Raw genomic sequence first — 52,097 nt, 5'->3', positions numbered from 1 at the left:
CTCCCTACAATGCCTGGGCATGCTCCTGATGAGGATCTCCTCCCAGACCTGGACTAAAGCATCTGCCAACTCCTGTACAGTCTGTGGTGCAACGTGACGTTGGTGGATGGAGCGAGACATAATATCCCAGATGCGCTCAATCGGATTCAGGTCTGGGGAATGGGCGGGCCAGTCCATAGCTTCAATGCCTTCATCTTGCAGGAACTGCTGCCACACTCCAGCCACATGAGGTCTAGCATTGTCCTGCAGTGGGAGGAACCCAGGGCCAACCGCACCAGCATATGGTCTCACAAGGGGTCTGAGGATCTTATCTCTATACCTAATAGCAGTCAGGCTACCTCTGGCGAGCACATGGAGGCCCTCCAAAGAAATGCCACCCCACACCATTACTGACCCACTGCTAAACTGGTCATGCTGAAGGATGTTGCAGGCAGCAGATCGCTCTCCATGGCGTCTCCAGACTCTGTAACATCTGTCTCATCTGTGAAGAGCACAGGGCGCCAGTGGCGAATTTGCCAATCCTGGTGTTCTCTGGCAAATGCCAAGCGTCCTGCAAAGTGTTGGGCTGTGAGCACAACCTCTATCTGTGGACGTCGGGCCCTCATACCATCCTCATGGAGTCGGTTTCTAACCGTTTGTGCAGACACATGCACATTTGTGGCCTCCTGGAGGTCATTTTGCAGGGCTTTGGCAGTGCTCCTCCTGTTCCTCCTTGCACAAAGGCAGAGGTCCTGCTGCTGGGTTGTTGCTCTCCTACAACCTCCTCCACGTCTCCTGGTGTACTGACAGACACAGCAAACCTTCTTGCCACAGCTCGCATTGATGTGCCATCCTGGATGAGCTGCACTACCTGAGTCACTTTGTGTGGGTTGTAGAGTCTGTCTCATGCTACCACGAGTGTGAAAGCACCACCAACATTCAAAGGTGATCAAAACATCAGCCAGAAAGCATAGGTACTGAGAAGTGGTCTGTGGTCCCCACCTGCAGAACCACTCCTTTATTGAGTGTGTCTTGCTAATTGCCAATAATTTCCACCTGTTGTCTAATCCATTTGCACAACAGCATGTGAAATTGATTGTCAATCAGTGTTGCTTCCTAAGTGGACAGTTTGATTTTACAGAAGTTTGATTTACTTGGAGTTATATTGTGTTGTTTAAGTGTTCCCTTTATTTTTTTGAGCAGTGTATATTAATATACATTTAAAATATATATGTATATTAATATACATAAAAGTACAAATACATCTAATTACAAAACATGCACACGTAAGATAATTAGAAAAAAGAAGCAACCAGAGATTAAGATGACCTTATTTCTGCACATCTGCACTCCTGGACACTAGGAGTGTCACCTAAATATAAAACCAATATATGCATATATTTATTCAGTATTGTCATCTACCTGCTGATACCTGCTCCTCTTGCACATAATTCATTCCTTATTCTTTATAACTGCACTGCCTTTCTTCTCTGCTTGGTTCTGTCCATCTATCTTATTTTCATTTCAAATCCAATGTGCTCAATTCTGTTGTGGTACAACACATTTCCAAGGCCATCAGCCTCAGCTCTAGACTTGTTACTTATTCTTTATCCATCATGAGCCCTTCCCCATGTTTTTGACATGATGCAATGTCCCACAAAGTCAGAATACAAGGTGAGCATGACAATTATCCTAGCGGGTGTTGAAAAATCCACTTGACATTTGCTCCTGATCTGTGTTTTGGCTCCGTCAGCATAACAGGCACTGAGTAAATCAGTGTCACTAAAGGGAGATTTATGCACTGTCAGGCCATATCCAGCTCAGTTCATTTCAGCTGCATTATAAGATGGGGAGTAAATGAGAGAGATAAAGAGGGAACATTTTATTAGACAGTCAGGAATACATTGAGATTGGGAAAAATATATAATCTGTATATCATGAGACATAATGTAAAGGTATCTTCATATCACTGTGAGCATAAATACATTCAGCACAAGGTTATACATAATTAACTAGTTTTATGCTAACATTACCCTGTAGAGCTGCAATAAACTATCAATAAAAAAAACAATAATAATCAATCCATGTTTAACTTCTCAATCTGAGGCTTATATCTTGTATCTTTCAAAGTCTGTGCATTATATATATATATATATATATATATATATATAGGCCTTTGACAAAAAGCTGAATTACTTAAATTTTGAACAACCACATGTAGGTTTCCACTTCTTTCGTAAGAGCCTTTCCTCTTCAACAGGGGAGAGTTAACACAAGGTACACCAGTCTATTACACACCGTGACGGCCATTCAACCCAGCGTGCCACTCTCGTCTCCTAGCGTGAAATGCAGTTGGATTGGGAGTACATCACTGTTGGAAAGTGGCTGAAGGAAGAGCCTGTGTCATTATGAGGTAGCCCATCCAATCGCATGATTTTTTTTTCTTGCTAAATTGACTTCTAAACCTCTCCCCCAGCTTCCAGTCAACTTTGTCTTTTTACTTTTTATACTACATTGAATTAAACTAATTATCAAGAGTTTGTGAATTTAACTGGATTTGTTGGATTGGAGCTAAACTGAAGATGCTTTACTCAATATTAAAAAAACTGCACCTCATTCTGTAATCATCTTTACACTAACAACATTTCATAACTGTTTATTAGATGAAGATGCTCTACCTACAAAGGAAATGGAGTTCATTTAGGGGGCATATCTGTACTAAACTGTGCAGCGCTATGGTCAGGCAGGAATGCCTGTGTCTGTTTAAGCTTAAGGGACAGACCAATGCAGTCACTCTAAACACTTACAGTGACATTTTGGCGCAACCAGTTCCTAAGGAAAAGACCAATAACCCTACTGACCATTTAACGGTTAACAACCATACCCCACTACATTATCGGGGCGATACTTCCCTCTAGTGGCCACCTTGTTATGTGTGAAGAGTGGAAGTCAAACGTTGTAAGAAATGTTTGCCTATATGTTTAATAATGTTTAAAATACTCTCTTGATCAAAAGTGAAAATTACAATTAAAAGACTTAAAACGCGCACGAGAGAAGTGTTAGAAATCAGAAAGTGTTATCGTGACTAACGCCTCCAAAAAGCGGCCATGGGCCGCCCCCTGGTGGTCACATCGGACATGCACGTCTGAGTAAATTACGTCATAGGTTGACGAAAAATCAATTTATGGGTCATACGCTGTCGTTACTGGGTCATCATGAAGAGCACGACAGTATATGTTGAAAGTTTGACTTCCCTGACTAAGTGCTTTATTACTCACCATAAATCATGATTTTATCATTTGACTGGATAGACTAAAGATCACTGAGCTAATGATATTAAACAACTAATATTAATAATAATAATAATAATAATAATAATAATAACATAGTTCGGCCACATTAATCAGACTGAGGTATGTTTATTATTATTATTATTATTATTATTATTATTATCATTGATGTCTAAAAATGTGACCGATCATTTAAACTGAAACTAGTATGAGGTAAATGTTAGTATTTATTTAAAGACAATATGAGTATGGGTCAGGATTTTAATTCTGAATTTTGCAGAGCATGTCACTACTTACAATTCTCATGATTAAATTTTTATTAAATGAATCTAAAGGGCGTTTAACCAATAAGACATCGGACACTAATGACAAATATATATAAATGCTCCACGTTAACTGCCCGGTTAACCGCGTTGCCAGATTGTGTTGGTTAGCCTGCTAGCAGCCTACATTGAAGCCTAACCCTTGTCGTCACGAGCGGACGGCATTACGTCGAGCCGCATCAAACGCTCTCTCACCGTCAGGCGATCGTTTATTAATCAGAAATATGAGCATTATTTTCTCAATTAAAAAAAATGATCAAATACATACACATAGCCTCACAATAATAACGCGAGAGTTTGCAAGTTGCCTCCAGTTGGTAGTTCCAGCAGTGACAGGCAGAGCGGATCCGCGCATGACCCAGCAGCCCGTCCTGTAGACTCGTACTGTACACGGCCAGCATAAGAGCCGTATGAAAAACAGGCACGAGCCTGAGGTAAGGAACCGAAGACTGCGCCCAAAAACCCGTCGAAGCAGTGCCTTTCCGACCGACTCCGCCGCTTTCTGTTGTTCTTTTTTTTACCCTAGCCAACTCGGTCGTAGCTGTCGAGAAATGATTGCACTAAACATATTTTCGTTCCTCCCTTTCGCGCGAGGATTTTTTGCCTCCTCCTTCGTATTAAAGTCGCCATTTTGCTTCACTGCCTATAAAAGCGTCTTGTAGTTGAATATTTTCCGTACGGGGTCGGTAACGTCGCTGCCGTTTTTCCTTCGTGACCATTTGTGGAGGGTTTTTTTTATTATTATTTTTTTTGGACCACGTCTCGACTGTGTGTGTGTTTTGGAAGAGGTTAGGAGAGGGACTTCGCGCTTCACATGTTAATGAAGAAAAGGAGCGGCGGACGGAGTGTGGGAACAAGGTGAAAGTGTTCGGGGGCTTTGGGTTCATTTGCGTTTCCTTTCCACCTCTCTTTGCTCTTCCTCACCTCCTCCTCCTCCTGGTCGTCGTCGTGGTCCTCCACCTCCTCCTCTTCCTGCTGCTGCCTGCTGTGGAGTTGCGGTGGGGGGGCTGTGAGAGTGGACGGTACTGGTCGTGAGGAAGTGGCCGGCTGTGGACCCCCAGTCCAGGCGGAGTTGCCATGTAGCGCCCTGAGGGAGGTGTGAGAAACACACAGCCTGAAGCGCACGTGGGTGACCCGGGTGGCTCGGGCCGGCCGAGTGTTTGGGTGGCTCCAGCGTTTCAGGTAGGTGTGGCCTTACAGCAGGCAGGCGCTCACAGGGCTCTCAACATCATCAGCAATCAGGGGTCAGCTACACGATCAGTCATAGCATATGGAACTGGGCTGGGCAGTGTGGTCGTGCTTCGTCGTGCCAAAGAAAGATCACACACACACACACACACACACATATCCATGAGTGCACACACAACAACACACAAACTCCCAGGATACAAACATACATACTTAAAGCACATATACACACTCTTGGACACACACACACACACACACACACACACACACACACACACACAGTATGAAGAAGAAGGTAGAGAAGCAAACCGTTTGAAAGTGTACGTTGGTGTGTATGTGTTAAATTCCCCAAATAACATAGCACTTACTTGCAGCAGCTGCTTTTCATATCACTATGTCCTGTGTATTCTTGTTGAATTAGACTACTGCCTCAAAAAGGCATCCAGACTCGGAGCCATGAATCATTTGGCTCAGTGCTCACCAGAGTTAAGGCTTATCGGTGTGGCTGAGGTTTGTGGCCCTTGAAAGCATCTGGGCTGTGGAGTGTGCTGGTGCTGATCCTGTAGGCCACATCAGTAGTCAGGCACAGGTGTGTGCTGTGTCTGATGTAGTGTCAGTCAGGCTTGCCTGTGGTTTCATCGTCTGCCTGATGAAGTGCAACTAACAGTTCTGCTTGTGGTTTCACGTCGAGCGAAAAGTCAAGGCGCCAGGAAAGCGATCGCTTTCTTCACTTTCTTCTGCTGTCTGGCCTACCGGCCAAAAGACATCCCCCCCCCTTTTTTTTTTCACAATTTGTAATGCCTTGCTCTGTGGTGAAGAAGCACTATCCTAATATGAGGGGAAATTGAAGACTCCCTTGTGTATGCACTCCTTCACGTGCAGGACTGTCCTTCTATTTTTACAAGAATATTTGGAAACTATTGACTCGAGAAAACAATTGTTTGCCCTTAAACTAATACTTCAGTCAGTGCAATGTCCTCCCAAAACATATGAAACACAGTTATGTAAGTCTACAGACTGTGTATACAAAAGTGTACTTTTGGAAATGCTCATATGAAAGTATGTAAGTCTCTCTTTGTTTTCACTGTTAGCTGATTAGCACAAAGTTGGCAGTCCAGTGTAAATAAGGTATGACTCCATTCAAAATGAACTTTTGTTTACTCTTACAGTGTTCTTGCTGTAACTGTTCTAGTCATTTAGTGATATAATCGGTTGGGAATTGTATTTACATTGTTGCAAAATCTTTACCTTTGATAAAAACAAGGACATGTGTGGACATTAGGCCTCGAATGAGAGTTTGAATTGCAGGCAGTGTAAATTTAATGCTCGTCTATCAGTCTGCGATGATTGATTACCACAGAAGGTGGTGTCATTTCCACACTTTCCCCTGTACTTCATTAAACAACAGACGACCTGTTCACCCAACACACTTACAGTAGAAGCCAGTGAGCAAGTGCTGAAGTTGGGCCAGAGATTAGGAAACAAATCTGTGACCCTGTTACTTTGCTAAAGTTGAGATTATGCTCTTTCATACTCTTTAGGATCTGTCTGTGTACAGTATGGCTGTGGTAAAAATGAATAAATGTATTTTTAAGCCTGTCAAAAAGATGAAATGGTGACCCTCCAAGCTGAACTGAATTAGGAAGTGAAACAGCATTATTATAATAGGAAAGCACGATACTGCTATAATCAGTCCTGTTTGTTTTAATTAGTCTTTGTCAGCCTGCGTTTGGTACCATACGCTGCTCATTTCTGGTACAGATTGATGATCGTGGATTAAAATGATGTGTAGAATGGCTTGCAAATATGAATGCAGAAAAAGAGCTCGCGGATAAAGAAAAAAGTCTTGGAGCAGATAAGAAAATTGTAGAACTGGGGAAAGGGTTAAAAGGCTGTTAAGCTCCAGAAGTAGAGGGCTACGGCACTGCACAGTCGAGTGTTATCGCTTCTCTAGTAGACAAAACTGTGAAGCGTTTCTGAGTTAACACTCCTTCACTTACAAAATGAAATAAATATAAAAAAAGCACACTGACTAATATATGTTGATTTCAGATGTGAAAAATTAAATGTTTACATGAGCTTAGCGGAAATAATCATGCAAAATGTGATCATTTAGCTCATTTGAAAGTTTTAATGTGAGAAATTGAGGACACGTTTCACAGCATAGACCAGTTAACACCAAGAACTGTCATCAGAATTAAGTGTGATTTTGCTAATTTGGTTAAAAAAAGGGGGGATAGTTTGTTTACACACATTCCGATGTTGCGCGTGCCTCTGTAGAGGTGAATGTTTGTACCCCAATGGCATGAATATATATTTACAGGAGTAGACATATTACATACTTTCCCCTTTGAAAATGGGGATCATTCTCATTCATCTTTGTACCAGTGACTGGCCTGAAAAGCTGGTGGAAACACAGACATTGATCATGTTCCCAGGAGTGACTAGATGACCAAGTACCCTGGATAAACTGTGACAACTGCCTCTGAGCTCTGTGTGTCAGCATGTGGTGGTTGGTGCGCGATTACGCTCCATAATATTCTGTTATGCCTCATTTACCTGACTCCAGGTGACCCTTTCATGATAGACAAGTCTGATTGTGTAAATAAATATTGTTAATTGTGCTTAAACTGTTCTGTGTATTGATCTATGTTTGTGTGTGTGTGCCCATACAGGTATGGACACCTCCAGCAGTGCCCGGTTAGTTAAGCCGCCCTCAGGGTTGTCCAAAGGACGCCCACCGAAACAGTCTCACCCCCCGGAGACGGCACGGATGGGTGGCACTGAAAACGACAATCATGGTGAGTACCTGGTGTTGCAATGGCTTAAAGGCTGATTTGCGTGTTTTGACCATGCTGTCAGTATATGATTATGGTATGGAAAGGGAAAGTCTGATTGTGAGAGCTTGGGCTGCAGTTTAGATGGCTTCCTCTTTGCGCTAGGAGGCCAGACCCCTCTTGATAAATGGGGCTAGGGTTGAGAAATTTGACTGAGTTAAAGGCAGGAGAAGAGGTGCGGGAGGAGCTTCAGGTATGTCCCTGATGCCTCCCAAATGCCCTTAGCTTAAGCTAGCATTTACTTTATAAGCAAATATGATGAATTTGTTCAGTGACGGTGCGTCATTTATCATTTTTATGCTTTTTTTTATTTATCAGTTGTTTTGCTTTCCATCTGCTGAGACCTTGCAGAAGTGTTTGTAGTGAGGGATGAACTTGCGCTAATCTAGAATGTCTTTCTATTGTGTATCTAGATTATATATTTCAGTGCTGTATTCTCTGACAACAATTCTGTCATTCCAATACAGTGAAGACAGGAAATGATTGCTGTCTCATTATAATAAAGGGGCTTTTGACACCATGCCTTTCTCAAAACGGGCAGGCATTTTTTCTGGTGTCAATGAAAAACATTCCCCTGACACAGGCCGTCGTAACGTGAATGACTAGCTCTGTGGTAAATATGCAAGCCTTCAGCGCTCCTCTCTGCATTCACACGCAGTATGGAGTCATTTAGCTCGACAGATCTGACAGTGTCAGGGAGAAAGAGCGAGAACAGTTACTGATGAGCTATTCAAGAACAGCTGTCGTCATTTTTGAACTAAATGGATTACCGCAGATGCTAAAATCAAACACAGAGAAAACATGTCGGTGACATATTGACTGGTTAAGCATGAGCACAAAATTTGCAATTTGATGGTCATGCTTGACTTGTATTGTGTTTTTTGGGGGGGGGGTTGTTTTTGCAATAGATGATTCCAGGATTGTCTTACGGTACTCTAGTTGTGGATACTAGTGCAAAGTGGCAAGCAGATTAAGTGGTCCACAAATGTTCTGTCTCCATTTTGAATCACAGTGTGGGACATGAGGATATATATTGATTGCTGTTTAATGAGCGCTTGTGGGAGGAGGTGACAGAAACTCAGAGGGCTGATTTGCTGAGGGACTTTTTTCATGAGTCATGGTTTTTGGCCTGTTTTCTTCTCTGGGGGCATTTCACAAAGCAGGATTTTCCACTTAAGTTGGACAGAAATCGAGACAGTACAATAAAAATATTGGACAGTTTTTTTTAGACTTTTTGACTGAAGGTTCTTTGACTAAGATCTTCGCTCAGGAAATGCTCTGCTTGTCATTTTAGATGATACAAATATACAAATATTTAATCTTGTTCAAATTGGGATATTTCAAATATACGTTATTGTGGTTAGCTACTTTATTAGTCTTATTAGTCAAATATAGGCTAGCAGAATTCAGTTTAGTTGTATACTGTTTAATTGCATCAGTTGTTTTTATATGAAATATTAGTGGAGGATAATATGGCAAAAATCTAAATTCATGATAGTCATGTGAAAAAATCAGGACGTCCAGTTCTCTATGCAGAATACTTTTAGCTGTATGGCAATTCAGCTTTAATTTTTAGCCATATTTTCCTCAAGCGATCTCTATTATAATAAAATATTGTGTAGGAGCCCTGCTGCAGAAAAGCAGCTTTAAACCATGACATTTCCAGTGAATGTGTTATTGTGCTTGAATGTTGTGTCTGGTTTATGACAAACATGTCCACTTTTACTGTGTCCAAATAATTCAACATTGGATTCATTTGTCCAAAGCTACATTGTTCCAAATGTCATGGCCTTGGTATGTGTTGTAAAGGTGACTATAGTCTGGCTTTAATGTCCTTTTTTGACAGCAAGCGTTTCCTCCTTGCACACCTCCCATGAAAATCAAATGTGTGGTCTCTTTCTGATGCTTTACTTTGACTTTACTTTTACTTGTCAGCTGTGGCAGGAGCTACCTGTAGATTCTAGATTATGCATCTACAGCTTTTCTTTCTGTAGGGCTCAGAAAGCTCTTTGAATTTCATCATGGTAACAACTCACTTGACAAATCAGGAGCAAAACCTACATGTCTAAAACTAAATGTCTGAGGTTTAAATAAGACGAGCTCCTCTAAAATCCCCTTTAATGATGTTCTAATCATCCGCAGCTAATGTGCTGCAACTGATTCTAATTTTAGGCATTTATATAAATGTGGGGGTGACACATTTATATACACATTTATATTTACTCGCAGGAAATAGTATTTTTTTATTGAGTTACATTTTACAAATGATTTTTATTTTAAAATTGTACCAATTAAACCTACAACAATGATTCAATGAGCTGCTAAACTTGGGACTATGACGAATCAAGTATGTAGTTGATTGTGGCATTCTGTGTTGAAAGATGAACCTGGCCCTGCTTCAAGAATGAGCGATGAGCGTGATATTCCTGCATCCTGGCCATGATGTTTGAGAGTAAATTGCAAAGAGGCTTTTTATTGCTTTCCCAGTGTCAGGCCAAACTGTCTTCTCCAGAGGATATTTATCGCTGAGTGCGCAGGCTCAATACGCCTTCACCACCTCTGTCCATTACTGCTAGACTCAGAAACATGCTTTTCCCAAACTCATGCATCCTCTAAATGTTGCTGTAACATTTTCGTGTCGTTACCATAATTGGATTTAAAGAATGTTTGGGTCTGTGCTTGAACGCCTGTCCCTGTTGCTCGGCTGAATAGCATGGGAGAACAAAAACGACTCTGTCCCATAATAAATGACGGGAGCTCTGGCATGGCAAATTGATTTAGCTGTGTAAGGGGGCTAATTGATTAATTGACACTCATTATACCCTTAACAGTGTTTTTATTGATGGCCTTTTGCCATCGTCATGGTGATGTGCTAACAGTCTCTGCCGCTCTGCACAAAGAGCAAGGGCCACTTGCTGAGCTGAAAATGTTAAAGACGTTTTTATCCTTCGTATTGATATTTTAATGCTGGTATCGTTGCTTTCCATACAATTGTATTTTAGGTGTTCATATTTCAGGAAACCCTTCAAAAATAACTTTTTGATATCAGTACAGTACGATATTACTATGTATTTTTGTAAGTTAAGAAGTAGTTAACACAGCCTCTGTAGCAAACCAAACGTAAAACAGTCTTTTCAACAATCTTTGATAATAATACATAATACGTACATCATTCATAACATTAACATTTGGGCACCTTACAGAGTCTGGACTCTGTAACACTGGTGGCAACACAACCACAAAGCATGATAGACCCACTCCTGTGTTTTACAGACCGGAAAGTGTTCTTTTTTATTAAATGCAATTACCATTTTTTTTTTTGTCTACAGACGTACATTTGCTGGTCAAAAAATTCTATTTTGACCTCTTTAGCACTGACAAGTCAAGTTGCAAACAACTCTGTACATTAGAACAGTGCACCACCCTCTTGACTCAACTGACTCAACTTTCATGTAAGCCTTTTTTAGTCATATGGAGGTTTGGTTTTGCCTATTTAACCAGCATTGAGCAAAGTTTTCTTGGTCTTAATAACATCCAATGCTGTAGAAACCTCAAGCAGCAAAGGCAGATCTTTAGACAGTTGCTTAATGGAGTCCATTTGTCTAAGTGTTAGAACAAGATTTGCTGTGGCAAATGTAGCTCTTTGGGCCTTCCATTTTGGTGTCTACACCTTGATTAGTGTTCACCTGTGGTAAATTCAGTTGATTGGACATGATTTGGAAAGACGCACATCTTTCTATGTAGGGTCTCAGAGCTGACTGCATATCAAAGCAAAAACCAAGCCATGAAGAGAAAACACCTGTCTGTAAAGCTCAGAGACAGGATCATGTGGAGGCATTTGTGCTGCACTGAAAGGCATGGTGGCCTCCATAATTCTTAAATGGAAGAGGTTCAAAACAACCAGGACTCTTCCTAGAGCTATCCCCCTTCAAACTAAGTAAAGCAAAAAGGTCACCAAGAACCGAAGATTCTGTGTGCCGATCGGAGAAACATCCAGATAGTCAACCATCACTGCAGCACCCCACCAATCTGGGCCTTATGGCACAATGGCTGGACAGATGCATCCCGTCAGGGAGTTTGCAAAAAAGCAAAATTAGATGTCTAGATGAAACCAGACACTGCTCATCACCTTCCCAATACCATCCCTACAGTGAAGCATGCTAGTGGCAGCATCATGCTATGTTTTTCAGTGTCTGGGACAAGGAGAATGGTCAGGGTTGAGGGAAAAGCTCAGTTGAGCAAAGAACAGACATATTCTTAATGAAAAATCGGATCCAGAGCACTCGGGACTTCATACTGGGACAAAGGTTCTCCTTCCAACAAGACCATTACTCTAAGCACACAGGCAAGTCAATACAGGAGTGGCTTAGGCACAACTCAGTGAGTGACCCAGCCATAGCCCTGACTTGAACCCAGTCGAACATTTCTGGAGAGACCTGGAAATGGTTGTCCAACGACTGTCCCCATCTAACCTGACAGAGTTTTTTTTTTGCTAGAAATATCGAAAATTCTGTTTTCACTTTGCCAGTCTGCAGACTATCTAAATGCATATGTGTGAAGATGTGTGAAGCTTCAGTAAAAAAAAAAAAAAAAAAATTCACTGCACTTCCAAAAGTCTTGTATTAGCAGTGTTCCACATGGCAAGGGCAGTCACACAGGCAAGAAGTCTGTGACACTAAGTGTTGCGTGGAATCTCATGCGTAACCTTGCGTGTACTTGTGTTCTCTTTTGCTGTGTGCTGCAAACTTCCTGCCACTAGAATCATGTCAGAAATTTGTCTGCAGCGATCATTACCATTAAACAGTCAAAGAATGTAGACAGTAAGGGTGATCAGAGACTGAGCAGCAGACTGACCATGATTTAGTTTTTCAAAAGTTTAGAAGTATTAAGATCATCTTATATGGTGGAATGTGCAATTGCTCTACTATTTAGCAACTGTCTGTAATTTGTGCTAAGATGGAGACCTAGCCCTTTAGCTGACTGTGATTGCTGAAGTGTGATTAAAGTATATAAATTTGAGTGTTTTATAATCATTTATTGTTGATTGAAACAGTATTCTGATTAAAAGTGGATACAGGTGGATCTTTCAGTTCATGTGCTCCTGAGCGTGCGCCACGGCTGTAAAGTAAGTGCGGGGAAACACTTTGAGCCATGATATAAGTAACTGTTGCACATTGCGTCATAAAATAAGTCACAACACGTAGCTAACACAAGTAGGAAATTGTGTCTAGCTATGGCTATGCTACAAACATCTACAAAAAAATGTGAGTAGCTTCCATGAACTCATTGCTAACTCATTGCTGGTACTGACATCAGCTAAGCCAAATTTAGTGGCAGCCAAGCCAAATCAAGGAAAATGACAGAAAACAAAATTAACTAACAATTAACAACTTAAAAGACCAAAATAATTCTTTCTTCTTAAAAAAAAAATGTCATTTGAAGAGATTTCCAAACTTTCTGTCCATGCTTCCTGTGGAACAACTCAGTGGATTCATTGAACACATTTGGGATGGTGTGGATCATGAAAAGCAGAAAAGGCAAAAACCCTTGAATGAAATAAAGTCTCACTACTTCTATGCAGTTTTCTCATTATTTATCATGTGCATCCTGAGGCAGACAGATGAATCACTTGTGCGTAAATGGAAATTTACATACAATAGAAACAGGATGATAAAAAATAGTGACATTTTATGTAGATTTGTTGACTCTACCATGTCCAACACTGGCGCACAATACCGCTACCAACCACAATTCAGAGTTTGAAATGCCAGCTTGGGAACACTACGTAATCTAAGCTTTTTAGGTTTTGAATACTCTGTCTGTCACTGCAGCCTACTATATCCTCACTCAACTGAGCTGAAAGAGTGACAAGAGTGCAGGAGTTATTGCATTCCTGTGTACTCTGTGCCAGGCCTGTGGCCACTGCTACCGACTTTACCATGTAAACAGAGCATCTGAGAGGGAGCTCAGCAGCAACAACGCTGTGGTGTTCCTGCAGTTGTGGTCTTATTATAAATCTGCCAAAACCAGTGTTTAGACCCCTCCGTTTGTGTGTGTTTGAGAGTTAGTGTGTGTATGTGTGAGGTGTTTTTAACATAATTAAAATAGGATATCAATTAATTTGACAGGAAATGGACTTCTTAACAGCCAGACGTGGTGGAGTTTCTGCTGATTATGTTTAGTCTTCTTTTAAAGTCTGTTAATGAGACCTGTGATATCCTATTGGACTTTCAGTCTGCTGTACATTTTAATGGGAAGCGTTTTTTAAGATAACTGCTTTGAACAGCGGTCTTCATGTTGATCGTGTATTATGAAATGTATTATAAAATAGGATTGCAGGAGTTTTGCTCTTCTTCTTTTTTTTAATGTGCTGTCAGTTCCTCTCTCGTTTCCTTTTTCAGTGTCTTCTCCCTTTGTTGAACCCTCAACATGCAGTTCATTCTAGCGCTTAAAATGGTGATTTAAGTGAGAGGTCATTCCAGGTTTATTGTTAAAGCACCACCAGTGGCATGTTTGTCGTATGTCGTTTCCATTACATATAGTGCTGCAGGACCTAATGGTTTGTCTGCTTTAATACTGAGTATTACACACCCCTATGTAGTTGATGTAATTTACTTCAAAGTTTTAAAGGCCAACGATTTAATGACCACATGGTCTGCATTTAGGTTGTCTTTTTCTATGTCATTCTCAAAAATACAATCCGGTCTGTCATTTATGTCATTTTGCTTCTGTTCGCCACCTCAGTGGGTTTGAGATGGAGTTATTAAGATATAACTGAAGGGAAGTTGTTTAGCTTTAATTTAATAATTTAAGAGTTGCATTAACGGCTGAGGAATTGCTGGCATGTTCTACACAGGGCATGCCTCAGTACTTTTGAGGTTGATCTGTGTTTGAAGATTTTTGAGGAATGCTGAAGTCAGGTGACACGGTGATTGTGAGAAGGTCTATAGTAAGCCATTTTGGTCACAGCCATGGTGACGCCCTCGTGCAGTGCACAAGCGTAAACATGGGCGGCACAAAATCGGTTATATGAGACTGATCAGCTAATCACGGGTTATGGCTGGTTTTTAAGCCCTATAAAGATATAGTCATTGGGATAAACTGCAACATAGTACTTCATGTAGTATTTCATGCATTTCTATATATATTATATATAGAAATACACCCAGGTAACTCACAGACCAATCCCATGTATTGCAAATATTGATACTCCGTTGCTAGTCAATCATTATCATCATTGTCAATGGAATAAAACTGCGGTCGGAGAAGAAAGCGCCGTCGGAATAAAGTTAATTTACATGGTGTGCTCTAAAATAAGAAAAGTGGACAGCAAAAACCAAGCTTTTAATCAAGAATGGACTCCTACATGTTTATTCTTCCCATGGGCAGTGTTAAACCAGTGTAATGTAAAGCACCACTATGAGATGAGTTATTGAGCCCTTTATTGTGCATGTGTCTTCCCCCTTTCAGTGTCAGAATTACATGCGATTGGGCAGAGCATTAACATGTGGGTTGGGTAGTTGATCATCTAAAAATATCCATTTAGAATATTTATTTATAATTTGTCCAGTTCAGTTTAAAATGTATCAATAAATTTGACAACAATATATTGCTGAATTATACTGAATTGTAATTGAACTTGTAAGTTGATGTGGCATTCAGTTGTTGACTATATAAATTGTACTACTCCAATTTATTCAGGATATGGCACTGAGGGTGAGACATTGATATTCCAGACACTGGCTTGAGGAAATTTTGAAGCACCATTATTTATAAGAGTGTATGGGATGTTGTTTATGTTACTGTTTAAGTTACTGTGCTTTGATTGGTCAGCAGTGTTACTGTGGTCCTAATGCTGTGAGCTGCCAGGCTGCTGGGGGCAACACGGCTCGACTCTGACCCACCGCATAGCCTCCATCTGCTCTCTGTTAGGGCTCCTCCTTCTCTGTCATCACTGATTAGAGCTGCCTGCCAATACCACACACTACACACGCACTATAATTTTCACAGCTAAACTGTGTTTGCGTATTACTCAGTAACTTTCAAGTATATGTGCCTGACGTTGAATAAAAAATATTTGAGGTGTGTTGATTTGCATTCAGGTTTGGCAGGAATGGTAATATTAGGGTTGTGTATTGGCTAGAGCCTGGCGATAAGATATGCATCACGATACAGGGTTTACAGTTCAGTGTATTATGATATATTGCGATATTTAAATCAAGGCAACATTTAAAATTCTATCAAATTTAGGGAAACTATTAAAGTTTAAATATAAAAGAAAACTTTTTTTTAAGAATTGCCTAATAATTTTAAGCAATCAGTACAGTGAGATCTAAAAATCGACAAAGTACAACACTGCTATCTAGCGTAAAATAAAATACACAATAAACTACTGTCTGCAATAAATCTTTGCATGTAAACTATTCATAAAAATCATTACTTTTTTCTTACACCCATAGGCTGTTATTAATAGTATTTCAAACAAGACAGTGTGAAACATGGAAATCAACTGGTAACCTGCCTATCTAGCGCTGAAAGCTTCATCCTTTAACTTTCCGACTGTTGCTGCTGTACGTGGTTAAATATGGCCTGCACTGTTTGCTGTTTTGTGTGGTTAGTGGTATTTGTTAACGCTGCTGTCTTCTCATACTCGCTGTGTGTCCGAGTGATGAACTCAAGAGAGGGGTATGTGGTTAGTGCTTCCCCAAAGTGATGCATTAGTTTTACAGATTTGACAAATATTCCAGTTTGACTCTGATACATTTAAAAAAACACTGACCGAGCGCATGAAGAGTACAACGCTGACTTAATGCACATGCTATGTAGTTCTGTCTTGCGGTCAAACAAGGAACTGCAGGATCCTGTGACCATGGAGCCCCTACAAACTTGCCTCGCTCAGAACTGCAATATATAGCTGGTTGATATTTTGATATTTATCTCTCTTTTTAGCTGTTTTTAGTTATTATAATATACACCTTAGTTGTCTGAACAAGTGATTATTTCAGTGTTTATCTATGATGTGGACAAAAACATAATAAAATGCGGAACTATTTGCGCCACAGGCAAAAGGCACTCTTTACCTATATAAATTATTTATATTACTATCTCTGTATGTAAATTACAGCAATTATCTCAAGATCATTGCTTTACCACACAGCCAGTATCTATCTTTGTCTGATAATCTGCTATATCTATAAAAAAAAAAAAAAGAAATCTGGATGTCATTTCAACATGCATTTGTTATTTTGCATGAACACAATTTTATCTTTCAGTTTCTTTTGCCAATTATGGTATTGAAATTATGTGGAAGTGATGTGCATTAGTCATGAAAGCATTCATTTCCTCAGGGCATAGTTTGGTATTAAAATTGGGACCAGGACTGTTTGTAACCATTTGCAGTAGCAGATGCTTTACTTTGCATTTTGGTGTCTGTAAAGTTCTTAAAGGTTCTGCGTCAGAAATGAAAGGAAGCTGAAGCACACATACATTGGTGGTACATTGGTGCTCTAGATAGCACAGTGAGTATGAAAGGACAGCACTGCAATCTTTAGAATGAGGCATGAAGGTACAGCTGTAAACTGCAAATAAAGAATGCGATCACAATGTGACAGCTGCTGTGCATAACAGCATCTGGCAACACTTCAGCACTCTGGTTTGACTAAAATGCAGTGGTGGTATCTCAGTGTTCATTTGGAATTAAACCACGAATATAAGTTGTTACAGTCTTTCCATCATCTGCTACAAGCTGTTGAATGAGTTACCAGTAATGACCTCACCACAGGCATGATTGGTTACTTTACAAGGCATATTTGATGACAATAATATCATGTTAACACACACATCCCTATCAGAATCCCTGCTTCATCTATTTATGTATTAATTTTTAGCTCTTTTAGCTTCAGAACAACATGCAAGCACACATGTACATGTCTGTACATGTCTATGAACAGTGCCAAGCATACATTTGGGCAGCCTAATGTGTTTACAGTTACTGTTATAAAAGGCAAGAGGATGCAAATTTCAGAGCCTATTAAATTAAAACTCCAGACTGAAAAACTTCAAACACTGTTCCATCAGTCAGAAGCCATGGCTTTCTTGAAGCAAATGCCTACCGGGAAAATAATTTATGCCCACAGAGCAGGAGAAGATGGCAAATTGTTTACAGGTAGCCATTTCCTCAGTTTGTTATCTAATATGCAATGGCTGTTAACAGGAATGGTAGAATTCAAGTTAAGGTCTGGGACACCAAGAAAACTTTCAGAGAGAATTGCTCGTAGGATATCTAGAAGGCAAGTCAAAGCCTTTATTTGACTACTAAAGACCCGGAGGAAGACTTTGCAGACTGTGGAGCTGTGGTTCACTGTTCAGCTGTGCCCAAATGTATGTTTCAGAACCCTTTTGCTTTTCTGTTATTTTGGTATCTTAAAAGGTGGGAATTTGTTCAAGATTTTATAGAAATATCTTAATTAACTGTCTGCCTTTAGGCAATCAGGTAGTCAAATACTCATTTAGCTATTCACAGTAACAGATATTTACAGGATTGCCCGAACATTTGGATTCCACTGTATATTGGAAATAACAGTGACCGAGCAGAATGTAACCTCCACATTTAACCCATTCATGGCTGTAAACACACAGTGGGCAGCCATCTCAACCCCCCCAGGGAGAAATTGGGGCTTAGGTGCCTTGCTCAAGAGCACCTGGGGAACCAGTCATTTTTCAGGTCTTGCATCTCTCACGTTTAGGCCACGGGTAGAGTGACTCTTTTAAGTCACTAAGACACTTTATCTATAGGTAATGATATCTTTTTCACATTCTTCTATACCTGTGGATATACCATTTCCAACCTTAACTGAAAGAAATGACAAACTGGTGTGGTTATGTACTTCCAACAGTTTTAAGAAGTGCCTGTTCAAATCTGTCACTTTACATAGCTCTAATAAGATTATTTATTTTCTTGTTTACTCAAATGTTAATTTGGATTGTTTCCTCTTGACTACTTTTTTTTTCATTTTTAAGAATAACGTATTCCTATGTAGAATATCTGAATTTTAATGATTATTTTATTGAAATAAAAATAAAGTAGTTATTCCATTAGAGGATTATTCTGGATGTGATAACTTCTTTTTTTACTTATATTTGAGTTTGTTAAATATAAACTATATAAGAAAAATAATTGCAGTTTCCATATTTAAGTTGTAATTTTAACACAAGTTGCATTCATCATAGTCATCACCTTAAAGCACAAATATGGTAGTACATTGTAAATCAGCTTTTGAATTTGAAATAAATCCATTTTTCTCATTTCTTGACTTCTTGGTTTCATTGCACAAATATGTAATTTCAGACTAAAAACTATGTAACTTTCAAAACTATGTAAATATATAGTTAAATATGTCATTACTTACGTTAACTTTTAAAATGACCTTACATTTGAATAGTATTGTGAGAGCTTTTTTAACTTTAAAAGATTGATGGAATTTTACATATAGTAAAATAGTAGTATATTGTACCTGAAATTTCTCAGTGTATTTTAAAAGGGAAAGCTTAGACTAGCAGGAAGAGTGCCATAAACTAAAGTGAATTTTGGCTACAGATGGTGAAGTGATAGAAGAGAGTTCATGTAAATGAGCTTCAGCAAGGCCAAAGACACATCTGCACCTGTATGAAGAGTAGATTAATGCTTGGCTCAATTCTTGGGAGCCAGTCTTAAGAGTTTCTGAGACAATGGCAACGTGATTCTTTCTTCTTCTTTTTTTCCACACACACTTAAACACAACAAACGCTTCTCCCTCACTGCCTGCTTTGCTCCTGCTGCAGAAATATGAATCCATTCAGAAATCTAGTTTGTTCTATGCTTCTAGATTGGCTTGTCAAAGCCAAGAATGTAATCCCACCCTCTCAAACTCCCAAACGCTGAGCTGTTTCCCGCCTGACACGGCTACAATCATTTTTAGCTCTGTGTTGTCTTGATTGACTCAAGAATTCAGTTGGTCAGAATGACTCCACCAGAATCTTTTATTAGATTAGCATTCAGTTCAAACTGTAGAGCAAAAATACGCCTTGTAAAGTAACCAATCATGCCTGTGGTGAGGTCATTACTGGTAACTCATTCAACAGCTTGTAGCAGATGATGGAAAGACTGTAACAACTTATATTCGTGGTTTAATTCCAAATGAACATTATTATTGAATTATTTCCGCTGTATTTGTAGCTAGCTATTGTGACGGACAGTGAGAAGCTGTAGTTGATGAGGTTCATGTCTGTCTGTTTGAACGCTTGTGCTTGCACATCTTCAGAAAGAAAGAGAGAGAGAGAGAGAGAGAGAGAGAGAGAGAGGGAGAGAGATCCCTGGCATTGCTCCCATCTTGGGAGAAGTCCAACAAAGTGGGAAAGTGTTGTCTCTCTTCTACAGTGACTCTGGAACAATGAAATAGAGGAAAAGAGAGAGTGAGAGAGGGAGAGGCTGTTGCAAATAGCTTTGACTTATGATACTGTATGCTGTTTAATGAATTGAGCAGACTTTGTGACTTTTCAAGAGATATGGGGGGCTCGGTTTAGGGTAGACATGGCGATATTAGACTCCACAGATATACACATTAATGGAAATTAGACATGTGCATTCTGACAAATCTGATATTTGAGTAAAGGCAGCATTAGGTGGCAATTAATTAATTACCTAAATAACTTCTGTCATTGCCACTCTGGGCCCTGAACACTGCTGCTGCATTATGTAGTTTGGTGGAGCTGCATGCCTGGCTTCGACGCACCAGCCCGCAGATGCCATTGACGGCCAGCACCGCAGCGAAGCAATGTCATCCAGGCAAATAGTGCTCTCTCGGGGCCTCCGCTGCCGATGGCTCGCAGCATGGCCGGGATTCGAACCGACAATCCTCTGGGCGCCTTAGTCTGCTGGACCACTCGGGGCCCCGATGTGGCAGTTTATGATCTGTTCAGCAACACTTTCACCTATCGTTACACAGTTACCCATTTACATAAAAATTACAAGATCCTAAACCTAACAATTAAGTTTGCTGTGACCGTTTTTGATCCAATTAACCTTCACCCATACAGCAATCACCCACTACATCACGAGATTATTAAAAATTTTAAATTTATTAATTAGTTACTTAAATAACTTCTCTGTCATTGCCACTCTGGGCCCTGTATGTAGTTTGGTGGAGCTGCATGAGTCCTCTCACATAATTATATTGTCTTTTGTTGTTTTCCTTTAGCTTGTCAACAAATGCATGTGGATAGCTGTCCACAATCACAATCGCGTCATGATTTATATTTACAGCAGTGGTGTAAAAATGCATTATAGTCCCAACCTATAGGGGGGCCCATTAACAAAAATGACAAAATAATGCTGCTCTAGTGTATCTGGGTATCTGATTGACTGTGGGGAAGAGAAATAGAGATTTTCTCTAGTATTACCATATTATAATGCACAAACACAGAAGACTGGTGTGCTGGTACTGGCTGTCTGAAGAAGCTAGGTATTCTTATCATTCCTCTACACTTTCACAGTACATTGAAATTCTTCCCTTCATAGAGAGGGTTAATTGCCCAACAGTGGCAGCTTAGCAGACCAGCATATCAAACCTACAACCCTGTGATCAGTATCCTAGTGCTCTAACTACTGTGCTACAACAGCCCCTTGCTACTGAACTAGTGACTGAACCATGAAAATGTAGCTGATTACAAATGAGTACATTTGTACAGCTTATTATTCATAAATAGCCAAGGGAAATCTTTTATAATCTGACTTGAATGAGCTTTCTGCTTATACTATAGCAAACCGGTGCAGCAGTAGATTGGTGATGACTCATCATCTTCTACACAAAGTGCTCTCTTTTCAGTGGATAGTGTGCCCACATGTAACCGCAACAGAATTAACATTAAAAACATACAAATGAGCTGAACAGAAAAAAGTTAAGATCCAACATTAGCCACAAAGGTAAAAGAAGAGAGGACAGAGTGGGATGCTGAAACCAAGTATTACAAAAGAAATAACGCATGTGTCTCCATTTCTGCCTGTGGAGCAAAAAGGCAAAAATGACTGACATTAACATACTAAGTAAGTGTAAGTAAGTAACCTAATACAGGAAGATGACAATATTCTGCACCTAACAACTGCGCTTACACATCTTCCTGTATAGTACATTGCATGCTCTAACATGTGGGCAGCTCCCTTCTTATGTTGTTGTGGCCATTTGGCATTTCTTCATTTTATCACCCATTTTCTTCCGAATTTGGACCGTCAATTACCCAACCTGTACGTACCCTCCCTCCCCATCGCACACAATGCCCCCAACACTAGTAAGGGCGGACTAACACACTCCCCCTTTGACATGTGCACAGTCAAGCCTCTCATTTTTGGAACTGCCAGTGATGCAACATCACCAGGCAAGCAGCACGCCTAAAGGGAAGCGTGCCGCATGCCCGGCTTCAACGCACCAGCCCGAAGGCGCCATTGACAACCAGCACCGCAGCAAAGCGATGTCAGAAGAGGGCGCCATCCAGGCAAATAGTGCTCTCTCAGGGCCTCCGCTGCCGATGGCTAGCAGCATGGCATGGGCGCCTTAGTCTGGACCACTCGGGGCCCCCGATGTGATCAGCAACACTTTCACCTATCATTACACAGTTACCTACATGAAAATGACAAGATCCTAAACCTAACAATTAAGGTTGCTGTGACTGTTTTTGATCAAATTACCCTTCACCCATACAGCAATCACCCATTACATCACGAGTTCTTCACATTATTAAAAATGAATGTTAATTGTGTAAAAAAGCAGTATGTTTAAACATCAGGGTTTTGATTCATATGTAGTTTCCAGTATGATAATAAAATATTGAGCAACACAACCCCTATGGTAAGTTCCCAGTGAAAACATATTACATTACCATCTCACCAAGATCTTTTGTGTGTGTTGGCGCCGTCCTTATGAACACGCTCGTCTGTTTTGTTTGTAAGCTCTTCACTACTCAAAGTAGGGAAATGCTGTGCTGGATGACGCCTTGGTGATGATTTTTTAAACTGTAAATACTGCCTGTGTCAGTCCTGTAAAAAAAAAAAAAAAAAAAATTACAACACATGCATTGTTACATTTTTCTACCCAGTTTGGTTGTCCAATTACCCAATCCCCATTCATGTGAACCCCCCGCCCCCCCATCGCTAGCAATGCCCCCAACATTAGCAGGGTGAAGACTATCACATGTCTCCTCTGATACAATAAGCCAGCCACTGCCTCTTTACAAACTGATGTAGCATTGCTAGGCAGCCAGCGCGCTCTGAGCCACCCAAACAACCGCTAACAGACGCCTGTGCTGATCAACATCACACTAGGAGTGATTTGGGAAGGAAGTGCCTTCAACTCACCCCTGAGAGCAAAGCCAGTTGTGCCCTCTCTGACTTCTCTGTCTGCTGTCTGCTGACGAGCAACATGACCCAGGATTTGAACCAGCGATTCTTGGATCATAGTGGCAATTCCTTAGTCCATTAGACAACCCGGGGCCCCATCTGCATGCATTTTTAAGCAGTTGTAATATTGTTCATTGTATCACTAGTTAAAGTTTTTTTTTCACACTGTTATAGTTAGACTATGGTTCCAGATTCGGGGGTCATGTGTGTCCTGTACTGTGGGGTGTCATCCGCACAGATCACAGATTATCTGCACATCTGTTTCCTTTACCACTAGCTCTTATACAAGTATCAGGTTGTTTTTGGGGTTGGTTTGTGTTCTGATCGTGCTCCACAGCCTCAAACATTTAGCTGTAGTGTACTGCAGAATAACAAAGTAGTCTGTCTATCAGATGCAAACAACAATAGATATTAGGCACTATTCTTAGCTGGCCATCATGTGCTTGGAAGCAAGGAGTTCAGTTGAAATGGTGACCTCCTCCAGCACCTCCATCAACACTTTACAAGCATCAACTTGCAGTTATCTGCAGTAGAGCACTAAGACCCAACTGATAAGAAGATAAATGATAAATGTTCCATGAACAATATCAGCACCCAGATCAGTAAAAATATTTTAGGGTAACGATTGTTAAAATGTTAAACTGCATTACTGACAATACAAGAGCTTAGCAGTTTCTATTAAGCCCTCTATTCAATTTGTTATACAAACATCTATGTGTTTCACTAATACCAAAAACATAGTGCATTATTTCATTTTTTATATTTTACCTTTCAAATACATTGATCAGGATGTATAATGTACTTATACTTCATTATTTTTATTATAGACACAATGTAAGCTAAAATTCTAGTAGGGAGGCCAATGAGACCCTTGTAATCTGGTTTGCACATCACATTGATTACTGTTTTTTTATTTTACCATATTGCCCACCCTTAATAATTATATAGTGACATATGCATGATCCAACACACTGGCAAGGCATAAAAGTGTGTGTGTGTGTGTGTGTGTGTGTGTGTGTGTGTGTGTGTGTGTGTGTGTGTGTGTGTGTATGTGTTAAGCTGATGTTTATCTGGGCAGGGAGAGTTATGGGAGGAAGCTGTAGCAGGCAGAGAGAGCAGAGCAGAGCAGCCGGGTTATTTGAGATCATTATGCAGTTGGCACAACTCAGCACAAACCACCCCGTCTTTTTTTCCTCTGTCTCTTTCTCTCTGTCTTGCTGTCCATCTCTCTTTTACATTCTCTCTGTCACTTTCTCTCTTACCACCCTTCCTTTTCCTTTTCTGTCTCTTCACTTACTCTCTTTCCTCCTAGATTCTCTCTGCCTTTCTTTTTTTTTTTTTTTTTTGCAGTTTTTCTCTTCCATCTCTCTCTCTCTCTGTCTCTCTCTCTCTATCTCTCTCTCTCTCTTTCTCTCTATCTCAGTCTCTCTGTCTGTCTGTCTCTCTCTGGTCCTCCTGCTCCACTGAGGATGAAAATGAACAATGTGCAGCTGCAGTAAGAGACAGCTGGGAGGGCCTCACACTCTCACAAATTACAGCATGGCCTTGTGTGTGTGTGTGTGTGTGTGTGTGTGTGTGTGTGTGTGTGTGTGTGTAATATTTTACTTTTACTGTTGTGTGTGAACATAGATGAACATTTGATTAACATTTAGTTGTTGGTTGTGCATGTATGTGTGTGTGTATGCACACAGAATGTGTGAACATGAGTGTATGCGCTGTAAACAACTCGTGAACTGGGTTGCTTCTGTGTGTGTGTGTGTGTGTGTGTGTGTGTGTGTGTGTCTGAGTGTGAGCCTTTGTTAGATAACCATGGATGTTGATCGAGGAAAGAGAAAGTACTCTTTGTTTCTTTCACCACCATCACAAGTGTGTGTGTGTGTGTGTGTGTGTGTGGAATGGATAGTAGGTACTTTTGTGAAAGAAACTGATGTTTATGTGATAAGATTGTTGTGAATGAGAATATCCAAGGCAGGAAAAACAATAAATCTAGAAGTGGCTTTCATAGTTACAGGTTGTTCAGTATATCTTAGTGTGTGTGAGTGTGCACGTGTAGGTGCATGTTCCTGTAAGTTAATACATATGCTGTGAAAGTCATTACAGTACTACTGTAAGACAAGTGGGTCTCATTCCCATAGCAACACACACACACACACACACACACACACACATACACAGAACGTCTTACCCGAGAGCCAAATTCCTTAATTATGCTTCTTTTTTGAGACCTTTATTTTGGTTGACAGAAATTAAAATTCATGCTCAGTTTCATCCTCAGCTGATAGCTTGAAATGAGATCTCACTCTCCTTAAGAGCTCAAGTGTGTGTGAATATAGGCCTGATGGACCTTTAAGTACTCTCTCTCTCTCTCTCTTTCTCACACACAAACACAAAAAGCAATAGAAAATCCAAACTGGCCAAATTTCGTTTAGTCTTAGTCAGTGTGAGATTTGCTCCATGCTTTTCCATGTGTGTGGTAAATGTTGTACTGCAGTTTACCAAAGAAATCTCCACCAAGTCTTACACTTCTACAGAGCTTTTATATATATTATATATAATATTACTCCTAAGGATTTCCCAATCCGATACAGTGATTTATTTTTAACACAAAAAAGTAGGCTTCTTGTCACAACTCTCCATTCCACCTTTAATAGTGGAGCAGTTACATTGTGTACATTTCAACAGCAGAACGTAACTACGGTTTTATTTAAGGTGGAACAGAGAGTTGTGAAAGTGGGAAAACTTTAGCTTAAAGTTAGCGTACAGCTTAAGAACCAATCATGTCAGATTGGTATCAGCAGATAGTCTGATACTATCAAAACGGATGAGGACATACAAAACCCTTGATCAGGACATCCCTACTTCCTTCCCTTTTCCCAAGTACGCTATATTACCAAATGTTTGTGGACACCCCTTCTAAATAATTCATTTAGCTACTTTAAGTTGCATCCTGTGCTGACACAGATGTGCAGATGCACACACACAGCTTGTCTAGTCCCTGTAGAGAAGTATTGCTAATGCCAGGCATGGGCTAGAGGGGTATATTGAGCTGTGAAGCAGAGGAACTGTGCTTTCTGGAATGATGATGCTCCATGCAATACTATTGGGATGAGTTGGAGATGGAAGTGGGGTGGTGATCATCCAAAGTCTGGACATACAATTGTACAAGGCCAATAGACAAAACGCGTACAAAGACAGTAAATACAATAAATACAAAACTATCCAAATATAAATATGTGCATGTGCTAACGTGTGCATGAAGGCTGGGTGATTAAGGTCCAAAATAAGATACTACACTTAAATTAAAAGGAATGGCTATATAGAGAAGGAATGTGCTGTGTGTGTAAATGAAGAGTAAATAGGGAGTTCAGGAGGGCATGCTGAGGTATACCAGTCTGGTATTGTAACAGCATATCATACAGTGCAGGAATAAATATCTAAGTATTTAAAGAATATAAATAAGTATATAAATGCAGTCAAACACAGCAGTGCTCTGAAATGCAAGACCTTCCCTGGACAGTAGGGACTGAGACAGACAAAATGGTCCTTGTAATGACTTGGCCGACTTGTTTTTGTCCATAAAAAAACTCCAGGAGTTTAACTGCCTTAACAAATGTGTTAACTGATTAAGGTCATCTTTTCCTTGAAAATATTACAATCTGGCAACTTTCAGGCAATTAACAGAATGCATGTTTGCCCCCTGTACAAAGGCTGTGTTGTGCCAGTTCAGAAAGCTAGATCAACCGAATAAACTGAACAAAGGCTGGAGTTAGTGAACCAGGCTAAACCAGACCTAGCAAATAAAACAAATTACCAAATAATTTCTTAACATTAATCAGGAACAAACCTATTCCCAAAACGCACCTCCTGCGGAGCTTTAGTCTATCAGAAAACAGAACATACAATTAGCCCATGGCAGTCCGGTCCCACAAACTGATTACTAGAGTCAGCAGTGTTTACATATTACTTTAGTATCAGTATCGACACTACCGCAGCACTTGAATCCATGCCCCTCTGTGCCAATCTCCATACCTCAGTGGAAATGAGTGGAAATGAGCTCTAATTAGTGCTCCTGATTATTTTCATAGCCTATAACAGTGCCCATCAATTGGCTAACATGGCACTGCTGTACAAAACAAGCCTGCTGTGTGTGTGTGTGTGTGTGTGTGTGTGTGTGTGTGTGTGTGTGTGTGTGTGTGTGTGTGTGTGTGTGTGTTCTGCTGACACAATGTGCTCATCTATTAAATCATTAAAAAAAAAAATAATAATGCTTTGCCCTGCCCCCTGCACCACAAACTACGAACCACACGTGTAGATCTTTGCGAGAAAAGTCACATCAACTAGATAACCTAAGGGAATCAGATAATCCATCTGATTTAGAAATAATTTAGCAAAACAATCATATATTGGCATTAAAACTGTTTGGTGCATCTAATATAAGGTTACCTTTGTTTTGCTTGTATGTCCTGCCTATACGCTTCCTCCCTTTGCTAGATTTTGTATTCCTTGTACAGTCATTATCAAACCCTAATCAGCAGAATGTATCTGTTGATTCTTTATTTCAGATTTGTCTAAGCGTGGCTGAACAACACCAACCTGGATTTGTTCTGATTTCTAGCTTTCAGGGTTTTTTTTTTTTTTCAGGACCTGCCAATAAATTGAAATACGTCATTAACATTATTATGGTCAGTTACATTTATATTTGAGGAATTTAGCTGATGCTCTTACAAGATTACTTATATTACAGAGGTGGACCAGTGCAGTGTTAGGAGTCTTGCCCAGGACTCTTATTGGTGTAGCGCACTCAGACTGGAATTTAAACCCTGGGCTCCCACATGGTGTAATGGCTTACTGGCAGCTAGTGGTTTTATCTGTTGTACCACACCAACCACAGTTAACTGCATATCACTGTTAGGGTTTATGCTTATATTCAGGAATTTGTTTTGTAATCAGCTAATCTTCAGAATGGGTTGTAAAAAGAGTATCTGCTGAATAATGTAAAACTTGACTTCAAATCAGTCATATCTGAATCGATCACTATACGCTTATTATGCGTATTCTCATTGCAGAACCGTCCATATCAGTGCATCACTAATCTCATAAAGATAGGCTGACCCTGTCTTTAATGTATTGGCTTGGGCTGAGAGGTCTCTGTGGTTACATGGTGTTTAACAGACATAGTAAACTGTGTAGTTGCGAGTACCAGTCGAAGCGTTTAATCTCACTCAGGCACACATTCGCACAGCAGCGAAACCTGAGTCACTTTACCGTTGTTCCTCTGAGCATCTCCCCCAACCCACCCCACCCCCCCACCCCACCCTCAGACAGACTGCGCCATTAGACGGTTCACCTACTGAGAGTGAACAGGGGAGAGTGAGACCGGCGCTGGCGGAGGCGTGTTACATTGTAGACACAATAAGAAGCTGATGCAGAAGACTCTGTGACACATAATTAGAGCGCTGTCTCATTCCGAGAGCCGCACTTCTTCCTCCTCCTCTTCCTCTTCTCAGCCCTGGTGGTGAGCGGCAAGGCCAGCGGAGCTGCAGTGATGTACGAGAGGGCTAATTGTGGTGGAGAGGGGCGCACTAATGAGGGAGCCTGCCCTCATTATAGAGACCGAGAGAGAGAGAGAGGGTAAGGGAGGGACCTGGCTGAAAAAAAAGAAAGAAGTATATTTGCAAGAGGAACAGTGTAGAGGAAAGAAAGTAAGCAAGCCAGCACAGAGTGAGGAAAGTGTGTGTGTGTGTGTGTGTGTGTGTGTGTGTGTGTGTGTGTGTGTGTGTGTGTGTGTGTGTGTGTGTGTGTGTGTGTGTGTGTGTGTGTGTGTGGTGCAGGGATCACGTCCACTTGGTGCAGTGTCAGGGACCTGGCTGATTAATGGTTGATTTACTGTAGCTGGTGAAAGGCCTTTATCCACAATCATTCTCATTTACACACACACACACCAAACCCCTCTCCCTGCAGTCACTGAAGCCATTTTGTAAGTGTCCTTATGATGTAGTTGCTAAGCAGCCAGAAGCCTCTGGGGTCTCTGAGGACTATTAGTTTATAATTAGTTAGAGTTTGTATAATGTTTGACCTTGCCTCCGTGCCTATGGATTTACAACACCATTGATGAACTCTGTAACAGAAAGACCAGGGCATATAATCGTCCACCCTCCCGAGACCAGTAGCATTTACTCCCAGACTGAACATTGGCTCAGCAGTGATTTGCATTCAGTGTACATTTACTATTGCCTGCACTTCAGTATGCCTTTTCAATTTCACTGAGTGCCCTTTATTACAGTTTGCATATAACTGAACTAAGGCTAGGTGATATATAGGGCTGGGAGCTATTTAAAATGTATATCCTTATTTTATACTCTAATGGTAATAATACAATATATATAATCTATGAGATACTACTAAATACAAAAGTCCATACGGAGACCACAATACCGCGAGCAACTTTGCCGTTCAGACACTCAAAACTGAGGATGCTTGTCTGCCTTAGACTCTAAGAGATGGTAGGTCAAGCTGAGCCGTACTTGAAACTCGAAGGGCTCTTGGTACTGATTGGCTTTTGACCATTGCCATCAAGTATGGAGGGGCTGGTCCATTCTTGGCTTTGTAGGCCAGCGTCAGGGTTTTGAATCTGATGCGGGCAGCAGCTACAGGAGGCCAGTGACATGGCTGAACATGCGTGATGTGCGGCTGCAGATACTCAAATCCCCCCCTCCCAAATCCAATATACCCATATGCCCCCCCCCCCCCCCCCCCCCCCCCCCCAATCCAATCCGAATCTCTTAGGGGTGACAATCTGCTGTTACCGATCTGATATGATGCAATCTTTGTTTCTTTAAATAATACAGAGCCACACCTTAGGTAAGACGTGCTAATACACACTAGTAAACACCAGAACTTGCTGGTCTTACCACAAAGTACTTTGTTTGGTATCCACTATGACTGACTTACCTGACCCTTCCAGCTCCCAGTTCTTTTAGAAGTCAGATCACTAAGTGTATGTGCGCTTAAGCCTCCTCCTCAGTTATGAATGCGGCATTCAGAGCTGGTGTAGAACCAAAGAAAGGAGCTTGGTTCTCTCGCTGGTAGAACAGAGCATTTCCACGATAGTGTCAATTTTAACCAAACGTAATTCAAGAGCGAAGACCGGATGGGAGTAACGTTATATCTTCCCAAATTAATAAAATAAAGGTAAAGGTAAAGGTGCACGTATATGTCACTGTACAGTGTACACTGTACAGCGAAATGTGTCCTCCGCATTTAACCCATCTGTGGTAGTGAACACACACACACACACACACACACTAGTGAACTGTGTGTACACACACACACACCCAGAGCGGTGGGCAGCCGACTCCAGCGCCCGGGGAGCAGAGAGGGTAAAGGGCCTTGCTCAAGGCCCAACAGTGGCAGCTTGTCATCGAACTTGATCTGCTCTCGATCCCAAGTCACTGGGTCAGATTGGGATGTCCCTATTTATAATTATTATTGTTGTTGTTGTTGTTGTTGTTTTCTGTCGTCAATTACTTTATAATCAGTGATGCAAGGTTCCTTCTTAACCTCGCTAAGTCTGACATTGAGATAGATTTTAACTGATAACCTCCTTCCTTGTAGGCAGGATATGTTATATTTCAGTTCAGAAGTGAAAAAGAAACTATTGCGAAGTAATAAGCGGAATAAGCAATAGACAGAAGCAAAGTGTCTCTGCGACCCTTTGTTAGCAGTGAAAGCCAGAGTGGGGGTGTATTGTGTAAGTGTGTGAGTGGCATGCGGCTCATGGTGACCAGAAAAAAACAGTCTTGCTTTAGGCCCCCACCAGCTGTGAGCTGCTTGCCATTGTAAAGCGCTACAGTAACATTGTTAATGCCACATTTACACAGGAAAGTGTAGTAAGCAACAGCACAGCAGCAGGGGCTGAGGTAGAGGTGGAGCTATTTGTGGTTCATTGTTTTTCTACATCACAAGAATTTTTTTGACAATGATGAAGCTCCAGCTTGCATGCTCTCACTGTGCTTCGATCAGTCAGTCATTTTTAAAAGATCCCTAACTCTGATGCGGCCACCGTAGTGACAAAGCTTAATCTTGGTCAAATCAAAGAACATAAACCTGTAGTTTATGTTTAATAAAAGCATAAGTTGTAGTACTCGGCCATCTTTAAAAAAATATCATGAATCCAGTAAGAAAGAACTAAAATGTGCCATAGTCTCCACAGCTGCTAAGCTTATACTGATAGTACAGAAACTGAAACTGTACCATAAATGACTTTTTGTTTGCATGATATCTGGCTGAAGCAGTAAGCAGGTTCAACCAGCACCGCTCAACAACTGCACTTCAGCCGTTTTGCTATGGTTTGCATGCAGTATTGTTTTTCTTTTGTTTTGTTTTTTAATCAGCTGTAAATATGGTTTTACCTTCACTGGGTGCTGTTACCAAGGTAACATGGTTAACTGTCACCATACACAGGCCTACGTTAAGACGTTTTCCGTAAGTGTATCCTGATGATTCATTTTTCAGAGGTTTGACAAGTTGGAACTATACAATATTCAGTTGTCATTTATGCAAATTCTGTGTTTTTCCATTAATGCCACTTTTATATTGCTGTTTAATTACACTGTGTGGGTGATGATAAACACATTACGCTGTGTTGCAGAAAACATAAACATATTTCTTTATTCTTGCATCATCAAAGGGAAACAGCGGCATAATTACTGACTTGCTTCCATTTGGACTGAGACAGAACTCTCAGATACTGTGGCCAGGGATAGCTCTTCAGGCAAGCTTACAGTGGCAATGTGTTTGTGTCCTCTCTCTTCTCAGGTCCCTCCTGCAATGAGAGGTCAGAGGGGAAGAAGAAAGGGCGCCCCCGTGTGGACGTGCAGGAGCTGCGCAGTATCCCTGTGAGTCCAAACAACAATCTAGCTACTCGTGTTCAGTTTTGGCAGCGCTGGGGGAATGTTTTTCATGCCAGTTCGGGAAAGTGAGGGGATTTTTTTTTTTTTTTGCTTTGTTTTGGTGGAGGTTGTTACAGCAGCGAGGGGATTTTCCACATTATTTCCAACCCATTCAGTTTGCAAAGAGGAAGTTGATCTTGGAGGAGTAACGGTTTGTGCTGTGTACTGATAGTTGTTAATCACTAAAGGGCATTTGTGTGTGTGTGTCTGCGCGTGGGTGTGCATCTGTCTGTCTTGCTGTAGGCCCATATGATGGTTCAGTGGAAAGAGGAATTTAAGAGTCGTTCTCGTGTGAAGTGCCCGAGTTCAGGCTGCTGGCTGGAGTTTCCCAGTATTTATGGGCTTAAATACCATTATCAGCGCTGCCAAGGGGTAAGACCTGACCCCCTTAATTGCCTATGATATGCCATAATATGTTAATGTAAACTAGTAAAGCATATTTGTAAATACCCGTAAAGTCTACTGAGTAAAATAAGTGTTATACACTCAAATTTCTGTGACATTTAACAGTACAAACTCTAGAAAAAACACACTTTTTTTGTGTGTTATCCCTCATCTAGCACATCTCATTTGCTGAGGTAGGAAAAACACAACATGCAATACAGGAGGGCCCTAAGACCTATCCCCCATAGCATTTAACATACAGTGCATCACAAAAGTGAGTTTAGCCCCCCCCCCACACACACACATTTCTGCAGATATTTAAGTATATCTTTTCATGGGACAACACTGACAAAATGACACTTTGACACAATGAAAAGTTGTCTGTGTGCAGCTTATATAACAGTATAAATTCTTATTCTGTCTAAACCACCGGCAACGAAAGTGAGTACACCCCTTAGTGAAAGTTCCTGAAGTGTCAATATTTTGTGTGGCCACCATTATTGTGTGGCCACCATGATTTAGGTCTGGAGACATGCTTGGCCAGTCTATCACCTTTAACCTCATCATCTTCAATAAAGCAGTGGTCGTCTTAGAGGTGTGTTTGGGGTCATTATCATGCTGGAACACTGCCCTGCGACCCAGTTTCCAGAGGGAGGGGATCATGCTCTGCTTCAGTATTTCACAGTGCATATTGGAGTTCATGTGTCCCTCAATGAAATGTAACTCCCCAGCACCTGCTGCACCGATGCAGCCCCAGACCATGGCATTCCCACCACCATGCTTGACTGTAGGCATGACACACTTATCTTTGTACTCCTCACCTAATTGCTGCCACACATGCTTGAGACCATCTGAACCAAACAAATTAATCTTGGTCTCGTCAGACTATAGGACATGATTCCAGTAATCCATGTCCTTTGTTGACATGTCTTCAGCAAACTGCGGGCTTTCTTGTGTACAGACTTCAGAAGAGGCTTCCTTCTGGGGTGACAGCCATGCAGACCAATTTGATATAGTGTGCGGCGTATGGTCTGAGCACTGACAGGCTGACCCCCCACCTCTTCCATCTCTGCAGCAATGCTGACAGCACTTCTTTCACATCTTTCTTGCTTTTCACATGAGAGTGTGAGGGCTGAACTACAAAACTGAACACACCTGCTCCCTATGAACACCTGAGACCTAGTAACACTAACGAGTCACATGACATTTTGGAGGGAAAATGACAAGCAGTGCTCAATTTGGACATTTAGGTGTAGTCTCTTAGGGGTGTACTCACTTTCGTTGCCGGTGGTTTAGACATTAATGGCTGTATATTGAGTTATTTTGAGGGAAGAATAAATTTACACTGTTATATAAACTTAAATATCTGCAGAAATATGAGGGGTGTACTCACTTTTGTGATTCATTACTCGAGCTGTACCAATTTAACTGGAGAGATTCTGAATTTGTCATTTAATTTTATGTAATTTCATTAGGAAATTTGTAAGTTGAATCTTAAGGATGCTACTGATATCTATGGCTAGGCCCTGGTGTATGTGATGAGATGGGGGAGTGCTATCTGGGTCGGGGGGTACTCAGTAGAAATACTATCCCTCCCTATGGCTTGTTCACAGTCATCATGAGGAAAGTCCAGGCCATGCATATATCAAAGCTTTATGAATGACTTCTTAGACCATGTCATGTGACTACATGAATTAAAGCGATCGAAATAATCAATCGGAATGATGGTTTTGATTAATTGCCCAGCCTCACTAAAGTTGTTGTTGCCGAATTCAAGGAGATCTACTGTGGACATGGAAATGGACGCAGCAAGACCTGTGCGTCATAATGCTGTCCACATTACATTACATGTTCATACTTCTGCCGACTTTATTTCTTTGCTAAGTCTCTTTATTTTTTATTTAATTCACTTCTCTTATCCTGCTTAGGGAACCTTTTCCTTATGACCTGTTGTGCAATAAAAAAAAAAACATACCAGTGTAAACACGCAGGTAGTGAAATGCAATGGAGCTGGTTATAAGGTGGCAGTTGTTGATCAATAAAAAGGAGGAGCTTTTGTTGAATTTGGCTGATAGACAGTCCAGACAGAGGTGTATACGCCCTTCACAGCGCTACACCTGTCAGCAGCGTAAATTTAGCCAATGAGCGATGGGCGCGTGCATGCATCGCCACGCAGACTGGACATGTTTAAATTTTCGAGTGGTAGATTCATCTTACCCGCTTCTTCCTGGTCAAGGTTGTGGTAGGTCCAGAGCCTACCTGGGATCATTGGGCACAAAGCAAGAATACCCCCTGGGGAGTGTGCCAGGCCATCGCAGGGTACTACACACACAGATCTACACTTAGGGCCAGTTTAGCATAGCCAGTTCTTCTTCCATGCTCATTTTTGGAAGGCGTGAGGAAACTGGAGTACCCAGAGGAAACCTACACGGACACAGAAAGAACACCTCAAACTTCTCATAGACAACAACCAGTGTGGGATTAAACCCAGCTGAGCAACACTTGCACTACCTGTGGCAGCCTGGGTGAAATCTAATGAAAATAAAATGATTTGAATGGTGATATGGAGAAAACGTTCCAGAAAATGAGGACCAGTCCTGAATCTAAATGATAATATAATAATTTTACTACTCCCTGTACACAATTACTACACAAGAAAACAATGCCACTGTGCATTGTTTATTACATTTGGGGAACGAGGCACGTGGTGCATAATTTAGTACACAAATGCTGAAATAACGAGATTTTATCAGATTTTTAATATTGATCACCAGGAGCAGAAGAAGTGTTATCCCGTTCACTGGGGTAACAAGTGGTCTATCTTTCTTTTTGTGTGTGTGTGTGTGTGTGTGTGTGTGTGTGTGTGTGTGTGTGTGTGTGTGTGTGTGTGTGTGTGTCAGGCAACCATGGCGGAGAAGTTGAGTCACAGCTGCCCGTACTGCGAGGCTGTGTTTGCCACTAAAGTGCGCCTACAGAAGCACAAACTGTGGAACCACCCTGAAAGGGTCACCATGGAGACCAATGCTAGGGTGCCCATGGAGACCAAGTCAGAGCCTAAACTCGAGCCCAAAGTACAGAAGGGCCCTATGAAGGGAAATTCCAAAAAGAGGTGAGAGAGACCCTACCCTTTCACGTTTGTACAGGGTTGATTTTTTTTTTTTACTATTTTTTTCCAACCTTCGAAAAAGTTACAAAAACATTTGCAGCAAATTTAAATGTGCAGATTTGACTCTGTTAGGAGATAAAACTGTTTAGATGATGTAGAAATGATGAGCTCTTATCTTACATGTTTTTTATGTGTGTGCCATACATAAGTCTCGATATGATTTGAAATATGATTAGCATATAAGAAGCTCACAGACCGTGTAATTATCAACTTTTGCACGCTGTTCATTGGTCCAGTGCTGTGGGTTCTTAAGAACTAATTGTTCATTTGCTTTTTGCGGTAATAAAAAAAAAATTGTGTAATAAAAAAATAAGGCAAGCATTCAGATAAGGATTGGTGTAGGCTTGGTAAACTTCTTCTGCTGGTATTCTGTTCTACCACTGTATTTTAGTCAAACCAGTCAAGGTTTTGCCAGGTGTCTTTTAGAAATGCGCAGCAGCTGTAAATGCATTCTTTATTAGATGTTTGCAGCTGTGTACAGGGTCAGAATATACATGCAGCACACAACACTTTGTTAAATGTTCCTTGGCACCTTGAACAGACCCTTTTGGTAGCCATCAGCAAACTTCTGGCAGACTTGTGGTTGGATGTTTGACCAGTATTTGAGGCCTTATTTATTGATTTTTTTTATTTATTATATAAAGTCAGTATATTTGAGATCAGGCCTTTAGTAAAGCTATTCAAAAAAGGTTACTGTTAGTCTGCTTTATCCATTCCAGAACCACCTTTAATGTGTGTTTGGGGTTGTTGGAACATCACATTTGATCAAAGTTACATCCATCTAGCTGATGGTTTGAGGTTATGCTGAAGAATACTTAGGTAGAACGGCTTCTTCAGTATTCCACCCCCTTTGTGCGATGAACCAGTTTCAAATCAAGTCAAGGTTTTAATGCGGTACAGAACAGGGACATTGGTGTTCCAGCAGCTTAGAGTTCACTGCAGGCCTGTACCTTGTTGTTCTTGGGTTGTTCCTGACCATCCAGCAGTTTGGCAAAATTACTACACGTCCCAAAAACATATATGTACTTATGAACTTCTGATTGAATTGATTATCTTGGAATATGCAGTTGTTTACAACACAAACCGGTCGTATGATTCTACAATCATTCTTCTGAGATCTGCACTAAGCTCCTTAGACTTTCCCTTACTGTACTGTATGTTGGTCAGTCCCATGGGTGCTGTCAAACAAGCAACTCTTCTCAATCATGGTCACTAACAGAAAGGAAAGAAGCTTTGGCTGTGTAAAACTGAAGAGACATTTTAGAACTTCAGCACCACTAAATTGATAGTCAGATCACCCAAAAATGAAAACATGTGCACATTCTTGTTTTATTATCAATTAAAGATGTATGTTGTATACTCGTTCTGCCCCAGAAACAGAAACAGTTCAAAGAAATGATTGAAAGCCCAATATTGGCTTGATAAATATGCCAATGATGATGAGGTGTGTATCCTCGACTGGTGAGTGTGCAGTTTAAATTTTGTAAGGGCTTATGCCTAGCCATAACACAACCACATGGTGGACCACACCTTTACCAGGTTTGAAAATGAACACATCAAGTATTGAGTACACTGCTGAGGCAAGGATTGAATGAATATGGAATATCTCAGAAAGGACACAGTCAGATCCATTCATTGTTTTAAATTCTAAAGTGAAATTTCTGTTGAGCAGACATCTTTGTGGAACTTGTTTGTAAGCATGTCGGTATCTAAGAACATTAAACATGGATTAGGATCTGATGACCTTTAGCAGTATGGTAATATGTTTTAGTAAGAATGTGTGTTCTTTGTCCTTGGCCTCAGGCCTATGGAGAACAACCCCCCCTCGCCAGTCTTCTTCAAGGTGAAGAAGACCCAGGAAGTGTCCCAGCCTTCGCAGAACGGCGAATGTGCCACCCAGAAACCGGACAAGAAGCAGCAGCACAGCTCCCACCAGCAGCAGCAACAACAACAACAGCAACAGGGGACTACTTCAGATACTGGGGGGAGTGAAAGTGAAGGAGGGAGTCTGCCGCCACCCTTTCCTGAGGAAGACCCAGAGAGGATGAAGCATAGTAAGATTACCTTACAGTGTCCCCAGTATCAGTAAAATGACTTGAAATTAAAGTCTCGTCATTTAATAACTATAAAAAGTGCTACACTGCTATTATGCAGAGGTGCTCTTAGATTTGTATTGTGTGACTTTAATTATCTTTTATGATGTATAAATGTAAATGTAGAAATATTATTTCAGCCTTTAATGTTAGATTTCCAAAATACCAGGTTCCAAGTGCACAACACACCTAATACACTGGTGCACAAGGAGTGGTGCTCTGCCTCTTTAAGCCAGCACCATTTCAGTGGCATTTCTCCATTTGAGGGCAGGTCACTAAGCTGCTGCGTGGTTGCTTGTGGCGACGGCTTGTTTTCTCCACCACACACAAACACACACACACACTCGCGCACGCACACACTCTCTCTAAATGAGATGTCTGTATGGCTCGTGCTGTGAGTCTGCTATTTATGGCTTTTGTTTGGGTACACACTCCCCTCATTTGTCGCTGTAGAGAGCAAAGAGTGTGTGTGTGTGTGTGTGCACGCACGCGCATGTGTTTGTGTGGAGGGGGTGTCTCTGAGTCAAAAATGTTGCTCAGGGTTTGAGGAGAAGCTCAGGAGCAGCTGTGCGTGATGATCAAGAACTGCTACACAGCATTCATGAAGTACAGAAACGCGTGCACACACATACATACATGCTGAATGACGCGTGCTGCAGCCGAGACAAATGACATATCATCAGACTTCTCCCCTGGCTCACAGATAAAGCCTGTGTTAGTTTCCTCTGAGTGGAGATAAATGACAGCGTGCTTGAGTAACACATGGTGGAACAGGTGGTTGCATGTGATCCAGTTTGATAGCTGATGTGAGACAGAATGCTACCTCTCATTGAGCCTGTGGCAAATAACTTTAGAAGAAGTGATGTTATCATTTATTGTACTGTATTCAATTTCTTTTGGCTTGTACAGTGTACGGCTTGCTTGATTCGTGTCCGGTACTGATTTTAAGAAACTAACACCTCTAATGATCGATAATGTTGAAGAATAAAATGTTATTGGGACATAAACACTACACCAGTTCTTCAGAAGTATGTGGTTCTCATATCAGAATTAACTAATAATAAAAATACATAACAGGCCACTTTATTAGGATTTGTTTTCTATACAGGATTTCTTTTTTCTCACAGTGTAGCTACTTGGTACTTTTAAAGCAAAATATTTGTAAGGATCTGTAATGAATTCATTTCAAAAACATTTTATTAATCAATGTGGCAACTGGAAGGTTTTAGAGTGGAGCTGCTGTGGAAATCCGAAGTTATACGTCTTCCCCTCTGTAGTAGTCTGCAAATTGAGCAGGTTTAGCATGCAGGCATAGCATTTCACATTAGGTCTGACCAATATTACAAAAACTAAAATTGCCATGTGTTAAAATTAAAATGCAGGTATTGTCAGCAGTTGTCTCCTTAAGTCAGTGATCCAACATCTATTTATCAAAGATTAGAGTCAAATAAATGAGACTGGGGAAATCTAATCTGTCTCTGGAAGATCATGGAAACTGAAAAAAAAGTGTGAATTTTCCTTTTGTATCAAACAAAAGACAATCCGGGAGCCTTCTGCATTCCAGCATTCAACATTACATTATCAGTTGACATTTCAAAATTGAGTTTTTTTTATGTAATTAGATTCTGAATCGTCCACATCCACATCAAGATGCATCTAATAATATTTTTTTCCAACCCCTAATAATTAAGCAATTACTAACTATTCCCATGTGCCAGTGAGATGTTTGAGCTGTTGCTGTTTTCTCTTCTCCATTTGAGCTAGGGAGGAAGCAGAAAACTCCAAAGAAGTTCACTGGGGAGCAGCCCTCCATCTCTGGGACTTTTGGCCTAAAAGGTATTACACACAAACACACACACAAAATCTCTATCTCTGCCTCTTTCGCTTTAGGACTAGTTTAGCTTTGAGACGTTGAGGCATCTTTGCCATGTGGTTGTAATTCCCTGTTAGTCTTCTGTTCCTTGCTGTAATTGGCCCTCTTTGTGCTAATAGCACCATTTAGAGAAGTGTTTCATATCCTTTCGGAGTGGTGCAGGCCTGTTATTTTCACACATACACACACACACACACACACACACACTGCCAGAGGAAAAAAGCACACTGCAATACCAGATCATTTCACATGTATGACTCTCCCTCTCTTATCTCTCCATTGAGAATTTTAAAGTTTGGGTTGGGTATTGACTCATTCTCTTGCCAATGTCTCCCTGCTCTCTCAGCCTGTGCTGTTCTATATTATTGTGCGCTGTTAAGAGTAAATCATATTATGATATGTCATTGTTACCATGATTATTTATCTGACAGTGCTCTCTTCTGAGTATATAATGGGTATGTTCGTACTTTTTCGCTAGAACACTGAACAACTGTATGCACCATAGGAATAAGAAGGTTTTGATAAATTGTAAAAAGGCTATAAACAACAAAACCAGTACTGTAACTGCATTATGATGCGTCAACCCATTATGCAAATACTTTTATGTATAAATGTTCTTTTTTCACATAATCCCATATTATGTATGTTGTGTGCAGGAATGAATAAGGTTGAAGAGAAACTGAAAGCAGGCAGAGCAAAGCGGCCAGAGGGGACACACGAGGAGTCCCAGAGAAAGCAGGCAGCTACAGGTCCATCCAGGAGAGAACCTCCCTCCCATACTCAAGGTATGTGTAACTCTTATGTGTCCCTCTGGTACTTGTTTCCTGGAGAGGCTTCCTCAGGCTTGTTTTTGTCCTTCTTTAGCGGCCCCTGCTGAAGCTCAGTGGCAGCACACCATCTCAGAGCGGGGTGAGGTGTCCTGCCCCACTTGCTCCGTCGTCACCCGCAAAACCGTCCCCGGCCTCAAAAAGCACATGGAGATCTGTCAAAAGGTCAGCGGTCACACCCATAACTGCTAGATGACTCATTAGCATGCCGGCCATAGTACTTTATAAAGAATGGCAGTGGCAATCCATTATGACATCCAGCAGAAGCTTGCACAGTTTTCTCTGCCGCGGCTGCTTCATTGCAGAGTTGATGCAGCACAACGGCTCTGGCGCTTTAGCCAGTATCCAACATGTGGATTTTCTGCAACTGAGCTGCAGCGTAGTTTCGAAGTATGCGTAATATCACATACACTAATATATGCAAAATATTCTGATAATGATACACTTTTCTAGTGAAATAACAGTGAAAAGTGCTCACTGTTTATTGCTGAGAGTCTGTATTACAATGTTGTCAAGCTGTTTGGCATTTGCTTGATTTTTATGTGAGGTATTCTTATATTTTAATATTATAGTTTGATTATTTGGCATGTTTTGGATCTTGAAACCCCTCAACCCCTGTTCTTTCTGATGTCTTTTAGAGACAATGTATAAACAAAGCCTTGGAGGCAAGGGGTTAAAGGTGTTTTAAAATGGAAATAGGAGATTAGCCTTCATTATCGGCCAGCATGGAAACGTTCTGTGACGAACATTAATTCGGTTGATTTCCGTCAACCTGTACAGTGTGACATCTGCTGCAAAGTGATCATAATGCTGTCACAGAATACCATCAGTTCTGTCAAAAGTGTTTGTTCGCCTCATTGAGTGGCCTCCACGATTCATCCGCTGCTTCTGAAAATGTTACTCCATAGTTATCGCTAGCCTTAACTAACATACACCATTGGAAGTCAACATGTTTTCCAAATATGGTGACAGCTGCTTTTGTTACTTGTGCAAGTCACTACAGAGTGCAGTTAGCAATTATAACCAGAGCATCCTTAAATACAATAGCATATATGCAGGCAGTCCTATAGGGTCAATTCAGTGTGATACAAATTCATTCCGGTCCATCTGCCACCTATATGACCCAGGCACAATACTCAGCAGTGTATGGAGAACGCTTTAAGCATGCAATTACTTGCCTGCGTCTCTCAGGACCCAGAGCCAAGGTCTAGGGAGCCATTAGAAACACTCTATTGATTGGGCAGCTGCGAGAGCAGTTTGACTCAGTGGGAAGTCACTAGTGTAGAGCTTTATGGCGCTAAGCTTATGCCTATAGCTTGACCCTATAATGCAGCTACATTCGCATTAAGAGGGAATTGATCTGCTTATTACAGGTTGTGGGTCGCTTGCACTTTTAGCTTTCATAGCACTTTCTTTGAGTAAGGCAGGGGGAGCAGAGATGAGGATTGAAGGAATAGTTGATCTGAAGACTGATATCTGAATTACTTTGTACTTTTGATAAGTGAGTTAAATAGGGCTGCAGCGGTGTAGTAATTATGAACTGAAGCTGATGTTCAATATTGTTCGTATATATACCTGTATGTATACCTAATCATTTATGAAATTAAAAAATGGAGACTAAAGTGTATCATTACAATGAAATGGAACATTTATAGAGTGTTCTACAGGTATATTTCTATGAATGCAGTAAAATCAATAATATGCAGATATTTTTGCACAGTAGCCCAGTGTCATCTAGTCAGGTAGAGTCAAGCCAAGTTAGTTTGTATAGCACTTTTTACAACCTGATGTCACTAATCAGCTTTATATAAATATAAGACAAAAACTAGGAAAAAAGGAACATTATACTCTTCTTAAAGTACTGGTTATATTTAAGCACCTGTCCGATGCTGACATTTTACTACATTTGACTACATGCCAATATCAATATGATTAAGACATTATTGTATCATAGTGTTAGGACCACTAGAATGAACAACACTCATTTCTGGGAAATCTATTAACAATTTTTTAAAGCTTATAAAGGAATCAGTCCAGGCCGTTATTTGCAGACTTTACTGCTCTGCCACTAATTTGCCTGAAGGAACAGACACAGGACAAACTGTAAGCTGCCACCAAGCCACATCTGATATTTGGGTCAGACCATAGCAACACCAACTACTTCTTTGCTCATTATTACTCTACATAATGTTGTTTTATTTGTATGTTGACATTGTGTTTGTTTTTGATTTAATGTCACTAAGAATAAGTATAGACTGAGATAACTCGGTGATCCTCGATCTCTTTCCACAGCTCCAGGATGCACTGAAGTGTCAGCAGTGTCACAAGCAGTTCAGATCCAAAGCTGACCTCAGTTACCATGTCATGGCTGAACACTCCACCAAGGTAAAATGCACATATGTGATTTTATTGTGTAATAAATAAAGAATTTCTTCATGTATTGTATCAAATGATTTCAGTTTCAGCTCAATTTTCAGTTGTAGGTCATACACCACATATGGACTAGGCGTTTTAAATGAACAGGGTTTTAACCAGCGCATGTCCAGCCTAGGCTCTGTTCCAGTGAGCGTACGCAGGTCTTTTGGGGCCTATGCGGATGCTAATATTACCTCGCCAGCTTTTGCATTAGTGCAAAGGAGCTCCCAGGAAATATCGTAAATTATGCACAAGTGTACATCTCTAAAGCACTGTTTAATCATTAATGAGCAAAGGCCTCCCCAAAGTCTGTTTTGTTATTATGTGCATATGTATTTGTGTGTGCGTAAGTATGTGCATAGAAGTGTCTTTGCACATTTTTGCATCTGTACAACCCCTTATCACACTACTAATGATTTTTTGAGGATATTACAATAGGCAAAGAGGACAGTAAAGTTGTTGTATTTGCTCTTGACTAGAAGCTTACACTTTTAGGCTAAATGAACATCCAGATATAAAACAAATGAGCTCTTCATACACTTAATTCCGGAACAGCTAACATGTTGGCAAGGTATGGAAACTATTCACTATTTTGTGTTTGATTCAGATCTTACACCTCTAGTAACATTTTTTTACAGTCCACATTGCATGCTGGTCTTTGGTAGGACGCTATTTCTGCTACACTCCAGGGAAGAGATCTTTCCCTTCAGTTTTTTGTATGACCACTTTAAGACTCATCATTTTCCCCCACTTTTCTTTTGCTTTTCTTTTTCCCTTTTTGAAGTGTCTTAAAACTGGGCCTAATGATTTGTAGGCATTGACAGGATGACAGTGCTGGAAGCCAGCCTGAGGAAACTTCGATGTAGATCAGCTTTACAATGCTGAATGCTTAATATGAGGCACCCCACTGATGAAACTGCCTGGAGGGGGCTGCTCTCCTCAGATTCAGGTTTTATCAGGTGTTCTACTTTTTGTCCCTGTTACGAATCATGTCGCTTTTGCTCAGGCAGGAGAGGCAACTGTTACAATTTGCGAGGTTAATGGGTCTGTGAAAATGTGTGTGTGCATTTTTGATTGTCACTGAACGTCACTGTCCTGCAAAAGCCTGGTCTCTCCATTTTTGCCGTTTTCCACTTTTTTGACGTAATGTGAATCTGGCAGTTGTTTACATTAGCAATAGAAATACATTATATTTATTTCCTCCTTCTTGCTTTTTTGAAGATACCTCATGTTCTTACAAAATGCTGTTTGAAATTGAAAACATAGACAGAGTAAATGCAGTGTTTTAGAGGTAGGAAAAGCAAAGTAAAGCTACAGAAACATACAGTCCTGCTCTACAATGGTATTCACCACAAGCAAAACTGCACTGGTTTTCAGATATCCCTGTGCATCCTCAGCAGTATGCCTAGTGTTGGGTCTATTGTCCTGTTTTTCATTGATTTTTTTTTTTTTTCTTTCCCCCTCCCCCTTAGTTGGAAAATATAGGGCTATGTAAACATCATTTTGACAGTTGTCATAAATATACTTTGAGTAATGGGCTCTATGTGTAAGCCTGTAAAGTCGTTGGCTGGCTTGTGGCTTTGTGTGATTGGAAGCACATTTTGGCTCCAGGCGCTATATTGTTTGGGACTTGTTTTGGAGTATCTGTGTAATGTGTTACGCTGAATTTGTTCCCCCTCTAGCAGCCCTCTGGGAGTGAGAATGAGGGAGGGGAAGAGCAGGAGGAGAGAGAGAAGCTCCGCAGAGTTCTCAAACAGATGGGCAGAATCAAGTGTCCCAGTGAGGTATGGGACACACACACAAATACACACACACACACACACACACACACACACACACTCACTCTCTTTCTCTCTCTCTCTCTCCAACACAGTCACGATCACGCCCCCATTCTCCATCATGTCCTTATTGTACCCTTCCTGCCTGTTTTCTTTCTATCTCTACACTTTCTTTCTCTCTCTCGCTCTCTCTCTGCTTCCCCCCTCTCTCCCTCTCTCCCTGTCTTGTCACACCGCCCATGTACACATCATTGCTCTGTTTCCAATTACTCTCTGCAGTGAGAGATGAGGTAGAGCTCATGGCTTTTTCCATTTTGCCCTCACTCTTCTTTTCCCTTGCATTCCTTAACTAATACATTTTCTTTCTCTTTCATTCTCACTCACACACACACTCACACACACACACACACACACACACACACACACACCCACACCTTTAAGGATTTCACTACCTGCTACTTCTCCCCCCTCGTACTTGCTTATTTTGAGCGAGCCATCATCACACAGCTTTACATAATCATTGCAAATCCTGCTTTTTTCATTCCACCAAGCTGCTTTGTGAAGCTCCTCCCTTGCAGGCAACCTCAGAGTAAGAATTTAACCCTGAACCCTGAGCCATTACATCCGGTTTACAGTTTTATGTTTATAAAAAAGGAAAAATTTTATGTTTTTCACAATTAAAATCTCAATTTAGCACAGAGAAGATAATGAAGTTAGGTGTATTTTAAGCAGCTCAAGGTCAATAATTGAGTTTAGCTGATATCTTATAATAAGCAATTTATATGCATTTTAGCATCAATGAAAGAAGACAGGTAAATGCGTTATAGTCGAAGGTGTGCTGCCTGCAGCTTGTTCAAATCAGAAAGCCAGCTATGAATTCTTTCTTTCTCTGTCTCTGTCTCTCTCTCTGTTCTGTGCACACACTCCTGCAGGGCTGCTCAGCTCACTTCTCCAGTCTGATGGGCTATCAGTATCATCAGAAGCGCTGTGGTAGAGAGCTGTCAGACACTGAGAAGCCTGTGTTCCTGTGCCAACACTGTGGGAAGACGTACCGCTCCAAAGCCGGCCGAGACTACCACGTGCGCTCCGAACACGCAGTCGCTACCACACCCACACGCCCGGTGAGACGAAACACTCAGCCTTCATCCTGCTGCAGTCATCTGCCTAGAGCACTATAACTCTTTCCTATTCATTTAAGCTTTATTAATCCATTATTGTCCAATATCCCTCTGTTACACTCTGATACGGTCTGATTAAGAGGCACAGCATGTGTTCCTCTGTCTTACATGCCACACTAAGCTCTTCATTTGTTTGTTAAAAGTAACAAGAAGCTGCAACTAAAGTGTGAAGCGTAGTCCTATGAATGTGTATGCTTTTTCATAGTAGTTTGTGACAAAATCTAGAAAACAGAGACAATAACACGTAATGTTATTTTCATGTAGAAATAAGCATAGAAATGCACAAAGTGCACAAAGTTGGGATGCAGAGCTTAGTTTCTTTGCTTTAGTTTTTTGTGGTTGTACAAAATTATTGGGAGTTAAAGGATAGCTTTGAACACAGTCTGCTTTTTCCAGGTCCCCACCCCTGAGGAGGTGAAACCTACCATTAGGAAAGAGAAGGAGCAGTCTCCAACAGAGAAGACGAAAGCAGACAACATCATAAAGAAGAACCCAGTAAAAGTGAAGGAGAGAGTCGAGGTGAAGAGGGAGGAGAAGAAAGAGGTGAGGGTAGAGGCAGAGGAGCTGCTGGACCTTGAGCGCACTCCCAGCGGCAGGGTGAGGAGACGCTCGGCTCAGGTGGCTGTCTTCCACCTGCAAGAGATAGCAGAGGATGAGCTGGCCAAAGACTGGGGCACCAAACGACGTATCAAAGATGACCTCGTGCCTGACATCAAAAGAGTAAGGCTTCAATTTACGCACTTAAGCTCGCACTCATATAATAGAATAAAATAAAAAAATACTTTACTCTCATTTATCTTTTTTACTTTTGCTAATTTGTATCATATTGTTGCTCCTAAAGCCTAAGGCATTGTTCCTTATTATTAACTTGCATAGAATGTGTGCATATTGTATTGCCTGGAGCTACATCTAACAGCACTGAAATGAGTACTGATTTGAGCAGTGTTTGCATCATGTTTAGATGCATGGAAATAAGAACCCATCCACTACTCCTGTATTTATATTTAATATTCTAAAACACTCACCAGTTTACATATATTTTACATGAAATACACCCTGGGATAAACCATAGGGAAAGCATTCAGAACTAATGATTTAGATCCAAGCCTTCAAAATCGGAAATTGCTGTTAACAGAAATAAAAATAGTATTCACAATTATGGAAAGCTAAGTTTATTTGAATACTGTTCATTTTTTTTATCATATTACTGATCCTCTGACCATACAAAAAAGTGTTCTCTTTATTAGATTTCTTTACTAAAATATATATATTTATACCCATTTATATACCACTTTCTTCTCTTTTCTGTATGTTAGCTCAACTACACACGACCAGGCCTACCTAACTTCAGCCCAGAAACCCTGGAAACTTGGAAAAATGAAGTAAAGGAGAAAGGTTTCATTTGTTGTCCCAACAGTGTAAGACCTTGCTCTTCATTTCTTTAAAAAAAAATATTCTTTACATGGAATAATCTCCTGCTGAAAGATTTAACTAAAACTAAAGTAAAAACTAAAGTTCTGTGTTGCTGTGGTCTTCTAAGAGATAACTGTCCATCCTTGTGTTGTCTGCCTTGACAGAGCTGTGAGGCTGTTTACTCAAGTGTGTCAGGACTCAAAGCTCACCTCGCAAACTGCAACAAGGTACAGTGCATGCTGCTGCTGCACCTTATGATATTTAGTTTTCTTATTCATTCATTATGTTCATGCCTTTGGGAGACACTATTCTAATAATACTGGAATATGTTGAATGTGTTTGTTTACATTAATTGTTAATACAAATAGCAGAATCAGTGCACTGGCAACATCCAATAACTGAAAAGCTCTTGACTTTAATCACTTAAGATTTCTAATATTTTATTTAATCACTCTCACAACTATATACAGTAATGTGTATATTGTTTTCATAGTACTAAAAGTATGTACAAAAAGTAAAATATTAAAAGTATATACTTTTAATCCCTTAGAAAGGGATTTACTTTTACTGTAATTACTGAACCTGCTTTCTACTGCAATAATACTCCAAACAGGGAGGGGGAGATGTGGGAAAGTATACATGCTTGCTGTGCCAGAAGGAATTCAGTTCTGAGAGTGGAGTAAAATATCATATCAGCAAAACACACTCTCAGGTAAGCTGAAAACACACATGTATACAGTCACACACACAAGTAGGCAATTATACAGACTATACAAACAGGATTTTGTATACAATGTAAAATAAATTCTTTTGTCTTTTTGTTTTTTAAAATCACTTACTTTTCATGTAACTTTACCTTATCGTCAAACTAATGTGAAAGTGGGCTACCTGATCTCACTTTCTCTTTTATGTTGACTCATAGAATTGGTTTCGAACATCTGGCCATGTGGTGCCTAATAGCAAGAGCAAAGAGCCACAGAGCAATGGGCTGCAAAAAGATGTGAAAAACGGAGTTCATGGGAAGAAGAGGGGTCGAAAACCCAAAGATCGCCCCCCAGAGACCGCCTACAGCTCAGAAAAGACTTCTAACAGCAGCACACCCACATCCACACCCGCTCCAGCTCCTGCTCCCACACAGCTCCAAAGCCTGAGTCCAAACACAACCCCAACACCCACGCAGCCCCCAGTACCCACCACCTCTGACAGCACCCCAGTCCCAGTAGTTGTGGACAGTGGAAGTCTAGCCCAAACCAGAGACTTGCAGCCCCCCGTGAAGAAGAGGGGCAAACCTAAGAAAGTGCAACTCGCAGAGTAACGTTGCTTTCACTACTTCAACACCAGGCAGGATGCTGTTGGTCATATGTCAGTAAATTAATGAAGCTAGGCTAGGACTGCGCCACAGAGGTGAAGGATTACATAGAAGATGGAGCTGATAGAGAAATGGAAGGAGGGTAGAGCAAGAGAAAACAACAACACCAATTAGCTCTTGTTTCTTAGTTTCACACTGATCTGTTTTTTAACCTGATATACATATATACAGTATATGTGTCTACTGGTATATACTGATACATAATAATCCTTTTTTATTCCATTTTTAGACTTCATTTCAATTATTAAGCTGTTCAAACAAAAGGGGTTACTTAATGCATAAATGCTGAGATTCAACTAATATATATATATTTCATCATCACTGTCACACGCTTTTTGACATAATGTAACTCCGGCAGTTGTCCGTTACATTTTGTCAAAATTCCCTAGTGAATGAAGCAATAGAAATGGCCCAAAATGACTTGGAATTAAATCTTTTTACAATCTGTTAAAAAAGTTTATTTCCTTCCGGAGATACGAGGTCTATGAATGACGGTGATGATACTTATATATACTATAAAGTAAGCAAAGGTGCAAAGAATTCTGACATTTCAGACAATGTGTGGGGTAGCTAAGTCAAGATGTCTGGTAGTTTCATGTTGTATTTTGAAAGTTCTTTTTTTTTTATATTATTATTGTTATTTAAGATAAAATTATATAAGCGTCATTCAGTTAGCATGGTGCGCTAATCTACAGTTTAACATGGATAAACTATATATATATATATGTATGTATGTGTGTATGTGTATATATATATATATATATATATATATATATATATATATATATATATATATATATATATATATATATATATATATACTGTATATACAGAGGAATTCATTTTTTGTCAGTTTTTCCCAAGTCGGTCAGAAAACTTCATTTCCCTTTCTTTGGTGGTCGTCGCTTCATTTTAGTTCTCCTCTGGTGTTTTGGAGATTACTTCTGTTAAAGGCAGCAGAATGGTGAGGCAGAGTTAGATAGCTGTTGGAACAGTCTGCTTCCAGTGCAATAGTGTCGCTTTTGTGGCTTGTGTCTAGTCTCTTGCTCAGAATCACGAGAGGGTGAAGTTTGCATCTGTGTGTAAAACTCCCTCCCTATTTCCATTAGTTGTAGTACTCAACAGTTGGTCTTAGGTTATGGTCAAAAACCTTCAGCTGCTTGGAGAATAATTTTCAAGATTTTCAACATTTTATCAAACAGCTAACCGTGTAAAAAGGCAGCAACAGTGGAGTGAGAGGAGGCAGTGGAGTTCGTATGAAATGGAATATTTACTTCAGACATGAATAGTAGAAATTTATGTAGAGAGCACACGTTTTGAGGTTTACTCTGCATTTAAAACCTAAACCGACAGAAAAGATAAAGCTTCTCTAATGTAGAAATATGCACTTTGGCATCTGTGATGTCATGAGTGTGTACTCAAGCTTAAACAATACTAAGGTTACATACACTTACTCTTTTATCTGTAGCTCTAAATGAATATCTAAACACCCAAATTCCTGAATTCAGTTTCTTTACTGTAAAAGAGAACATATTCTCATTTAAATCAGCTAGATATTTATAATATAAAAGAATATTTTATCCTTCTCAAAAACATACTCTATGACCATGAGCTGGTTTGTCTAGGGCTGTGTATAGTTTTAGTGGAGAGTCCCAGGCATTTCTTGAATTCATTTTGAGGCATGGAGCAGTTCCATAATGTTTAAAGCAATGCATATAGACTGCACATGAAGACCTCAGTGACTGTATGCAATAGTGAGAGTGTTTTACCCGGTGGCTAGAGGTTGAACGGAGGTAAAACACTGAGCAGCACAATCAGGATGATAACTACAGGAATTCAAGGAGAAGTCATATAATGGAGGCTGAGAATCAGAAACTTTTTTTTTTTTTTTTTTTTTTTTTTTTTTTTTGGAAAAAGGACAAATTACAGCTCTGTTTTGGAAACTGTTGTTGGACATCTGTCAATGATCCTGCACAGAACTATACCTGATATTCTGATTAAGGCCTATTTGAGGGAAAAACAAACGCTTGTCTTGCACTTTAACCCTTCTTCCCCTCCCTCCCTCTTATCTTGCACTTTGCAGGCACTGTTAGGCTTCCAGCCCTGATTCCCCCTACCTTGTTAAAATGGCTAAGGGTAGACGATGTCTATTGTGCTCATCTCGATCTAGCTTCTCCTGTCGAATTTTCTGGTGTTGTTTTTTTTTGTTTGTTTTAATTAATGATTTGATGTCTATTGACTACATCAACAGTTAAAATGTTCAAGTTTCCAAACCTGAGGTTCACTCTCCAGAGAGAGAAAAACAAAAAAACTTTAGTTCTTACTGCACTTTTCTTACAGCCCGGCCTGGTTGTGAACGAGACACAACACAGGACCAAAGGCCAATCAGAATAGTGGTTACTTGCATATATTGGTCTTACAGGCATGGCATCATAATGTCAGAACAGCCTGTTCAGTTCAGAAAAGGATCAAGTTTGAAAAATGGCCATGTAAATCAAAATTACGATCAGAGAAACGTCATGAAGCCCTTTAATCATTGTAAGAGCTGGTCTCAGGTCAGCACACATAGACATCTTCAACCAGCTTCCACCATGTGGGAGACATAGTGCTAGGTGCAAGGACTGCTGGTCCTCCATGTCCCAGTGTATGAAACATGTGAAATGCGAAACAAAATGAAATATTAAGCCATAGCTGTCCCTATGAGGGTAACTAATGGAAGCGGTGTGTCTTCCTCAGTTTGTACGCAGTGTTGCGAATTGAAAGAAAAATCAATTTGTTTTTGTTTGGGTTTTCTTTTTTCAGCAGATGACTATTTATTCCGAGACCCTGATTATTCTAACTGAGGTACTTGAAACCATGAACAAATTGCCATAAGAATTATTATCTGACCGTAGGTCGCCGATAGAGGGAAAAAAAAGAGAAATTATGAAATGTATATTTATATCTACTGAGCAAAATGTAATAAGCTCACTCAAAGTGGCACACCAAGTTTATTTTATACGTTCTTGTAAATATGATAATAGCAATCTCATACTGCTTTGAGTACACTAGGGGTGGAATGTCAAGGTTAGACAAAAGGTGCTAGTAGCCATTCTACCTTAAGGACTGTTGAGTGTGACGTGAACCGGTCAGTCTACTTTGCCATCGAGCCATACTTTATGGACATGAAATACCCAGTTTAATTTGAAAGTTAGCATTTCAAACCGATTGTTCCACGGCATCGGTCCCACGCTGTGGTTCTGTAGCGCACTGATGGAAACAACTTGCGCATGTCCCTTGTTTGGTTTGGCCTCAGCTAAACGTCACAGCTAGAACCCTGTGAAGAAAGGACCATGTGACATATTGTCCATGCATGTAATGCCAGTCAAAAGAGTTGCTGTTTCACAGCATTACTGCATACATCGTTGGCTAGAAAACGACAGCCATTAGACACGTGCTGTCTGTTGTTGTTTTTTTTGTTTTGTTTTGGGGTTTTTTTCTCCGCGGCCAACATAATCTAGGTGAAGCAGCACACCTTATGTTTTGAAATCGTGTCTTGTCGAATGTATCTTTTGCAATGTCACAGAATACCATTTCTTTGCTCTTTCATACTGAATGATATAAAGG

General features: G+C 40.5%; 1 protein-coding gene across 3 annotated transcripts; it reads left to right on the top strand.

The window, feature by feature from the left end:
- Window positions 1-3,747: 3,747 nt before the first annotated feature.
- On the top strand, window positions 3,748-49,217 carry znf512b (zinc finger protein 512B). 3 transcript variants are annotated; one of them, XM_072697351.1, is made up of 17 exons: window positions 3,748-4,774; window positions 7,456-7,581; window positions 31,862-31,941; window positions 32,239-32,367; window positions 35,280-35,488; window positions 37,349-37,599; window positions 39,403-39,474; window positions 40,168-40,296; window positions 40,376-40,503; window positions 42,631-42,723; window positions 44,439-44,537; window positions 45,464-45,652; window positions 46,106-46,429; window positions 47,026-47,127; window positions 47,287-47,349; window positions 47,736-47,834; window positions 48,045-49,217. In XM_072697351.1, the coding sequence occupies exons 2-17, from the start codon at window positions 7,458-7,460 to the stop codon at window positions 48,435-48,437; spliced, it is 2,484 nt and encodes an 827-aa protein (XP_072553452.1). In that variant the 5' UTR covers window positions 3,748-4,774; window positions 7,456-7,457; the 3' UTR covers window positions 48,438-49,217. The 3 variants fall into 3 exon arrangements, with proteins under 3 accessions (XP_072553452.1, XP_072553451.1, XP_072553453.1); XM_072697350.1 differs by having other exon boundaries at window positions 44,436-44,537; XM_072697352.1 differs by lacking the exon at window positions 32,239-32,367 and having other exon boundaries at window positions 3,901-4,774; window positions 44,436-44,537.
- The last annotated feature ends 2,880 nt before the right edge of the window (window positions 49,218-52,097 follow it).

Source organism: Salminus brasiliensis, chromosome 14, assembly GCF_030463535.1.
Source record: "Salminus brasiliensis chromosome 14, fSalBra1.hap2, whole genome shotgun sequence".
Classification (NCBI taxonomy): Eukaryota; Metazoa; Chordata; class Actinopteri; order Characiformes; family Bryconidae; genus Salminus; species Salminus brasiliensis.
Note: the sequence above shows the minus strand (reverse complement) of the source record. Positions and strands in the feature narration are given on the sequence as shown.

Bases quoted from the DNA above. Each gene is read 5' to 3' on its own strand.
- znf512b (XM_072697350.1), top strand. From the start codon at position 7,458: ATGGACACCTCCAGCAGTGCCCGGTTAGTTAAGCCGCCCTCAGGGTTG. The intron at 32,368-35,279 runs GTAAGACCTGAC...TGTGTGTGTCAG, and splicing joins ATTATCAGCGCTGCCAAGGG to GCAACCATGGCGGAGAAGTT. The intron at 47,350-47,735 runs GTACAGTGCATG...TACTCCAAACAG, and splicing joins ACCTCGCAAACTGCAACAAG to GGAGGGGGAGATGTGGGAAA.